Here is a 72,089-nt window from a genome sequence, read left to right as displayed (position 1 = left end):
TATGATGATTTAAAAGGGTTTGACCCTAGTTTGTTTCAGCATACCATAGATTTAGTTGATAAGGCCAAACCAGTAAGGCAAAAATAGAGGCCAGTGAATCCTAAGATTGAGCCTCTAATGAGAAAAGAGCTATCCAAGTTGATAGAGGCTAATATAATATTTCCTATCAAACACTCATCATGGGTATAACCTTGTCCCTATAAGGAACAATAATGGAGAAATTAGATTGTGTGTGGACTTTAGGGATCTTAATTAGGCTTCCCTTAAAGATCACCATCCTCTCCCTTCCATGGAGAAAATTCTATCCAAGGTCAGTGGTTCAAGGAGATTCTCTTTTCTTGATGGATTCTCTGGTTATAACCAAGTGTTGGTTAAAGAATCTGATAGACATAAGACAACATTTACTACTAAGTGGGGCACCTATGCTTATTGCAAGATGCCATTTGGACTAACAAATGTAGGTGCCACATTTCAGAAGGCAATGGAGATGGCTTTTAAAAAATTAATTGACAAATTTGTCTTAGTATACCTTGATGATATAACTTTATATTAAAAAAATGTAGAAGATCACTTTGACCATCTGAGACAAGTATTTCTAAGATGTAGAGAGTTTGGGGTTTCCCTTAACCCAGCCAAGTGTGTCTTTGCTACAAGCCAAGGAAAATATTGTATCTAAGGATGGGCTGACCATTGATCCAGAAAGAACAAAGGCAATACTTGCCCTTCCTCTTCCTAAACACAAGAATGGGCTGCAAAGTTTCCTTGGTAGGATAAATTTTATAAGAAGGTTTATTCCTAATCTTGCTACCATGGTGAAACCTCTTATAGCTATGCTTAAGAAAGGTATGGTATTTTCATGGACCAAGGAAGGGAAGGAGAGTTTTGAAGAGATCAAGGCAGCCATAGCCTCAGCCCCTACTCTCATAAACCAAAATTTTGAAAAAGATTTCATCCTCTACACTCTAGGTGGTGAGTCAAGTATCTCTGCTGTCTTGAATCAAACAAATGACAAGGATGAGGAGCAGCCCATAGCTTTCTTCAGTGAAGGGCTCAAGGAATATGAAGATAAGTACAACTTTGTTGAGAAGCAGGCCCTTGCGGTCATCAGAGCCTTGAAGAAATTCAAGCACCTCTTACCCCACAATAGGATCCATTTGTTGGTGCCCCATGCCAATGTAAAAGTCTTCCTATTAAGAAAAGATATCAGTGAAAAGAGAGCTGGATGGATCACTAAGGTAATGGAGTATGATGTTGATATTCAGATTACCAAGCTGGTAAGAGGGAGAGGGTTGTGTAAAGAAATCTTATCAGGCCAAGATTCAGATGAAGAGGCTGCTATGGTAATAACAGAGCAACAAGAGGAAGGAAACACTAATGGTCCAAGGAGCTGGATAAATGACATGAAGAACTTCTTATCAGGGGATGGATACCCTCAGGGATTGGATAGAGCTAAAATAAGACAATATAGACTGCAGTCCATTCCCTATGTTGTGATTGATGGTATCCTATTCAGGAGGGATTTTAATGGGACCCTGTTGAGATGCGTTGAAGAGGATCAAGATGAGAGGATGATTAAGGAACTTCATGATGGCCCTGATGGTGGCCATTTCTCTACAAGAACAACTGCCATGAAGATCATGAGGGCTGGTTATTATTGGCCATCTCTATTTCATGATTGTTATAGATATGTGAGAAAATGTGAGAAATGTGCTTTCTTCTTAGGCAAAAAAAGGCTTGCAGCTCTCCCCCTTTGTCCTATTCAGGTGGATCAACCCTTTACCCAATGGGAGTTGGATTGTATAGGCCCCATTAATCCTCCATCTAGTGTAGGTCATAAATGGATTTTGGCTGCTACTAATTATTTCACTAGATGGACAGAGGTAGTTGCCTTGAAGGATGCCACAGAACCATCAGTTGTTGAATTCCTTGATGGGATTGTATCTAGGTTTGGTGCTCCTTCTACTATCATCTCGGACAATGCTAGGTCTTTTGTTAGAACCCAGATTTGTGCATGGGCAATGAATCACAATATCTACCTGAGTACATCATCAAATTACTATCCCCAAGGTAATGGTTTGGCTGAGTCTTCCCACAAGAATCTGATTAGAATCATGAAGAGGACAATAGAAGACAATCAGAGGGTCTAGCATAAGAAATTAAGAACCGCTCTTTGGGCTGATAGGATAACACCCAAGAGATTTGTTGGGAATTCACCTTTTGTGCTGGTCTATGGTAGGGACGCCAGACTCCCAATTTCATTGGAATTCCCATCCTTGGAATTGGCTCATCAGTTGGAATTGATTGAAGATAATGCCATGACAGTAAGAATGGCAGAGCTGATTGAACTAGAAGAAAAGAGAAATGAGGCTATGCAAACCCTAGAGATACATCAGCATCAAATGGAAAGGAGTTTTGATAAGAAGGCTAGGGCCAAAACCTTCAGAGAAGGAGATTTAGTTCTAAAGTGGGATGCAGATAGGGCAAAACCAGGAAGACATTCCAAGTTTGACCCACTATGGAGTGGCCCTTATCTGATTGCCAGTTGCAAATAGGCTAATGCATTCCAGCTAAGCCGGCCCAATGGAGAGATTTTGCCCATTCCAGTCAATGGGATCTATCTGAAGCCCTGTTTCTAAAAAAATTGGGAACCCATGTACATAAGTAGTTTAGTTTCTTTTCTGTTGTTTCCTACTTTTCAAGAAGTGTGCGGGCACAACCGCCTCCCTGTGAGGTAGTAGATTTTGAGGTTTCTCAGGTTGCAGAGGAAGTTTTTTTTTTTGTTTCCAGTTGTAGAAGTAGAGCTAGGGTTTTCAATGTTTTGATCTCCTCAGAGATGGGTTAGGGTTTTGCATTTCTCAGATTTGACTCTATGGCCCAATGGATTGTTTACAGGCACTGGTCATGCATCGAGCAGGCTCATGGCCCCTGTGAGTCACCAAAAATGTTGTATTTTAACTTTCCCACCAAAATTCATAAATCATATTGCCCTTCCCGCCTTTGAAATATTCATAGTCAAATACCCGTGAAATATTAAAAATACCAAAGTTCTAAACCTTATGATATATTTTGCGGCCCGCAAGTTCTCTGCTGTCAGATCTAAGGAAGATCTATGAAGGGCACTATCTCGCTATGGTAAAGTTGTGCAAGATTTATGTTAGCGACATCGTGCTCTATTGACGCATGTCCGATGGGTCCAGTTGCAGGTCATCCAAGACTCTTTGGTGGGTCAGAAAAGTTTCACGGTGGGTCAAAAAGGTTCCACGGCACCGTGGGTGCTATGTCGCTATCGTGTGTTGGCCAAAAAATCTTCATAGTGACATAGTGCCTGACGAAGAAAGTTTCATGATGGGCAGGTTATGTCATCGAAAAATGTTTGCGGCGGGTCGAACGAATATGTGTTTCACAGGCCAATAGGGAGGTGCCAAGCGTATGAGTCATGGCATATGTGGTTCATGGGACCAGCAATTTTTAGAGGGAAGGATGTGCAGAGTACGAGGTGATTCTGATCATCAGATTAAAAATGATCTATGATGGGCGCCATCGCGCTATGGAAAAGCTGCGTGAGATTTACAACAGTGACATAGCGCTTGAGCGCCACATGTCCCTTCGTAGGGTCAAAGCAGTACGGACCCTATAGGTTGGTGCCTTGTCAGACCAAGGTGGTGTTTCATTAGTCCAATGGGGAATAGCCATGTATGCCAGGTTAGAATATAGTCAGCGTATGGGACTAGATCTTCAATGTCGCCAGTGCAAGAAAAGGTTAACTTCTCCACCGTCAGATCTACAAAATCAACAACAGGTGCCATCGCACTATGAATAAGCCACATGAGTTTTATGTTAGCGACATGGTGCTTAGAGGACACGTGTCCTCGTGGGTCTAGGGTGCGGTCACTGAGGTGATGCTAGGAGTGCTGACAGTAGAGGATCAAAGTGCAAGGTATGACGAGTCTTCACGATCGTCAAATTAAGTAAGATCAACGAAAGGTGCCATGTTGCCATGGTGAAGTTGCTGTTGCCATGGTGAAGTTGCACGATCTTTACCATAGCAATATGGCAACCTTTCGCCATGTCTCAGTGGGGCTAGGTCTCAGTAGGGTACGTCAGTTAGGGTGCGGTTGCTGAGGTGGTGCCAGATATGATGGGCCCGGGGTAAGAACAGTATAGTGGTATGATGAGTCTCCATGATCGTCAGATTTAAGGCAAATCGATGGTCAATGCTATCTCGCCTTCCAAAGTTGCACAGTGGATACCATGGCAACATAGCACCTTGTTGACACATGTCTCGCTGGCTCGGCTAAAGTTGGCAGTTGACGGCTAGCAGTTAGTGTGATCGCTATAGTTAACAATAACAGTTTGAAGGGTGGTACAGTTAGTTCAATAAAAGGAGTTCAACCACAAAGGACTTCCCAAGTGGTAGAATGAAAAGAAGTGATTGGCCGGCATGGCCCAGTTGGCTTGTGAAACTAGGTTGACTCTCTGACCCCCCCGCTGATTCATAAACCAAAAAATGAAGGTGATCTATTTTGTTGTGCAATTTGATCTTCATGATTGATCCAAAACCACTAGAAATGAATGCAAAATATAGAGAGACACTCCATCATCTCAGTCGATCCATCTACCAGGTCAGAGCGTAGTTATGGCACCATTTTCATTCCTCTCAGAACACCTGTTGCAACAAAAATTAGATTTTCCTCAGATTTCCATGATTGTCCTCCATAGGACTTAATGGCAGGTAGCTGCAAGGTCACTTCAGCAGAAAAAGATCTCAGTTATGCCTGAACTATAAAGGCAGATTTTATTGTTTTTGTAAGGGACTTTTTCACTCTGATTTTTTCCTCTGGTTTTGCTCTGCAATTCTAGTGTGAATTCCCCTGTGCCTCTGAACTGTCTTATTCTTTATTTATCTCCTTCAGTCATTGGTATTAAAGTGCAAGAATTCCTTGCCTGTGCCATTGTTTTGTGGGAATCTATAATTCGCATGACTGTATCTCTGCTAGCCTGTGAATGATATATAAGTGAACTTCTTCCTTGTGTCATTCATCTTGGTTTTCTGATATGTATGTGGTTATTTGATGAAAGCAAGTCTGGATGTGTATATCCTTAGTTTCATTATGGTTCAGTAGCGCATGTATGGGTAGAGAATTGGTCTAAACACTCTATTTTGGTGCATCGCCTCCTTAGATTAGATTAGGTAGATTTGGCTTTCGTGCTCTCCTTCTCTCTTTTCCTCTCTAAGAAGTAGATAGGTGTGCCCTGATAGTAAGAGGAAGCTGGACTTCTCCAGAGACTCAACCTCACAGTTCAAGTCCCACAGCTTGGAGGTTGTTTCCATGTTTCACTAGGTTGTCCTCATGCATAGGCCTTGGACAAGGGTGCAAACCTAAGTGACAACAATTACCAGTAAAATCAAATCATCTACATACAAGAAAACAATCAACACATTTTCATTTGCTACCTTGATGTAGAGAATAGGCTCACCATTGCTTCTGGTAAAGTCATTGCTCATCAAATATGAGTCAATCCTACTATACCATGCCCTTGGAGCTTGCTTGAGCCTATAAAGAGCTCTCTTCAATCTATATACTAAGTTCTCTTCACCTGCTACTTCATAACTAGGTGGCTACTCCACATGTACTTCTTCCTTCAATACACCATTTAGGAAGGCAGACTTTACATCCATTTGATATACCTTCCATTTGTACTGAGCTACAATTGCTATGACAATACACATGGTTTCAATTCTTGTAACCGAGGCATATGTCTCATCATAATCTCTGCCATACTACTATTTGTAGCCCTTGACTACTAGCCTTGCCTTATGCCTATCAATCTTGCATTCAGCATTACATTTGGTCCTATAGACCCATTTCACTCTAATCACTTGCTTCTTGGGAGGCAATTCAATTAGCTCCCATGTCTCATTTCTTTCTATAGCATCTATCTCCTCATCCATGGATTTACACCATTTCTTCTCCTTAATAGCTTCTTCAAAATATTTTGGATCACTATGAGAAAATAATGCAAAATTAACACTCTCATCATAATATTCATACCTTTCATCTTGGTGTATCTCCCTAAGACTCTTGGTCTTTCTTGGTAAAAGGGAGGAGAGTGTGGGATTAGAATCTTCACTGCTGCTGCTTTGCCGACCAACTCGGTCTTCACTAGTACTTGGCACTGACACTCAGTCATGCCTAGAGGAGCTCAGAAATGGCTGAGGCTACTTACCTTTTCTTCTATCTGCTCCCTCTTCTTGATGTTCATTAGCATCTTCTTCACTCATAATTGGAATTTTACTTGAAGTGCTCGATGAATCATCAGTTGGACCATACCAAGACTAATTTAAAAGAAATTCCACATCTCTTGAAAGAATCATCTTGTTGTTCAATGGGTCATATAATCTGTATGCCTTTGATTTTGAGTTGTACCCTGTGAAGATGCACTTCACACCTTTGTCATCCAATTTTAGCCTTTTCTCTTTAGGCACATTTGCATATGCAACACATCCAAACACCCTTAGGTGTTCAATTGTCCATCTTCCTTGTGACAATGCTTCCATTGGAATTCTATCATAGACTGACTTTGTAGGACACCTATTAATTAGGAAAAATTCTATTACCATAGCCTCTCCCCAAAATTTAGTTGGGAGACCTTTCTCTTTCATCATGCTCCTGGCCATTTCAATAATGATCCTGTTCTTTCTTTTAGCCACTCTATTCTGCTATGGTGTATAGCTGGTTGTGAGCTCTTTCTTTATACCATGTTTCCTACAAAAATTTACAAAAGAATTGGAGGTATACTCCCCTCCTCTATCTAATCTTAGGACCTTGATATAGTGTCCACATTCTCTTTCAACCTAGGCTTTAAATTCAACAAATTTATCAAATGCTTCAGATTTATTCTTTAAGAAATACATCCATGTCCTACGAATTAAATCATCAATAAATGTTATAAAATAAGTGCTCCCCCCAATGGAAGTAACTTGCATAAGACCAACTAGGTCAGTATGCACTAACTCTAATGGATATCTAGCCCTCCTAGATTTCCCAGAATTAAAGGGAAGCCTATGTTGCTTACCCAAAATGCAAGCCTCACACTTGTCACATGAATTTCCTATACATGGAAAACCTTCTACCATTCTTTTATTTGACAAAAAATTTAAACCACCATAGCAAAGATGACCATACCTGAGGTGCCATAGCCATGAGTGGTCTTCAATCACACTACTTAGAGCTGATTGTGTGGGAGGTGTAGCACTAACTTGAGATGTGAAACATGTCTCAATCCTCAAGGGAAACATTCTGTTCTTTATCATCTAAACTACTACAAGTAAGTTCTTGCTCCCATCCTTTTCATGAATGACACACTTGTCATTCTCCAACAACACTTTGTATCCATTTTGAATGAGCTGACCAATGCTCATCAAATTGTGCTTCATATGAGGGGCAAATACACATTTTGTATTTCCTTCTTCTCACCTTTCTTGGTGCAGATCATAATAGATCCTTTGCCCACAACTTGTAGGGTTCCATTGTTACCCATTTTAATCTCAGATTTGAAACTCTTGTCAATGAATGAAAACAAGGTTTTATTACCACTCATGTGGTTGCTACATCCACTGTCAAGGTACCAAACCTTAGGGCTTCCTTCTTCACCAACATTACACATGATGAAGGTAGTGGCATTATTTCCACTTCCCATGTTCACATCAGCCACATTTTCTTGTCCTGATTGATTATTTTTCTTCTTCCAGCATTCACTTGCATAATGTCCATATTTATGATAGTAGTAGCATTCTACATTACTCTTATTTGAGTTGTAGTTTTTCTTACCTCCTGTTGAAGTACTTTGTGAGCTACTTGCTCCATCTGGTCTTCCTAAGCTTTCTATTGCAGCATTTTTTTGTCCTCCATTACCTCAGCCTCTGCCTCTAGAGATTCTGCCTGATCCATTTCTTCCTCTCCCCCTTCCTCTTAGATTTGACTGAGCCTTGAATGCTTGCTCTTGGGAAGAAGAAGATGCAGATCTATTGATCCTATGCTCATGGGTTTGAACAATACCCATCAACTCATCCATTGTCAAAATAGTGAGGTCTTTTGCCTCTTCTATGATCATGACCAAATTTTCATATTTATGAAGTAAAATCCTCAATATCTTTTCCACTATCCTCTACTCTTGATAGTCTTCTCCATTTGATTTCAGTTGATTAATCACATTTGAAGTCCTTGAACTGAAATCTACAATTGATTCATTTTCCTTCATCTAAAGGTTTTCAAATTCTCTCCTTATATTCTATAGCTTTACTATATGAACTTTATTAGTCCCCTTGAAATTTATCTCAAGGATATCCCATGCTTCCTTTGTATAATTTTCTGTTGCAATCTTTGGGAATACTATCTCTGTCATTGTTGCTTCAATAAAACTTAATTAATGCCTTTGCATCTTTCCTCCTTGATTCTTTCAAATGAGTCTTTTGTGCATTTTTGAGGGAAGCATATTGAGTTGGGTCTATCACATCATTGAACCCATTTATAACAAAATCCCATAAATCATTTGCAACCATTATGATTTTCATCTTCTTTTCTCATGTATCATAATTTTTCCCATTAAAGGATGGTGGCTACTACCATATCTTTCCTATATCTACTACCATGTCAAATATCCCAAGATTACAAATGCCCTAACTCACTGTGGATGTGGGGCCTCAAAGCTCTGATACCATGTGAGAAATAAATCACAACTTTAAAAACTACACAACCCTAAACTGCACAACCCAAAAATTTTGCTTGGCATAAACTATTGTTGAGTGCTAGTTTTGCTTGGCACATGAAGGTGTCGAGTGGAAATTTGCTTGGCATGTGAAGGTTCCAAGTGATAGGTTGCTCGACATGTGAAGGTGCTGAGTGAAAGGTAGTAGGTGCTGAGATAGCTTGGCACAAGAAGAGCTTAGCACTCAAAGGCAATGCTTGGTAGTCATTAGAAAGTGATAAACAATAGAAGAGGATGCCGGGTGTTCTGTTTCATATACATACTATTTTTACCACTTAAGATAGAGAGCCAAGTTGAAGTATTCAACAATAATGTTCTAAAAAAAATAAAATAAAAACAATGAATAGAAGAAGAGCAATGGATTCAAGTACGCCTACTTGTTTTTCTATTCAACTAAGATTAAAATATTACAAAATTTGGGAGCATTCGGATTCAACCAGAAAACCCTAGAATGACCCTAAATTGGTAAAACTTCAAACTTCAACGAACTTTAAATTGTAGCTCTAATGGTTGCATACAATGGTGCCTAGAGCAATCACTACTTCAATAGGAGTAATCCAACAATAACGAACTTACAGAATGAACAGAGGAAGAAACACATGCAACCGTAGGCACAAACTTCTTTCCTTCTTCCTTCTCTACTCTACCCTACTCTGCTAAACTTCTGATCTGCTGAATATCGCTGAACTCACTTGAAAATGAATGTAGAAACATTCTTTTTTTCATATTTTTCCTCCTCTTTTCAGATTTCAAAATCTCACCCACCGCAGTAATTGTTTCTAATTGTTCTAGAGTCCGTCAGGTGGTAGGTGGGCATTTGGCTCTAGGGACAAATGGCCATTTCATTTAATATTCCAACAATGTCACTATCAAAATTTAGTTGTGGAATTCCTTGAATCAAATTTATTGAATTTTTCATAGTTGCCAAGATATCATCTAATACAATGGATGTTAAGTGTTTCCCTCATTCTTATGAGAAATGGTTTCATGTTATGAATCAATCAATTTAATTTAGAATTGTATGATAGCAATATCAAAGTTTTCATCACCATCAACTTTATATTTTGTTAATTATACTATGTAAAGGAGAATGATGAAGTGACTAGGCAGACCGGGTTATGTCCTGAGGTATGCGATCAACTCCTACGACATATCGATCATGTGTAAAGGAAGGCTTCTTGTCATAAGGGAAGGATCTGTCGTAGACAATGGTCAGTAATTTATTAGATTTTATTTATAGAACTTATAAAGTGTTATTTGTTTAAACATTATACATTAACCTTTGATTAAAAGTATTGATTAATTAAAGTCGATTAAGTTTATATTTCTTAGTATGTGATATTTATGAGTTTCTATTGAAGTGCCCAACACCATTATTGATTGTCAGTGTTAATTTTGTCAATGATTTAAACATCACATACTAAGTTTCATTTCAAAATTAAAAGTATTAAATAGTTAAAGTTACTTGTTTTTTAAAGCTTAATTTTCTCATTAGTGTATAACGTTTAAGGGTGGTCCTAATTTTAAAACCTTATCAAAAAATTTCAATCAAACATTTCCATTGCAACCAAGCTTTCAACCAGATTTGGCTGCCCTCATTAAAACTAAGGAGAATCCTTTAGATGAGTGAGAGTTTACACCGATGATCAGTCAGGGAGATTGTACCATGGCAATGAGTGAAGTTTTCTCTTATATTTAAAGTCAACAAATTGATGACGATGAAGCTCTAGAATCTACGGTATTTGATTGATGGGTAGAGGACAAAATATAAAAAAGACACAGAACAACATGATGTGTTGTCAAATAATAAACTATATCATATTTCATTGCAATGTAATCTCAAATGAGTACATAGTACCTTTTATAAGAAAGCATACAATATTCTAGAGAAATCTACCTTTAGCCAAGAAGACCAAACATCTATAAACTTCTAGAAAAATATTAAAGTTGACTCAAACTTTTGGAACAAACCCTAAACCAAAACCTAATAATGAAGAAGTATAGATTACAAAATGAGAGATCTAGAACTCTCCATGAGAAGATTACAATAAATAAAATAGTTGGAGTAGGTAAAGGTAGGGGCGATCAAAAGGACAGCTGGAAGCCTATGTCACCAACACTCCCCCTTAATTTTCACTGCCATGCATGTCTGTAATAGAAATACTTTCTCGAAGATGTTCAAAGACATTCTTTGCAAGAGGCTTTGTGAAAATGTCTTCCAATTGTTCTTTGGACCTGCAAAACTTAAGACATATGTCACCATTGTTCACTAATTAATGAATATAATGATATCTTATATCTATATCTTTACTACGTTGATGAAAGACATGATTTTTTGATAAAGAAATTGTAGAATTGTTATCACACTATAATCTTGTAGGTTCTTCTTGTGGATGCTTCAAATTTGAAAGTACTCTTCTCATCCACATTGCTTGATAGAATGTTGATTTTGGTGCAACATATTCTAGTTCAACTGATGATAATGTCACAATTGGTTGCTTCTTTGATGCCCAAGAAATGGCTTCTGATCCTAGGTGAAATATATGTCTTGAAGTGCTTCTTTTATCATCGAAGCTACCTACCCAATCACTATCTGTATAGCCAATCAGCTTGTAATGATTTGAATGTTCATGTAAGATCCCAAAGTTCTTTGTTCCAGCTATATACCTCAAAATCCTCTTTCTAGCTTTCCAATGAGTTTCTTTTGGTTTTTCCATGATTCTAGAAATGAGACTAACTCCATGCATTATATCTAGTCTTGTAGCTGTCAAATATAGAAGGCTGCCAACTAATCTTTTGAATAAAGTTGTGTCTACATTAGGACTTTCATCATTATTTCTAAGTTTTATACCCAATGCAACTGGTGTAGGGGCTGAATTCATATTTGTCATTTTAAATCATTTTAACAAATCAGTAGCATGCTTACTTTGACAAATAAAAATGCCTTAATCATTTTGATTTACTTGCATCCCAAGAAAATACCTCATAAGTCCTAGATCAATCATATCAAATTAATTTTCATGGCTGCCTTGAAATTATTAATTGACATATTACTAGTTAATATCAAATCATCTACATCTAAGCAAACTATCAATATTTCTCCTTCATTGCTCACTTTGACATACAAAGTTGGTTCATAGCCACACTTACTAAAACCATTATTCACAAAATAAGAGTCTATTATGGTGTACCAAGCTTTAGGAGCTTGCTTCAAGCCATATAGTGCCTTCTTTAGCTTGTATACCTTATGTTCTTCTCCCAAAATTTCATATCCTAGTGGTTGTTTTATATAAACTTCTTCTTCTATAATGTCATTCAAGAATGTTGATTTCACATCCATTTGATAAACTTTCCAATTATTTTGAGCTACTATGGATAAAATCATTCTAATAGTGTCTAATCTTGCCATAGGTGCAAATGTCTCATTGTAGTCTATAGCTGGTTGCTGTGTGAAGTCTTTGACTACTAGTCTTGCCTTGTGTTTCTATACTTTTCCATCAGCATTATATTTTTTTTTGTATGCCCACTTAACTCCAATCACATCCTTGCCTTTAGGAAGATCTACTAAGTCCCAAGTATCATTCTTTTCTATTGATTGAATTTCTTCATCCATGGCCGAAATTCATTTGTCATCTTTAATAGCTTCTTCAAAATAAATTGGATCAGCATGTGCTAAGAGTGCAAAATTAATGCATAAATCATCATTTTCAGCCTCTTTTAATTCATCATATAGGTCTCTAAGACTTCGTGTCTTCCTTGAAGTATTTATAGATCTTGATCTTAATGAAGCAAGTGTTGGATTAAATGATTCACTACTATTCGTGCTTGCTAGAGTAGTAGTGTTTTGAGTGGTAGGTGCCCTTGTAGGTGTTTTAGGCACATCTTGAGTTAAATTTTCTTCATTTTCTTGTGGAACACTAGCTGCAACTGTAGTTGACTTATCCAAGCTACCATCCCATGCTTATTCTTCTACAAACTCAACATCACAACTTATTACTAACTTCTTTGTGATGGGATTGTATAGCCTATATGCCTTAGATTGTTCACTATATCCCACAAATATGCACTTATCTCCTCTATCATCCTATTTTTGTCTCACTTCTTGAGTTACCAATGAGTATACCACACAACCAATTGTTCTCAAATGTGTTATATTGTGCTTCCTTTTGCTCCAAGCTTCTTCTGGTGTTTTATTTATTACTACTTTTGTTGGACATCTATTTAGTATGTATGCTGAACATGCAACTGCTTCAGCCCAATACTCATTTGGCAAGTGTTTTTCCTTTAACATACTCCTTGTCATCTCCATAATTGTTCTATTTTTTCTTTTTGCTACTCCATTTTGTTGTGGAGTGTACCTTGCTGTAAATTGTTTCCGTATACCATTTTTTTTTGCAAAAATTTAGAAAATCATTTTGATATATATTCTCCACCTTGATCGGTTCTTAATTTTTTAATAGAGTATCCACTTTCTTTCTCAACTTTTGCCTTTAATTCTTTAAAGATAGAAAATACATCTGATTTATACTTCACGAAATAAACCCAAACTTTTTTGCTGAAATCATCAATAAATGTCAAGAAATAAAGTTTTCCACTTAAGGATGGTGTTTGCATTGGCCCACAAAGATCTGAATGGACTATCTCAAGTGGATGTTTTGCACTATAAGACTTTCCAAAAAAAAAAATTTCTCTATGTTGCTTTGCCAAAATACAACTCTCAAATTTTTTCTTAAGTGGATCTATTGATGGCAACCCATAGACCATTCATTTCTTATATTAGAGTTGTAACTCTTTAAAGTTTAAATGACCAAACCTTAAATGCCATAGCCAAGATTCATTTTTGTGTAAAGATTTGAATGTAGATTCAGTTACTTTTTGGAATTCATTTGGCTCTAAGAATAATTCACTATGGATTTTAAGTGGGAACATTCTATTTTGTGTCATTTCAACTTTTGCAATCAGCCTATTGCTTGGTCTTTTATCTAGAATCACACATTCACCATTTTCAAAATGTATTCTATATCCCTTTTGTACTAGTTGTCCAATGCTTATAAGCTTGTGTCACAATCTAGGAACATAATATACATTAGGAATTTTCTTTTCTTCACCTTTCCTAGTTCTTATGCTAATTGAACTTTTTCCCATGACTGAGATTTGATGATCATTCCCCAACTTAACCTCTGATTTTACTAATTCATCTATTGTTGAGAATATCTCCTTAGACCCACTCATATGGTTACTAAAACCACTATCTAAGAACCATACTTCTTTAGAACTCTCTTGTGCAACATTTCATGTTATCAAGATGGTTTTTTTCTCACTAGTGTTGGGCTGACTTTCATTTGTAAACTGTGCCTTTTGCATATTCATGTCTTATTGTCTTTTTCTACACTCATATGCAAAATGCCCAAATTTATTACAATAATGACATTGGATGTTAGATTTATCATACCTTTCTCCTTGATGATGGCTGCTCCCCCTTCCTCTTGTGAAATTGGTTTGTGAGCTTGATGCTAGCCTTCTACTCTCAAACAGTGGATTTTCTCTTCCTCCTCTTGGTGTAAAACATCCTCTACCTCTGCTGTAATCTGGTCTTCCTCTTGTTCTTCCAAATGAAAGTTGAGTCTTGAAAGCATTCTCCAATGATGAAGTTCTTGAATGATTCAACTGTTGTTCATGTGATAAGAGAGAACCCATTAACTCATCTATTGATAGCAAGGAGAGATCCTTAGATTCTTCAATGGCTACAACTCTTGAATCAAACTTATTTGGTAGACTTCTAATTATTTTCTCTACAACTTGTTGATCCCCAAGGGTTTCTCCATATGATCTAATCTGATTTACTATCCCCATTGTTTGAGTGAAGAATGAGCCTATTGAATCTGAATCTTTCATTTATAAATTTTCAAAATCTCTTCTAAGATTTTGTAATTTTGAAGTTTTTACCTTTCCTATGCCTTGGTATGTTGATTGCAAGTTGTCCCATGCTTGCTTTGAGTTTACGGTAGTAGCTACCTTTGGAAATATTGCTTCCTCTACTGCCTGTTGAATAAAGAACAATGTCTTAGCATCCTTTTTCCTATTTTCCTTTAATATTTTTTTTTCGACTTGTGAAAGAGCTTGATATGCCTGCCGGTTTGCTGGTTTAGGGAACCCACTTTCAACTAAATCCCAAACATCCGAAGAATGAAAAAGTGTTTTCATTTTGATGCTCCAATAATCATAAGTTTTTCCATTAAAAGTTGGAATTTGTGGCTTTGAAATACTTCCACTGGTTCTTGCCATGATTTAACAATAAAACTTTTTGACTTGTAACAACCACAAACCCTTTCTCTTCCTTCCTCACACAACAACTATGATCTCTTCCTTAGATCTTTTAGCTCTTATTTTCCCTTCACCCAAAATGACATCTACCTATAAAAATAATGCCCAAATTTTCTACAGCTCTAATATGAATCTGATGGAAGGGCAAAGGATTAAAAATAACAAAGACACAAAACACCATGATGTGTTTTCGGACAATAAACTATATTATATTTCATTCCACCGTAATCTCAAATGAGTACATAGTACCTTTTATAAGAAAGCATACAATATTCTAGAGAAATCTACTATTAGCCGAGAAGACAAAACATCTATAAACTTCTGGGAAAAAAATATTAAAGCCGACTCAAACTTTTGGAACAAACCCTAAACCTAAACCTAATAATGTAGAAGTATATATTACAAAATGAGAGATCTAGAGCTCTTGATGAGAAGATGACAATAAATAAAATAGTTGGAGTAGGTAAAGGCAAGGGAGATTAAAAGGACAGTTGGAAGCCTACATCACCAACAGTATTTTCTAAAACAAAACATTTCTTTCTTTTATACTAAAAGGTCAACATTTCTATTTCCTTATGCAATGGTCCATGTGTAGAGTAAGTTAGGATTGGATTTAATTTAGTCTTATCACTTTAGATTCTAGAAGTTGTAAATGCCTTCTATAAATAGAAGTAATGTAATTGCTGAAATATATCTTTTCTCCTCCTATATGCTATGGGAAATATTCTTAATTATGCTGTTGTTTATATTTCTTTAGTTTATTTTTTTCTACAACACAGAGCCGTAGCACAACTATTGAAAGTTTGGAATCTCTGTCTGACAAGATAGATAACGCAGGGAGAGAAGTGGAATCAAAGGCAGCTACCATGGAACCACCTCCTAATATACATGGCTATTTTTTTCTCATTTAAATTTAAAAAAATAATAGTCTCGATAAAAATTAAAATGATTATATTTTGTTTTATTTCTAATAGAAAAGAAACTATTCATCAAAACAAAAGTTGTCTATTCATCAGTTAGAGACTAGTGAAGGTGGCCTAGAAGACGAGATGTTAAGCTCAAAAGTGAAAGACAAGTATTGCTAAAAGAAGTGGAAGAGGAACTTCAAACGATGGTCTGCAATAGAAGATTAGTGACCACACAGATGACGACATTCTCATATGAATGTCACCAAGCTATTCAGAAGCTCAATTTGGTAGAGGAGAAGTTCGCCGCGGTGAGGAAGAAATTGAAGAGCTTCAAGACTTGTTGCATTCTAAGTCTCCACAAAAAACTCCTTCCTCCCCCTTTACTAACATAGAATTCAGCCAACATTCCTTGGAAGACGTCAAGAGAGTAGTTTGGTGTATCATTTTTATTTTTATTTATTGCCTTATATACTATACTATGTGCTCCACCAAATGTCAAGGGGTATAATGTTGGTCCTTTGGGTTTGTTTTTTTAGTAAGTACAAGAATAGATTTTTATTAGGGTGGAGTCTTGGGTTTTGGGCTTTTTATTCACTTCTGGAAAACATAAAGGAAAAATTATCGGTAATTTAGTCAATAGCTATATGTTTCATATAGTTTTTAAAAAAAAATTAAGTAGACACATATTTATATTTTTGAATGATGTAAGTAAATTGAAGGATAATTTGCTGTCACAAATTTAGTTTAATGTCTTTGGAATTATGAATAGTGATGTTAGTGCATATGTGATAGAGCTAGAGTTCGATTTTATGTGGCACTATTCGAGTGCATAGCAACATTCCAGTAGCTTAAAAAATAAAAAAATATTATGATGTTGTAACACAAGCTCGAGGATACTAGTGGTGGCTCTACATGAAATGTGTGTAGCTTAATTCTTTTCAATGGGAAAATATTGACAAATACTATATGGTAGTGACTACGTATACACCATAGTTATCCACATGGAGACTACTATTAGTGTTATGTGTAGAGTGTGAACATCATGGTGTGACACAAATTTAGTTACTTGACTCTTGGTGTACTAGTGATTCATTTTATCATTATATTGGATGTATTTTATTGTGATAGTTCTATACATGTTACCTTGTGAATTAACAATGGTTGAAAAAGTTGTTTATCATTCAACAAAACACTAGATCCTTTAAAATTTCTACCTTTATAGTATTTTTTAGCTACTTGAATCTTCTTATGGATCTACATTCAATAATTTGAATCTAATTAAAATGTAATCTTGAGTAAATTTTGGTGGTAGATTTCTAGCCAACAAGAGTTTACCACATAGATATTGTGGTTCCATGTAATCTAGATCTTGGATAATATTCAATCTACTTTTAACAATTTTGTTAGTAGATTCAATAAAGTAATTTAAGACCAAACTAATCATTGTTCGCTAATCATTAGTAACAAGCATACATGTCAACCATAACATAAAAATGACATACAATAGCCAAATTTGGGGGATAATCCCTTCTATATAGAGCATTAACAGTAACATTCTCCTTTATATTACTATATTTGATTTCAAATTAACATATTCACATATGTAAACTATATTTGTGGGGTTTATATAATAACATAAATTTTAATATAGATATATGTAATTGTCATGATATTTATTTTCCTTACATATCATCCATTAGATGCTTTCTATATAATTGATCTACATATAAATAGTCATATTTGCATCCTTATTAACTATCTTAAAAAACTAATAATCTTAGAAGGCTATTGTTCTAATTGAGTAAAGCAGGATATAGGGCCCAAACCCATTATAGAAAAAACAACAGCAAGTCTAAAGACAAAAAGATAAGGTCACAAGAAGTGACACCTACAACATAGAACTAGAACTAGAAACTAAAACCAATTGCCAAAAATAAGAAATAACTAAAAATAACTAACCAAGATAGGACCCAAAAAAAAACACAACCAACACCACTAAGGCCAAAAAGATGGACCAACCTACCCAAAACCTAGCATCCAACAACATGGAACCAGTAGAACCACCATGCACCCTCCACCAATTAGTAAACCATTAGGCATCACCCAACCAAAACCAACAACACTAGAAACAAGAGACCAAGGACCCAACACATAGCCACCACAAGAAAAGGTGAAAGGCTAACCAACTACCTCTACAACTTCTTGAGCTTCTCTAGGAGAGAGAACTTGAGAAAATGGGCAGGCATAGTCTCTCTCATCCCATGGGAGGCCACCAGATTTCCATCCCGTTTTCTTGAGGTCTTCTCCTTGTACTTTCTCTTTGTTGTCCTTCCTTTAGTCTAAAATTTTCAGCCACCAAGGTTGGCATCTATCTTTTCCTAAACAAAATTATTGTCGTCTATTAGATAACTATTTTTCTCCTCGAGATGGTTCTATCCTTTCTTCATAGCCATAAGCACCTTCAACAGTCCATCCTTCTCTTCCTTTGAAGGAAAAATATTCTAAATATCCACCTCATACTCCTTGAAATGCACCAAATTGTATAATTTATCTCTAAGATCTTGACCCACTTTTGATTACACTTTAGGTGACAATCTAGTTCACTGATTTCAACTATGCCTCCACTATGTGTTTCAACCTATTAATTTTTCTATAGGAAATATGCATCTGGAAGAGAAGCCATGTTTTCAAATCTTTCAACCTATTGTAACATAAAACCAACTCAGTCAAGTGAAGAGAAATGGTTTCCAAATCTATGGAGCCACTCTCATTTTTAGGAGCATGGCCTAGAGAGTGTTCTTGAGACACTTGAGGGTCATCAAGGCAACTTAAATCAATCAACAAGGATGGAGGGAACATAGTGGATCCTAAGGAGAGGGGAGTGAAAAATTGGATAGAGTTTTGTAGGCTCTGTTAAGTCTTTGCGGCTAAGGAAGAGCCCTTTTAAGAATCCTTGGAGACCTCCATAGTTTCTTCCAGAGTATCAGAGGGTTCATCTTTCATTTTTTTGACTTTATTGGTGGGAAGAATCTTAATAGTCAACAAAGAAATAGTCTTCAGAGTAGTAGGGGTACAATCTTACTTCAACAAGGAAGAAATGGAAGGGAAAACCTATTTTTCAAGATTAGTCAAAAGGTTAGGGGAAGACTGAGGGATCAAATCCCTATGATACTCATAAATTTTATACAAGAGCCCTTGGTGCTTATGAAGAGAAAACTTAGTCTAACATTTTTTCATAGAAATGGAAAGAAAGAAAAAAATCTAGAAAGGAAAACAGAATGAAAATTTGTTTTGAAAATGAATACACATGGGAAATAGGTGAGAATGGAATAGTTTGTACCTTCCCTTTTAGGTAACAAACTAGATGAGCACTTTCACCATGTTCTACCAAACCCCTTTATCCACTCCCCTATTAAAACCAGAGTGAAGCCTAGAAATATTATTAGGCACATCAAAATATTCTCTAGAGCCTCCTTCAAGAATATCTTCTAGTTCTTTAGAATTTTCACACCTTCCATACTCAACCCATAAATGGTCAAAATCAACTCCAACATCACCACAAAATAAACAAAACAACAAGATATTTAGGGATACGAGCCAAGATGCAAAAGTAGTTGATATGGGGTTCATCCATAATGTAAAGAAGAATATGAAGACTCTAAATCCCTCTAACCACTTTCTTGCCCTGTCCTCTTTTGATTGGTAGATTGGTCATCTATGGGGACTATTGGAAAATTTGAAAATTTTCAAAAATCCTTTGATAGGTATCTGAAAGAATATAAAAAGTGCCTCCCCCACCAAGATTGGGTCAACCTAAATTTTGAAGGTTCTTTAATGGGTAACATGGGTGAGGTGACTGGGGGTAGGCTTTTGAGAAACTCAAAAGGGGAATCGTTAAAGGCCTACTCAGTCAACCTAGTTTTCTAAATGGCTTACATGGCTAAGCTTCCTTCCCCTTCTCATGGGGTTATTATAATGATGAGGAGGATATTGAAAAATATTATTATTGAAGGGTATGCCTTAAATATAATTAATATTTTAACATGGCTAAGGTAATATGGAATGAAATAAACATAATACAAATGATTAGACACATATTAATGAATCTAGAGGAGGTTTATTTTCACCACACCTAATGAGAAGGTAATCATGCCATGGATTGGTTGGGAAGCATGGAAAAATGTATGTAGTAGTTCAAAATTTTGGATGACCCTTCATCTATTCTAGTGGAGGTGTATGATGTCATTTCCCATGATTACTCTATAATCATGCATTAATGAAGATGTCATTATTTCCTTTATTGGGGTTTGGTTCCCATAGTTTTTTCATGGGTTGGCTTTCCTTTTTGGTATTTGAGTTATTTAGGTCGTATTTAAAGCTAATAATTTGGTACCCATTTTTCTTGGGTATATTCTTTTTGAAAGTTGTGTGCAATATTTATAGTCAATAGAGAAGGAGAAGAATGCATGGGGATCCAAATCAGAATGAACTTGATGAATGAAGTGAGTATCAAAATGATAATACATTTAGGGAGAGCTTTGAATGTGGTGGGATTTCTAAGTATATCAGTGGTATGAAGGCATATGACCATGAGTTCTCCCATTAAATTGTGTAGTCTTGGGATGAAGGAAAGATTACAGTGAGTTGCATTTCTTTTATAGTTATGCTAATGTCCATTTTTGCTATTGCTGGTTTTAGCGTGGAAGTTGTGAAGATAAAAGAGGAACACAAAAATTTCCTTCAAAGAGGATCTTGAGCACTTTCTGTAGGAGAGAAAGTCCCTAGGATGCATAATGATTTTAATAAAGAGGGGATGAATGGGCTATGGTCACCCCTCATGAAGTTTCTCATTTAATTCATTACCTACAAAGGAAGGTACAATTTTTTGATTTTCCACATTTCCCATATGTTAAATACATTTGGAGAAATGATGCTTTATTTTTTCCATTTAGGATTTACTCCTCTTTTTCACTATCTATGGAAAACTATAAAGTAAAATGTACCCTACCCAATCACTAAGTTTATTTTTAAGACTCTATGAATTATATTAGAGTTTGACCCTTCATTCCTCCCCTCACCTTGCACTTGAGATGAATAAGTAGGCTTTTATAACCTTTTCTTCCTCTACAATGAAAGCTCGCACCTCAACCACTCCTAAGAACTCCTCTAGTTTGGTTATAAGAACTATGGTCTCCACAAAGCCAAAAAAGAAGAAGAAGTTGTCCCTAATGCCTAGGATGAGATGGTTGGTTGTTTTTATGACTCTGATAAGGGTTCTTCCTCATCTATGGAGATAGATTAGACCCTAGGTAACTCTTATCAAAATTTTAAACCCCTTTCCAAAGGTTTCACCATGTACTCGCCCTCCCCCACTGTGGATTTAGGCTACTCAAGAAACCCTAAAGTTTCTAGGGAACCGTTACCTAGTGTAGTTCCAAAAAGTGAGGACGGTAACATTGATTTGGTTTGTCCAATCTTGCATTCAATAAAGAAGGAATCTTTTATAAAAAGGCTAAAAGAGGTGGCTTGGTGACTCCTTTTCTAGATCCACATTGCATGTAGGAAGAGCAATAGGCCTAGAAGCTATTGTGGAGGTGAAGAAAAATTTAGTGGGCTAGACATCAGGTTGCAAGGATGAAGTGTGGTGGAATGTTGGTAGGGAGTTGGGAGAGAAGCTTTTAAACAAGGAACAAATAAAGGAGAAGGTCGAAATGATAAACAAAAAAGAGCTCTGAAAGGAAGTGAGAGATGTAATGATGAATTCTATGACATCCATAAAGAAAATGCAATATCAACTTGGAGAAAAAATTAACAACTTGGTCTCCCAAATAAATTTGGCTTAGGCCAAATTAGATAATGACATTGGTAGTCTGAAGGCCTAGTTGCAAGAAACATGTATGAAGAGGAAGTAGAAGGAGGAGACCATGAAAAAGTAGGAAGGCATTCTTGAGACCTCCCAAGGGTTGAGTGATACTAGGCATTTTTTCTCCCCCAAGTTCTCCTTACTTGATTAGCACAAGAAGCTACAAAGGTGATGGGTTGGGTCATGTTTTTTTACCTCTAGTAAGTGTGTGCTACTTCATGTTGGTGCTCGTTGCAATTTAGTTAGGTGCAATTGTTTTGGTTGTTGGGTTTAGATAGTAGTTGGATGTTTTATTTTTTATTTTTTTCTAGTAGTGGCTTGGTTAGGTTGTTTGGATCTTTCTTCGTGGTGGCTGGTTTTTCTTTAGTCCTAGCCTAGCTACTTGTTTCAAGTTTTACTTTTAGCATGGTTTTATCTATTTAGTTTTGGATCAGGTTCTATCTGGTAGGTTTCATTTCTCATGACCTTTTTTTTTGTCTAATGTATTGATGTTATTTTGATGTAATGGGTCTAAGCACTTCCCATTTTACTTCATCAGAACACAACCCATAGTCACATTTTCAACATCCCATGATTCCACAATATTTTGAGAGAGCTAAAGATTGTAAAGCTTCGTCACAATGATATGATTATTCATCCCTCTACACTTAAGGGTTTCCAAAAACTCTATATGATTATGATATTCCCTCCATTCATCAGGCTGTACTTGTAACAAATCACTCCACAACCTGCCACCCAACCGCCACCCCCCCTCCCCCAACATGAGCTTTTTCTCACTATTCAACTATTTGCAATACTAACAAATTTTGGCTTTCCAAAAACATAGATGAAAGAACAATATACAAGAGAATTTTAGCTTCTAATGCAAAATAACTAACATAAAGCAATGCACAACCCAATTTAGCAAGGCTATTATTCTAGATATGCGAAATGAGGAATAATTTTATTCTTCCTATCTTTCTTGCACATGTTATATTTCAGTATGATAACCTTATATTTGTATTTGTATTTATTCTATAGGATTGGTAGATTTTAATTGATCATGACCAATCATATTAGTCCAAATTTTTAGCCTAAAGTTGTTACATTAGGTATGTCTTCTTACACTTCCATTTCCTAATATGAAGCATTATCTAAATATCTTACAAACTTCACCCTTGTGGGTTATATTTTATTACAATAAAGTAGACTTTCAGTGAACCAAAAATCTTTTACAAATAAATTTTGGGTGGACCTTCCCCCCCACTCACCTTGAGTTCCTATGAATCCTAAAAGTTGATATTAGAGCCATGGACCTCTTGGTAGCAGGTTTGACACCTTGAGAGAAAGATCCACAATCATGAAAAGGTGAGAAAAAGCTTGAGGAGAAAGATAACATGATTCATGAACTAAAAGAAAATCTTAGCAAATCTCTTGTTATAAGAAAGAAGGTTACTATGCATCTGAATGAAAGTTATGGAGTAAAAGCACAAAACTTTGTCACCTTTTAGGATGACTTATCCAAATGACTCAATTTGAGTATTTCTAACTAAAAATAAATTTTGGTCAAATATATATCATTTTCTTAGATTCATTCTAGCTAAGTTGTGTAGGTGGTCTAACTTTACCAATTGGATTCATTCTAGCTAAGTTATGTAAGTGGTCCAACTTTTCGAATTGGAAATATTTATTAAATACATGTTTTATACAAATTTGTGTCAAATTACTAAATAAATACAATTATTTCCTAAAAGTGGTGTTTGATTAACTCTTACTCTTTTTTATGATATATTTTTAATTAAAAAAATTCTATTTTATAGACCAAAGAGTCAAGAATATGCTCATATAGAATTTATAGTATTTTAATCAACATAATATATTGTAATAGATGAGAAGATGTTGATTTTATAAAAGAATATAATAGTAAATCATTTTCAAAAAATTTAAAAATATGCAATATGATATAGGAGAGAGTCCTCTTCTAGAATGTTGAAATTTTGTTTAGGTTAAAATAGATTTTCTATGAGAAATATGGCAAAAGATGAAGATTTTCAATTTCACAAGAGTTGGATTTGAAATTTTCATGAAAGAGAAAATTAGGTCAAAAGACAATTTTTAAAATTTATTTTACTAGCTATATTTGTCACTTATAACATATTTTGATATCAAAGGGAAAAATATTTATTTTCATATAGCTTTTTTGTAGGAGATAGACCCCTAATTTTTAGCTCTTTTTATATGCTAAAAAATCATCATTAAAAATTAGAAATATACATTGATACATATTCATAATAATTATTAAGAATAATAATCCAAAACTTCACTGATTTCTACACATTTCACCAGTTCACTTCGTTTTTGAATTTAGACAATACTACCACTTTAATGCCATTATAGTTAAACATTTTTACTTTGGTTAGCCTTTTCCTTAATAAAAGGGTGACACAAGTTTATGATTTTACCCTATGACTACATTTAACATATGTAGAAACTATTAGAGGGTACTATGTTTTCACAAGAATCTAAAAAAGCCTTTGACAAATTAATGAAGAAAAATGAAAAGTTGAAAGAAAAGGTTATGAACCTAAAAGGGGGATTGGAAAATCAATTATTTAAAGAATGTGTGGACATCTAGAAAGGAAAATTATTATTGAAGAAGTTAGGAACATTTTCAAGGATGAAAAAAGAAATGCTGAAAATGCACTACATTAGAAGGATGAACAAATATGTAGTATATCATAGGAGAATGTTACCATGCATGAACACCTTCATGAAAAAACTTTGGGGAATCAAGAGATTACAATTGAAAAGGTTGAAAGAGGAAAATTAGAAGCTAAAGAAAAAATTAAAAAAAGAGAAAGACTCAAGGAAGAAGCTGAAAGAATATAACGAGAGATTTTAAAAATAGGATGAACAATCAAAGAACAAATGAATACCTAATGATAGAACCAGTCTTGGATACAAAGGTCAGAAGTTAAACATGATCATTGAAAAATAAAAAATAAAATACAAGTTCAACATCATAAGAGTCCAAAAGAAGCCATAGGAAACTTAGGTTTGAGGTTTCACAAACCCACTTTATTTAATTACAAAATGATTGGTTGTACTACAAAAATGTGTGTAGAAGCACACATTTTAGTAAGTCAAATTTATTTGAGGGTAATTTCTTTGATTGTATTTAGTATGGAAAAGCTACCTATGAATGTAAGTTTAATCCTAAGGATTGTTATAGAAAATTTCTTGGTTACTATTACAAATGCATTAAGCATGGACACAAGGCTACCAAATGAATATCTAAAACTCTAAGACACTAGTTCTACTAATGAATAGTAATAGATGGGAATGGTAGTTCAATCCCCCATGCCTAGTATATGGAAAATTGGGACACTGAATTTGGAGAATAGAAAATTTAGAGCATGAAGAAATAAAATTGGAAATAAACTACTACTATTAGTTATTTGTTGAAACAAGGTTGGTCATATTACAAAATATTACAATTCCATAAACTAGTTGCTTAACAAGTAATAGAAAGGATAAATGAAGAACCCTAGGAGTTTTAATGATATCACAAATAAAATTAAAAAGACTTGGGTAAAGATGGAATAAAAATAGGAGCAAGAAAAGTCATTCACATCACTTGGTGCAGTGAACCCATTATCAAACAAAGTAAAGTATTTTCTTAGGGGGATCATGCAAAAGAATATTATCTATTTGTCCCTAAGGTTGAGTAAGAAATGATGAAAAGACAAAGTGATAAGGAATGTTACCTTGAGAATTTGAAAATGTTTGATTAATTATGTGGTGAGTAATAAAAAGTGCCTTGAGTCATATTAAGTTGTAAGTGGTCATATATTGGAGAACGAACAAACCAATAAAGTGTTCATTAACCAATGATGAGACAATATTCTTACCATTAGTAAAGGTATTGTGCTAACTATTAAAGGCAAAAACATTCATCTTTTGATTATAAAGAGTAGTTAAGTGATCCATTTTCAAACCTTTACTTTAATTTGTCCACTTAAAATAAACATCAAGCATTATCTAATGATTATACATGAAAGGTTATAAGATTTGAGCAAGAAATAATGATTGAGTTTATTATGAACCCTAATTGATCATTTATAAGATTGTGTGATTTTATTTTTGTTGAAATACTATTTGTGAGGCAATGATAGATAATGTTGATATCAATGCTTTGAATAGAAATAAGGAAGAATGGAGACTATTTTACACACCTTATGAGACACAAAATTCAAAGTGGACATGGAAAGAACATTTTATACTATGCAATTGGGAGTTTGTAATTGGAAGATATTCAATCCTATATCCACTACAAAATCTAAGAATTGGAAGAAGAAACTATCAATAGTGATTAGGAGAACTTGTGTAGAGATGGAGTATTAAAGTATTAGCATAAGTATCTACAAGAGAAATGTTTAACCTATGTTGTAGACATTGCCACTAAGTTTAATTCAAATTGGGTAAGGATTGTATTGAGCATATTGCATCATTATTTTATGTGGTTATGTACACTACATAGGTTATCAAAGATAATGATTCATAGAGCAACATGATTCTGATATCAAGGAAATAAATGTATAGATAGAAAAATACTAGCTAACTTGGATGCTGATCTAACCAAATCGAAGTATGATGGAAGAGCTATGACTTTAGATCATATTGAAGATCTTCAAGTACACTTTTCTTCAAAGGTGATTGGATATAATGTGTATCAATCTAGTAAAACTAATATTTAGTGTACAAATAGGTGCAGAACATGTCATTTATGAGATTATGAAGAATAATGAAGTCTATGACCTATGTGAAATGGTTAGGACGCAAATCTTGGAGAACATGAAGAGAATAAAGAAGAACCACAAAGAATTAGTGAAGTATGGATCTCCTCTAGTATGTATTTTATTTTATATTCAAAATTAATTTCCAAGAAAAGGAGAATTTGAATGGTCAAAGAACACATGTGTAACTAAGAAAATAGGTTAACTCATTAGGGAATAAGGTGAAAATTTTAATGATGTCATGAATGAATTTTTAAAAAATGTCAAAACTAATTTGATGCATATTCATGAAAGCATCCCAATTACAAACCTTGTTAAGAACAATAATCCACCAAGATATCTAACAAGGGTGGGGGGGTGGAGGGAGGGCGGGTGGAAATAATCTTAACCATTCAATCAAAGTAGACATTAACCATACAAAGATTCACATGCACAATTACACTAGCTAAGTTAACTAGGGAAACCCTTGATCGGAGGGAAAACCCTAGTGGGAATGGTACCCACAAGATGATGTACTAATATAAATATTCCTTGTTAGAGGATGGACCTTATTAGGATTTTATTACAACATTTAGTACATATGAGTCCCTGTTAGGAGACTTTGAATCCTTGTTAGAAGATTCCAACCCAATTAGGAGTTGTGTCTGTAGAACAAGATTTAGTATGCAAGGAACATTAACGTTAAAGAAAGCATTCACAAACTAAAACTTAATTCACATATATGCTTAGACAAAGAAAACAAAACAAGAGATGAAAACCTCAAAGGATGAAGCACTTCATTGCTTTCTTGATTTTGTAGATGTGTCCTTTGATGTGGATGTATGCTCAAATGCTCAAAGTTTGCTTCAATGGTGGAGATGGATAATAGCAAATTGATAGCCTTTTGAGCTCTCAATTTGGCATTATAAGGGTAAGATTGATGGTTTTGGCTCTCAAAAGGGCATGGTAACTTTAGCTCAAAGATTTTTGATTAAAATGGCTTGGGATGGGATTCAATTTATAGGCTAAGGGCTTGAGGGATGGAGGGCTTAGATGCAAGGATGGGGAGATGGTTAAGGAGGGCTAAGATGCACTCAAAGGGGAGCACATGGATTGTGCTTGTTTAGAACCAATGGAAAGGTGACACTTGTCACAAGGAGGATGAGTGTGAGAGGGTAGGGTAAAGGGTTGGTTAAAAGCATGATGAGTGAGGTTGAGTATGTAAGAGAGATGTAAGAGGAATGAGTGTGGAAGAGGGAAGAGTGTGGAAGATGGATGTAAGAGTCATGAGTGGGCTTGTAAGAGTCTTTTATGGTTTGTAAGAGCACTCATGACTTGGTGGTTGGGATTTTTGAGGAGAGACTTTGGTTTGGTTTAGGAAAGTCTTAAACTTGTTTAAGGAATGTGACAACATTAGGGGGTGGATTAGGCTTGGGTTTAGGATTAGATTAGAGATGTTAGAGATGTACAAGTGGATGGCATTAATGAGGTTGGGTGAGTTAGTGGCTAAGCTTGGTTAGTATGGGTGGATGGGGTGGATTAGGCTAAATGGAGGATTAGGGATAAGTTAGGGGTTTTTGGATTTGAGGATTTTATTTATCAAATAGATTTATTTAATAAATGGGGATTTTTGGAATTAGATAGAAGAATAGGATTTAATTGATAAATGATAGGTTATTTGATTTATCAATTAGGACTATAGATGATTAATTAAATTAATCAACTAGGGGATGACAAAGGATTAATTAAATAGAAATTTAATTAATGATGCCTTTTTAGATAACTAAATACGATTACTAAAATAGTGTAATCAAATTTAGGTGTCTACATTTTGCCCCTCTTTGACATAGTGTCGAGACAACACAATTTCAAAGAAGTTTGAATGAAGACGACAAGAGGAAGATGTTTTAGCAACAAGGTTGCCCCAGTCTCGGATAAGAAGAGAAGAGACTAGACTTAGATGATGCCCCCTCAAGAAGGCGGCAGGGAGAGAAATGAGGCTTGACGACTTCTTGAAAAAGTACAAGAAATTGAGACGAGCTGAGATGTAGGTTGGCAAAGAGAAGGGGTTGAATTAGCTCAAACTCTCACTATGGGAGAATGATAAAGGGAAATTAGAGGCACAATAGTAACGCAATCTTAAGACTTTCTAAGATTGGGGGTGCGGGAATGGAGGAGCGAAGTGCTATAAAAGGAATCCATGGTAGGGAGATGGATGATAGAATGATAAAGCTGATGCAACAAGATTTCAAAGAGTCAGATTGGTGAAAGATGGGTTTCGGAGATCCCTAGGACTAGGATTGTGGATCTCGAACGATGAGGCTTGGTGGATTGATTTTATTGGTGGATCCCTAAGACTAGGATTGTGGATCCCTAAAGCTAAGCATGAGGAGTGATTCAAAGAGATACTGATGCATAAGCTGGGGTAGGAGTGATAGATGCAGGATATGGATGGGGGATAATGGAGATGAAGGGAATCCATTGAAGCTTTTTGAGCAGGGCGATACTTTAAAGAGAAGTACCACCATGTAGTTGAGCACTAGATTTTCTATAGGACTGTTGGTTAATTGCCAAGGTTACCAAGAACATCAAGGCCTTTTCACCAACCGTCCAGAGGACTGATGAACTGACTGAAAACAAACACACAAGGATTGCCCCAGTATCACACATGAATCCCAGAGGAAGCAGGGTGGAAATGACACTAGGTAACCCACAAGCAGAAAAAGAAAACAAGCAAAAGACCTGATCAAGACCTTATGCTCTAATTGCCCCATTTGCAGCATACTATGATATGGAAGATCGTGGCAACCTTGAGGAGGGAACAAGGAGATTGCTTGGAAAAGATATTTCAAGACCCAAAACAAAAGATTCCAAATCAAAAGAAAGTGAAAATCCAAAAGAGAACCGTTTGCCAACAAGATGGGTAGGACGAGGTACTAACGGACCAAGATCAGACATGAGGAAAGCTATATCCTGCAAGGACCTATCGGAGAGCACCTAAGCTAGTGTATTTGGATGAGTGATGCATCTGGCAAGCTGAACTAAGAAGAATAACACTTTGGTGACAAGAAATCTAGCTAAAGGATGCATTGGAATAGCTAACCAAGATGTGTGATGTGTGCAAGATGTTGATCAAGGAGGAACTAACATGAAAGCTAGATAGATACAATGGTACTAAGCTAAAAAGGATGTACAAGCTAACAGACCAAGATATTTACAAGCTGAAGCTGACCAAGATATTTACAAGCAGGCAAAAGCTCAGATTGATAGGATAGCGAGATGGAAGGGCGAAAGCTAAGGATGGGGTAATAGCAGAAGATATGGATTTGGGGAGGATGCATCCCAATGATGATGGAAGATTTTGTGACCAAGGATAGCTAGAGGAGTACGATGAGATGGCTGGATAGGATGGTGGATAGCTAGGATTATGATGGATATAAAGAGATGACATTGGGTTTGCAGGAGGATAGCCTAGAGCTAGATACCAATGACAAGGGAGGATGGACAAGACAAGATCTCCAAGGAATATAATGCCGCTAGTCAAAATATGACATGTGGAAGGAGGTTGTACAATGGATGTGATAGGATTGAAGCTAGGATGGAAAAGCTGAAGATGCTAGGGAGATGGATGATAGCTGTGATGGTTGGCAGAAGCTGTAGGAGATAAGTGGATGGTGTGAGATGGAAGCTGGAGGGTGGAGGATAGATGGATAGATTGGAAGATGGAGCTGGATGGCAAGATGTGACCAAAAGCATGAGGATGATAGGCTGAATTAGAGATGGTTGGATTACACATGACACTTGTTTGCCAAGTTTCCATCATGGTACTTGTCCAAGGCGCTTGAATTGCCAAGTTTTCACCAGTGGACGCTTTCTTTTTCTTTTTCTTTTTCTTTTTTGACTTTTTGACTTTGGACTTAGCTGGAATGATTTTAGCTTTCTTCAGCTATTTTTGACTTTTTCCTTGGGATTTTTCACTAGCTATTGGAATGTCCAATTTTGTTGCTAGCTGTTGGTACACCGGATGTGTGATTTATGCAATAGATTGGATTAGATGGGATTGATGGTAGAAGATGGAGGGATGAAAAGGCTGGAAAGGAGCATGAGATGGGGATGCTTGCAGGATCAACATTGGCACATGTTGGGATAGGTGTGAAAAGAGAATATGGGGGATAGATGGTAGATATGGGCTTGATGGAGTATTTGTGGAAGCGCGCTTAGGGATATAGGCACCCAAGATGGAGTTAGGAGATGGGGGACATGAGTCACTAGATGGGGGATTAGCAATGGTGGATGCCATTATGCATTGGGTTTCAACTTTTTTCTTTGGGATCCACATGGTTTTGGATTTTCTTTTCATAGGCTTTTGCATTGTTTTGCATTCTTTGATTGGATTTTTCCTTCTTGGAGTATGTCTTTTAGAATAGACATATGATTGCCTAGGATGTGAATTTTTAGCTTTATGCATTTTGAAGTTGGCATTTACATTGCTGTGGTAAGCTTTGGGAAGATGGTTAGAAGAAGCTTTGTGAGATGGAGAGGATATGGAAGAGCATGTAGGGGAATGATGATGGATGATGCGCCCTAATATGTGCCTTTGTTGATCTTGCATAGGAATGGATGGAATAGGATTTGAATGATGGTTGATAGGAGGATGGAGGATGGTAGATTTTGGGACATAGGGACCCAAAATGGATTTAGCAGATGAAGGGGGGATATGGTAAGTTGTTTTGGGTTGCAAGGATGGTGGAGGGGGGATGACATAAGCTTTCTTGAAGGAGTGATGGGAGGCTGGCATGGTGGGTTTGGAGATAGGCTTGGTTTGGGGGTGTGGTGTACCAACACTTTTAGATGGTGAGCCTTTGGATACATATCCAAGACCATGAAATCCTGGATTCTTTTGTGCAATAATAGGCTTTCTAATTCCTTGCTCTTGTGGTCCTAAACCTTGACCTTGATAATGCCATCAATTGAGCATTTGAACTAGCTGAGGATACTTTTTGCTTGCAGAAAATGGTGGAAGTGCTTTATCAGATGTACTGTAATGGGGAGATACTATTCTTAATTCTTCTGCTGAGAGGAGGCCACCATGGATGAATGTAAGTGAACCAAGAGGGTAGATTATAGATGGTGGAATAGCTTGGAGAGGTGGTAAGATGGAAGCATGGAGTGGAGGAGATGGTAGGATAGGATCTTGATTTAGCTAATGGGATAAAAAGATGTCCTTTAGTAGAGGAGGTATGGCTTGAGTTTTTGGAGATGGAGGGGATGGTGACTGCGCTATGGATGGAAGACATGGTGCAAGGATATCTTCGTTTACGCTTTGGGGGATGTCAACATGCTTTTGGGAAAGATCTTGATAGGATTGGATTGGGATGGATGGTGCGATAGGAGGTGACGGGATGGATTCTTCAAAGGTAGTGGATGGATAGATGGGAGATTCGGTAGTGGAGATGGGTGAGTAGAAGATGGATGCATAAGGGTCATTATGCGAGATTTGGGAAATTCTTGGAGGTGAGGTGGATAGGATTTGGAGGGATTTGATAGGTGTTGGGATTTTGATGCTTGTGGGAAGTGGAAGGATTTTAAGCAATTTGATGGATGGTATGGGGATGATAGCTATGGGAGATGGAGGTGATATTATAGATGGGGAAGCTTCATCATTGACTACTTCACATGGTTGGATTAGATGACATGGCTTATCAACTGCTAGAGGTGGCTTTTCTTGCATTTTCTCTGGGAGATTCCTTGGAGACTTGTATGTCAGAGGTGGAGGTGAATTGACATGAATAGCTAGTGTGATGGGGGTGGAGGATTGGAAGTTTGGTTGATTGGGTGATGGAGGAGAAGCTGGTATATCAGATGGCATGACTAGGTAGTTTCGAAAAGCTCTTGGATTTTGGGGGATGGTTGGTGGAATGTTTCTAAGGCTCTCAAGATACCCTTCATAGTCAACAAGATCTTCATCATCATTGGAATAGGAGGTGGCAGGAGCCAGGACAATACTACTGAATATATCATGATAGAATTGGTACTTCATGCTTTGACGATGAGTTTGATGGGGATGGGGTCTTGCATATGGATGAACATGGAAGCTCATGGTCGAATTTGGATTAAGCTCAGATTTTGGATTGGCTGATGAAAGATTTCCTAGGGAGAGTCAACGCTATATGATAGACCTAAGGAGGATTGGCTGGGGATTTTTGGCTTTCCTGTGGATGGAAGACTTTCAAGGGTATGCTATCAAAAGGTGAGAGTTTTGCTTTCCTATGTGCAGGATTGGTGGAGATTGTGTCAACTTAAGGACAGACTAATGATCCTATGGGCATGACACGAGATTGACCACTTGTGGATCCCAACCTTTAGCTCGAGGTGATGAGGGATACAAGTGACAAAGCTAGATTACCCTAGACAATGCTCTGTCCGAGGGATAACCTTGGTGAGATTGGTTGATTAGTAGGATTGATTGGATAGCAAATTCTGGTAGAGTGACAACAACTGTCTAAAGGCTTGGGTGTGATTTTGGATTGGGTTGCTAGCTAGCTGGGGGGGGGGGGGGGGGTGATTTGGATGGACTTTGGATTTGGGACTATTCTAAGGCAGAGAACTAGATAGATTTGGTTATGGCAAGGGAGCTTGGATGATCTTCTAATGAGGCAGTGACTACGCTAAGTATGCCTTGAGCTGGGAGATTTTTGCTTTTCTGGAATTTTGACCAAAGTTGGCAAACATTTATTCAAAGGTTGTGAACAAACAAGCAGACAAAATTTTGGAGCAAGCACGTCAAACATACCAACATCCTAGGAAGCTTTCTACAAGGATGAAATTTGGTTTAGCTAGGGAGTCCTTGATATACACAAGGTACGTGAGGCCCATATCTGTAGATGAAATCAAAAAAATGTCACACAACTGAGAGGAGTGGTAACCCACTTCTCCTCTTTCACTTCTCAAGGGTATAAACTTCCTTGAGGCTTAGCCCGAGTGACAAAATCTTGATCCCAAGAGAGGTGTCTTTTGATTCACCTCCCGATTCTTATACTCTGTCGGAATGCTGGAGTTGAGGTCGTCCCAAGGGGTGATGAAATCCCCAAGCAGGCCTCCTAAAAAAAGAAAACAAGGTTTTGGATCCTAATCTTATGCACCCAAGATGGCCTCGAAAGACGACAAGGGGAGAGAAGACTTGGATGACCTTGGGCTAAAAAGCAGAGTTCTTTTCCAATTGATGATTTATATTTTGTAAGCTATGATTGAAGACACTCGTGATTATGGCATACAATGTACATTCCAACTTGACAACGTCGTCAACATAATGGAAATCGAGAATTTGTCAACATAAGAAATGCGAGCGTCATTGAGATGTGTCAAAACCATGCAATGTTCATTGATTGTTAGGCATTCAAGATTGTGTTAGAGTGTTTTAAGCCCAAATTGGAAGTGTGAGATATTGCATTGATTCATTGATTCTTTGCATTCAAGATTGAGTTTGTTTGTTTTAAGCATGCATTCCAATAAAAGGTTGATTTTTATCCATGGCATTCAAAAGTGTGTTTTTGAACAACATTCATTCAAAGAAAAATGCTTAAACATTCAAATTCATTCCGAGGAAAACTTAAGAAACATGATTAAGTTCGTTGCTCCAACCTGCAATAAGACAAAAAAGCAATTTGATTAGTTACCCAAAATCTTCCAAAATGAAAGCTTAACTATGGGAATTTTTTTTAAAACTTTTTTTGTTGTTTTTCTTACGCGTAAAATTGCTTAGAATGGTCTAAATCCTACGGAACAACTAAAAGTCAAATTTTGATTTATACTCTTTTTTTTTTTTTTAATAGTTATTTTTGGTGTTCTTAAACATACAAGTTCATTTGTTAGAGTTTTGAAAGAATGGAAAGACAATGACTTGGGCAAGACAGCCAAAAACTAGGCGACAAATCTTGGAAAATAATACAATAGGCGGAGACGCCAATCTACGCAGATGCTAATCTATGCAGACGCTAATCTACGTAGATGACAGTCTGATGAAAAAAGTAGATGGCGGCGTCAGAGATGACAGTTGGCAGATTGCGGTGATGGAGATGTCAGTTTGACAGGCAGAGACGCCAAAATTTGCGGATGACAGTTTGGGCTTTCAGAGACGGCAGTTGAGCTTGCGCAGATGACAATTGTATAGGCGTAGATGACGGTTGAACTTGCAGAGATGACGGTTGGGTTTGCGCAGACGACGATTAAGATGGCGGAGATGATGGTTGAGATGGCGGAGACGATGGTTGAGTTTGCGCAAATGACATTTTGCAGAGATGACAGGTGAAGATGCCAAACTGTGGAGACGATAGGCGGAGATGCCAAATTGCTAAGATGACAGGTGGAGACACCAATCTACGCAGATGACACTGGGTGACGTGAACCGATAGGTGCAGGTTTTTTCCAAATTTTTTTTTTTTTTGGTTATTTTCAAATTTTTGAGGGTATGTCTTCTTCTCTTTAGTGCATCCTTCAACCTACAAAACAAGCAAACAACCTTGCAACAACTCAAACAACATAAACCATTAAATTGTTAGTTTTTAAAAACAACATGTAGATTGAAATGGATGAAAAAAAAAAATGACCCATAGCGGGGTCCCATCGGTCGTGCCAAAATGTAGAACAAGATTTAGTATGCAAGGAACATTAATGTTAAAGAAAGCATTCACAAACTAAAACTTAATTCACATATATGCTTAGACAAAGAAAACAAAACAAGAGATGCAAACCTCAAAGGATGAAGCACTTCATTGCTTTCTTGATTTTGTAGATGTGTCCTTTGATGTGGATGTATGCTCAAATGCTCAAAGTTTGCTTCAATGGTGAAGATGGATAATAGCAAATTGGTAGCCTTGTGAGCTCTCAATTTGGCATTATAAGGGTAATATTGATGGTTTTGGCTCTCAAAAGGGCATGGTAACTTTAGCTCAAGAAAAGTCATTCACATCACTTGGCGCAGTGAACCCATTATCAAACAAAGTAAAGTATTTTCTTAGGGGGATTATGCAAAAGAATATTATCTATTTGTCCCTAAGGTTGAGTAAGCAATGATGAAAAGACAAGGTGATAAGGAATGTTACCTTGAGAATTTGAAAATGTTTGATTAATTATGTGGTGAGTAATAAAAAGTGCCTTGAGTCATATTAAGTTGTAAGTGGTCATATATTGGAGAATGAAGAAACCAATAAAGTGTTCATTAACCCATGATGAGACAATATTCTTACAATTAGTAAAGGTATTGTGCTAACTATTAAAGGCAAAAACATTCATCTTTGGATGATAAAGAGTAGTTAAGTGATCCATTTTCACACCTTTACTTTAATTTGTCCACTCAAAATAAATGTCAAGCATTATCTAATGATTATGCATGAAAGGTTATAAGATTTGAGCAAGAAATAATGATTGAGTTTATTATGAACCCTAATTGATCATTTATAAGATTGTGAGATTTTATTTTTGTTGAAATACTATTTGTGAAGCAATGATATATAATGTTGATATCAAGGCTTTGAATAGAAATAAGGAAGAATGGAGACTATTTTACACACCTTATGAGACACAAAATTCAAAGTGGACATGGAAAGAACATTTTATACTATGCAATTGGGAGTTTGTAATTGGAAGATATTCAATCCTATATCCGCTACAAAATCTAAGAATTGGAAGAAGAAACTATCAATAGTGATTAGGAGAACTTGTGCAGAGATGGAGTATTAAAGTATTAGCATAAGTATCTACAAGAGAAACGTTTAACCTATGTTGTAGACATTGCCACTAAGTTTAATTCAAATTGGGTAAGGATTGTACTGAGCATATTGCATCATCAGTTTATGTGGTTAGAAACACTACATAGGTTATCAAAGATAATGATTCATAGAGCAACATGATTCTGATATCAAGGAAATAAATGTATAGATAGAAAAATACTAGCTAACTTTGATGCTGATCTAACCAAATCAAAGTATGATGGAAGAGCTATGACTTTAGATCATATTAAGGATCTTCAAGTACACTTTTCATCAAAGGTGATTGGATATAATGTGTATCAGTCTAGTAAAACTAATATTTAGTGTACAAATAGGTGCAGAACATGTCATTTATGAGATTATGAAGAATAATGAAGTCTATGACCTATGTGAAATGGTTAGGATGCAAATCTTGGAGAAGATTAAGAGAATAAAGAAAAACCACAAAGAATCAGTGAAGTATGGATATCCTCTAGTATGTATTTTATTTTATATTCAAAATTAATTTCCAAGAAAAGGATAAGTTGAATGGTCAAAGAACACATGTGTAAAGTTAAGAAAATAGGTTAACTCATTAGGGAATAAGATGAAAAATTTAATGATGTCATGAATGAATTTTTAAAAATGTCAAAACTTTTTTGATGCATATTCATGAAAGCATCCCAATTACAAACCTTTTTAAGAACAATAATCCACCAAGATATCTAACAAGGGTTGGGGGGTGGAGGGAGGGGGGGTGGAAATAATATTAACCATTCAATCAAAGTAAACATTAACCATACAAAGATTCACATGCACAATTACACTAGCTAAGTTAACTAGGGAAACCCTTGATCAGAGGGAAAACCCTAGTGGGAATGGTGCCCACAAGATGATGTACTAATATAAATATTCCTTGTTAGAGGATGGACCTTATTAGGAGTTTATTACAACATTTAGTACATATGAGTCCCTATTAGGAGACTTTGAATCCTTGTTAGAAGATTCCAACCCTATTAGGAGTTGTGTCAACCCTGTTAGAAGTGTTAGAAGATAGAAGGGCCCACTATCCAAATAGCATCTGGAGCAAGATCACCAAACTCACTGTTCAACTAATCTCTCAACTATTCCTTGTAAAATAATTGTATTTACTAAATTTTAACTTCTTTCCTCTATCCTATCAACTATACCAATCCTAATAGACCTTGTAGACTAGGTCATGAACCTCAAATCCAAGTTTCAAACTTCAAATCACATAATAAAACTTCGGCAATGAAGTTTACTTCACATTCACTCTACTCTACGTATCTTCTCATTTAACTCTTTTAAATCATTTCTACGTCTCATCTTTTCTCTTTCACATATCATCACAATAAAGGAAAATATCCTTCTTTTATACTGAATCCATAAAACAACTCCCTAAGTTAGCTATTACACCTTCTTCATTAATTATTATAGGACCTCATTAAGAACATGTTATACTTAGTGATAACATTAATCTTCTACCTTGTAACTTGAATAACTTTCTATACATGCAATATTATGATAAGTGATCTTACATGCATCATCTCTGGAATGTCTTCTTCACATATTTAACTTTTGTTTCATAGAATCACAACTATGCTAAGAGATATAACAAGTTTACTAGAACATGCCTCGATAAAATCTATTTCAGAACAATCTTCATCGAAACTTGCATGACTTCTTCCAAACATAATATATTGTGCTTCCAAGGTTAGCTCCATATACTAGACACTTAGTAATATTTCTCTTTAACCTCACTTAGTGAAAGTACTCAACAATCTATCCAAACCAACTTGATCTTTTTGTTGTTCTTCTATCAAATACTATAGAAAATTGCTATGTTGACATCAGTGACAAATATAGTCATGAATGTAACATATCATCATGATAATAATCTAATAATGTTTCTACAATACTCCCCCATAGGAATATCATTAGTATTCATGCTTCCAAAAATCTCCCCCTTTGGCATTGATGGCAATATAGACGAAAATCATCTAGTTCCAAAAATACCAATTGTAAAACTCTTTTAACCTTTCTTTTCAAATCCTCTTCATCAATCATTCTTCCCCATTGATATTCCTCAATGTGTTATATGTTGTACTTCTCCCAAACTATTTTTCTTCTCCCAAAATGTATTTCTTGAACTATTTTTCATCCTATACTTCTCCCCCATTGACATCAATGTCAAAGGTTTTAGTAACCATCGATCTCTATAACAAGTGTCTCTGACCTACTTAAGTGTCCAAAGACACTGTTAAAATTAAAATCCACCAAGAGTCCTAGATAACTCTATTCATCATAGATACTCCCCCATATAGGAAGCATCAACATTCAGTCCAGATAGACAATAGTGCTCTATTACACTAGATTGATGCCTTCTTGTATCATCTACTCTAATGTAGGAAGGGGCATAACCCCTAACATACCTTGCAAATACTTAGAAGTCTCTTTGGGAAGAGGCTTAGTGAAAATATTTGCAATCTACTCTTTGGTTCCTACGTACTCAAATATAATTCCCTTTTCTACAACTTTCTCTCTCAACATGTGATACTTGATAGAAATTTTCTTTGTGTTAGAGTGTAACACTAGATTCTTAAACATATTCAGTATGCTTGTATTGTCATAATGTATGAAAATAGGTTCACTAAGTTCTATCCTTATATCCTTCAACATTTTCTTCATCCAAACAACTTGATTACAATTGTTTCTTATTGCAACATATTCTACTTCTATTGTACTTTATGAGCTACAATCCTACTTCTTGCTTAGTCAAGAAACCAATCTTCCTCTAAGAAATAAGGCTCCACCACTGGTGCTACATCTGTCATCCATACTACCTATGCAATTAGCATCAGTATAAGCATATAAAGTGAAATCATTAGATCTGTCATACCAATATCCAAACTCTAGTGTTCCTTTTAGGTATCTAAATATCCTTTTGACTGCTACATAATGTGCTTCTCTAGGGTTAACCTAAAATCTTGCAATAATTCCAACTACATTTTCTATATCAAACCTTGTGTGAGTCAAATATTGCAATCCTTTGATCATAAATCTATACATTTTCTACTCAATAGTAGGTGTCTGATCCTTTGTAGATAACTTGTGTCAGTAAGCATAGGTGTTCCAATGGGTTTACATGTTTGCAAACCAAACCTTTTCAGTAAATCTTTCAAATACTTAGCCTGTGAAATAAAGATTCCTTCTTTGTCCTACACAATTTGTAATCTTAGAAAATATTTCATTTCTCCTATCATGCTCATTTCAAATTCCTTCTTCATTTCCTTTGCAAACTTTTCACTTTCATCACCATTTACTCCAAATATGATATCATCAACAAATATTACCAAAATCATCAATCCATCATCAAATCCTTTCCAATATAGATTACTATTTGTCATACCATTGTTATATCCAAGATTTGTCAAGACCTTACATACCAAGTTTTGGATGCTTGCTTCAAGCCATACAATTCTTTCTTCAACCTTCATACTATGTCCTTGTATTCTATTAAAGGACAACCTTCAAATTGTTCTATGTATACCTCTTCTTCAAGTTCTCCATTTAGAAATGCTTACTTGACATCCATTTGATATACTTTGAATTTCTTATATGCCACATATGCTAAAAATAATCTTACTACTTCTATGCTTCCCACAAGAACATAGGTTTCATCATATTCTATTCCTTCTTGCTATGAGTAACATTTACATACCAATCTTGCTTTGTTCTTTACAACTTCACCTTGTTCATTCATCTTGTTCTTGAAAACCCTTTTTGTTCCTATCACATTTTTGTCTACTAGTCTAGGGACCAATTCTCATGCCTCATTCTTCACTATCTGATACAATTCTTCTTTCATAGCTTGCTTCTAATAGTCATCTTTACATGCTTCATCTACATTCTTTGGTTCAACTTGAGATATCAAACGTAGTTCTTTGGTGATTCTACTTCCTGTCATCACATTTTTGTCTTTACTTTTGATGATCTATTTAGGTGGATGATTCTTTGTCATATTCTTACTAGAAGTAGGAGTTGTTATCTCAACTAATAGATCTATTGAAGGTTCTAAGATTTGTTCCTACCTTAGCTCTCCTTCATTTTTCAAATCATTGTTAGTCTCAAAGAATACTTCATCATTCTTTGATTTAGTAACAACATTCTCATCATCTGAATTGTAGTCAACTATTTTATCTTGTATCTTGAATTTCACATCATCTCTTACATTTGAACATTCTATAATAGTCTTAGTTCTTATATTATAACATTGATAGGCCTTTCTTTTAAATGAATAACAAAGAAACATACCTTCATCACTTCTAGCATAAAACTTACAATAGCATTATCTCTTTTGATATAACATTTATACTATCAAAAATTTTGAAATACTTAATTGTAGGTGAGTGGCCAAACCATTGTTCATAAGGGGTCTTGTTTGTGTCTTTTCTGACTTGCACTCTTTTCATAGTGTAGACTATTGTATTTATAGCTTCTCTCCAAAACATCTTGGATACATCATTCTTAGCTAACATAGCTCTTGTTTCTTGTGTTACTAACCTATTTCTTCTTTTTGCAATGCCATTTTTTTCAGGGGTTCTTGGAGCTAGCAATTGTCTTTTGATTCCATTAGCTTCACAAAAGATGTTAAACTCATTTGAAGTATATTCTCCTCCTCTATCTGATATTAAACATTTAATCTTCATACCTAATTTATTCTCACCTCTATTCTTGAATATTTTGAACTTATCAAATGCCTTAGATTTTTGTTTAAGAAATGCAATTTACATCATTCTAGAAAAGGCATCAACTAAAATAATGATTTTACTTTCACTATAGAATCCTTTAGTCTTTGTAACCATTAAGATCTGTATGTATAATCTCCAATTGTGCTATAGTAGTAAAATTCTTGCTGGCAAAAGAAGTTCTATTATACTTTGCCAATACACACTCATTGCAAATTATGTTAGTAGGCTTTATAATCCTAGGAAAATCTCTAACTGCAAACATATTACTAGTCTTTACAATGCTATCAAATTTTATATGACAAAATTTCTTATGCCATAACCAACTATCATCTACCTTAGCAATCAAACATTTCATTTCAATAGGGTTCAACTAAAATACATTACCTCTAGATCTAGTTCTTGTTCCAATTACCTTTCCATCTTTGTCTCTGATCTTGCATGTCTTCTCTATGAATTGTAATTGATAACCTTTATCCACTAGTTGTCCAACACTCAAAAAATTGTGCTTCAAAAAATCAAAACAATATACATCCTCAGTGTTATTCTTACCATAAAAAGTTATAGATCCAATACCTTTACCTTGACAGGTTGCATTGTTTCCAACTTTGATAATGCCTCCATCATCACTTTTGAAGTCAATAAACTTGTTCATATCACTAGTCATATGATGTGAACAACCACTATCTATTATCCAATTAGATTTCTTTTCAACTTATGATACCAAAGCTATTTTCTCTAGACTTTCTTCTTTAATAGCTACAAATCCTATTTGATCGTCATTAGAACTTCTTGCTTGTTCATTAGAATCATCTTCTTCATTGGCATACATATCTCTTCTTGGTTTGAAATTTCCTCCATAAATTTCCTCTCCTTTAGGACACTTAGATGCATAATGACTAGATTCATTAAAAGTCCAACATTTAAAGATTTTCTTACCATCCTTTTGTCTTCTTACCAAAAAGGCTACTCCCTCTTCAATCTTTTTATCCTCATCAGATCTGCTACTACTAGCAAAGTCTCCTCTAGCACTTGTATTCCTTAATAAACTAGGTTGAATATTTAGGGCACTAAAAGTTATTTTAGTTTTGGTCAGTTCTCTAAACTGTCTAAGCTCATTCTCAACTACTTCAAGTCTCCCAATTAATGTTTCCTTTGTGAAATATTTGGTATTGGAGATCAACAACTATATCATTTGAATTGCTAGCTTAAATGGTGGCATTAAGCTCTTCAATATCTTCCATATCACCTCATCATATTTCTTAGTTCCTCCTTGAGATCTAATACCTGTAGTAATTTCTAATATTCTACCTACAAATGTTCTTATAGATTCATTTTCCATCTTCTTAGCATCTTGAAATGCATCAATCCAACTTTGTAACCTCAATTTCTTAGAATGTTCATCTCCTAGAAAAGTATTTTCCAAAGCTTTCCAAATCATATGAGAACTATTAAGTGACTTTACCTATTTGTACTCAATTTTAGGAAGTGCAAACAATAGCACTTCTCTAGCTCTCATGTCACACATGAAAAGTTCCCTTTCTTCCTTGGGACAAGTTTCTAAATCTTTCTTAGCACTGATTGTCTTTTATGATCTTGTTAAGATCCAATATCTTGGAGCCATACGCATTAGATGTGTCTTCATCTTTCCTTTCTAGCTATCATAATTTATTTCATTGATCTTTGGATTATCCTTTTTGAATATGTTCACCATGGATCTCCCAAAGTTGTTAAAATTTATCTTCAAGGAATTAGTTAACCAAGATAACTAGGGGGGTGGGGTGAATTAGTTATCCAATAATTAAAATATTTATCTACCTTACATAATTTTAACCATTCAACCAAACTAAACATCAATCATAAAAAGATGCACATACATAATTACACCAGATATTAACTAGGGAAACCCTTGATTAGAGGGAAAACCTCGGTGGGAATGATGCCCAGAAGATGATGTACTGATGTAAATATTCCTTGTTAGAGGTTAGGAGTCTATTACAACATTCAGTAAATATGAGTTTTTGTTAGGAGATTTTGAATTCTTGATAGGAGTTGTAGAAGATAGAAGGACCCACTATCCAAATAGCTTCTGCAAAAAGATCACCAAAGTCACTATCTAACTAATATCCCAACTATTGCTCATAGAATTATTGTATATACTAAACTTTAACTTCTTTTCTTTGTACTATCAACTAGACCAATCATTGTTAGACCTTGTGGACCAAGTCATGAACCTTAGATCCAAGTATCAAGCTTTGGATCACATAATAAAACTTCGGCAATGAATTTTCCTTCACATTCACCTTGCTCCAATTATCTTTGCATTCTAATATTTTCAATCACTTGTACATCTCATCTAATATATTTCACATATCATCATAATAAAGGAAAATATCATTCATTTGTACTGAATCCATAAATCAATTCCTTGAGTTGGCTATTACACCTTCTAAATTAATTATTAGAGGACCTCATTAAGAACATGTTACACTTAGTGAAAACATTAACCTCTGACCTTGTAACTTGAATAAATTTTTGTACATGTAATATTATGATGAGTGAGCTTAGCTACATTATCTCAAGAATTTCTTCTTTTCATCTTTTAACTTTGGCTTTATAGAATAACAACACTGCTAAGAGATATAACAAGTTTACGAGAACATGCCTTGGTAAACTCTATCTCAAAACAATCTTCACCGAAATTTGCATAACTTCTTCCAGACTTAATATCTTGTGCTTTCAAGGTTAGCTTCATATACTAGACACTTAGTAGTATTTCCCTTTAAACTTTCTTAGTGAAATTACTCAAAAATCTATTTGTACCAACTTGATCTTTTTTTCGTTCTTCTATTAGATACCATAGAAAACTACTATGTTGACATCAATGACAAAAAAAATCATGAATGTAACATATCATCATGATAATGATCTAATCATGTTTCTAAAATACTCCCCCATAGGAAAATCATCAACATTCATGCTTCCAAAAAACTCTTCTATTCTATAGGTTTTTGAACATAAAACTCATGGTTTAACACCTATGGACTATAAGGTCGATGAAGAAGAGGTTGGTATTCATTCTTACTTTCAATTTTCCAAACTTGTAGACAAGAATAAGAACTTAATTTGTATTTTTGTAAAAATTATTGCAATTACTATAAAGGAGATGAAGACACTAGTCTAGACATGAAGAATGTCTACTAGTCAAGTGCACCAGACATCTAATAAAGGTTTCATGACATATGGTACAATAAAAATGGAAATAAAGGATCCATATGAAAAAATATCCTTTACTTACCTAGGATTGAAGATAAAATATACCAACTTCATATATTTGAAATACAATTCTCTTACATCTCATACATACATATATCATCACAAGGAAAATAACTATCCTTGATACCATGTCCTCAAAATAATTCATTGAGTTGGTCTTGAGGCTTTTCCAATTAATTACAATAGGAACTCATTAAGAAACATAATTCATTACATCTTTTAATAATTACAAAAATATTGATGGCTCACAGTCTTCACAAATTTTCACATGTGCAACCTTAGACTTTGCACACTAACTGGCGTCATCATTAGACTATCTACTATCACTATTTAACTTTTCTCATCACGAGTCTATCCTAGTTAAGAGATACAATCCAAACACTAGAAGCCACTTCTTAGTTACTTTGTTTGTGTAGTGTGTTCTATAAATCATAAATAATTTTCATGTGTCTTCAAATTCCTACATGAGCACTTGTCCACATCATCAATACATATTATAGAACATATCCTCAACTGTGTTCGAACTCATCATCAATACAAAATTCATAAGACCTCATTCTCTATCTTCTACTCTTGCACTTTGTACAAAAATAATACTATGTTTACATCAATGAAAATCATAGTCATGAATGTAACATGTTAATATCCCAAATGTTCTAGCAATGCTTAAGATACTCCCCCAAAAGGAATGCCAACAACATTCATACTAATAGAAACAATATTATAGTCTATCATATTTTTAAGATAATGGGACACATGACAAGATATTGTAGAATGAACAATATGAGGATGCCTAACAACATGAGGAATAAAATGGAAACCCAAATCCTAGAAGGAATATGAACAAAAATAGAAGGAATGAGAATAACAGTAAAATTATAAGAGAAAATGTGAAAGATCTAGTAGGAAACCTTGGTGAGTCATTTGTTAAAGCTAAGGAACTAGCAAGTCCATATGTTGTGTTTGAAAGTCAATCAAGAAAATCATTTGAGAAAAGATTGAAGTTAGTTATAGTCTCTAACCAATAACAATCTAATTGAGTATATCATTCTATTAATTAACATGACTAAATTAGCATTAGATTATTATGGAAATATTTTTAATAGAAATTGAGACTTGAAAAATTAATCTGAGGTAGGAAAGGATGTAAGGAAGGTATGGTCAAGAACACATGAGATTTTGAATTTATATGTCAGTACATGAACTAAAATAAATTTACAAGTAAATAGAATTAACTTTTTGTCACCTACATACCAGCATAATTAAAAGTGATTTAAGGATTAAAATCAGATTTTAGGGTACCATTTAATCATTTAAGAAGTAAAGGAGTCTTTGGAGTAAATTTAAGGGCAATATTAATAATGGGAGGAAACTATGAAGAGGTCAACATGAAATTGAAGAAGCTATTATGAAAGCTATGATTTTAGTGGAACTCAATAAGGAAAAGAAAAGAAAAGAGAGGGGAAGTGATCCCTACAGTAGAGAAACAAAAAAAAACCAATTCCTATACAAGCACCAATAGTAGAAAATGTAAAAGACACAGAAATGAAAGAGGCACCTAAGACAATAGAGATGACATGAGTAACAATCGGCATTAATACTATGTAGATAGACAACATAATCATCACATTGGGCACTATAGAAGACCCCTTTAAGGATTTTAGTCCCTCCATTATTGACAATTTGGTGGGTTACAAAAGATCTAAACATGAAAAGGAAGATAGGAGGAAGAGAGAAGAAGAAAACAATAAGAAAGAAGAAGAGAATAGAAGAAAGGAAGAAAAGAAGGAAGAAGTTAGGAAGAAGAAAGAAGAAGAAAAGAAAAAGGAAAAGAAAGATGAAGAAGAAGAAAAAAGGAAGGAAGAGGAGAAAAAGAATGATGATAAAGCCACTTTGGCCAATGAACTTAAGAAAATAAATCAAAATCTGCAAGGAAAGTGGAAGGTGATTATGCATGAAACATCTTTGATTGCACCCCAATTGAAACACATTGAAACTGAGGTTAACAAAGTTGTTTTACATCTCGAGGATGAAAATTTACTGGTCATTCCTATGAGAAGTACAAAGAGAGCTAGTTCCTTTAAGTCTCCATTAGAATTAGTTGTGGTCACATTTTTTAGAGATAATGATGACAATCAAGCTAAATTGATATCATCACTAGGAAAAAAATATTGTGGAAAGAAAAAGGGTAAAGAGTCTTCAAATCTCATTAATGGAACTGAAAGAGAAACTACAAAACATCATATTAGTGAAAGTGACTAAATCATAACCACATGATCATGATAAAGAATTGATCAAGGGTTTTGATACTAAATTCGCATGGTTATCAAAAATTATAGGTACAAATAACCAGACCATTCACAATGCAGAGATGTTTAGAAAAGTCTATAAGAACATTAGAGAAGATTTAAAAGGTCTTCATTTATGCATCAAGGAATTAAGAAAATGATTGACTAAAGAATTTTTAATTTTTGAAGAACTTTTCACATTGCTTGACAAATATATCTAGTCAACAATCTTAAAAGTAGAAGTTCACTTTTCTTTGTATATAAATTTTTGACACCACCTTTTTCATTGATGTCAAAGGGGGAGTGAATGAGGAAAATTGTATGTAGATAATGTAATATGTAAGGGGGAGTATAGTGAAGAAATTTGTATAAGGGAGTTATAAGTAAGAGTATAATCAAAGGGGGAGTATGCTTATGTAATGATGGCATAAATAATATAATGATCCATGAGATTTTGTAAATTTTTTATGGCCACATGTAATAAATGTTAAAATTTTTGAAATTCTATAATTTTGAAGTCTTAGGGACTTAAACAATTTTTTCATATGTTTCCATCAATACTAAAGGGGTATATTATTGGAAAATTTGCTAGGTTACATAGTGTAAAGTTTTCATTTAAATGAAAACATATAATCAGATTGAGTGAGAAGATCTTGAAGATAAATTTTGGGTTAAAGGCTTAGAAAATTGTCTATGTAACACAAAGTTTATCTATTTGCACAAAGAATATTTTTATCAATGTTGTTCACAGAGGCATTTTTGGCACATGTGCACTCAAGTATAGATAGAATAAAGTATGAAGAACCAACATCTATAAGAACAAGCTTGTATGGCGAGTACAAATGAAGAAATTACTATTTGACAAAGCCAGTGTTGAGTTCACAAAATAGGGTAAAGAAATGGAATCAAATGTTTTATGTTAAGGAATTACTTTATTTATCAAAATAATTAATTGATTAAGCAGGGAAAGGTATAGGATGAAATTTTGATGAATGACTACTAGATGGCCTCTAACCTATTGTACATTAGGGCTTGACCCTATTCTTAGCAGCTATTTAATACATCAAAAAAATCCTAGATGTTAACCCTAAGCCATCAAGAGTTAATTTTTTATTTTGAGAATCATGTAAAGGTATGAAGGAAAACAATACACATGAATTTGAAATAACTTGGCATAAAGGATAGAACTTGACATGCAAAGTTTGTACATGTCTAAAACATTGATAAGCTATTATTCTGAGATACAAAAATTCTGATGCTTGATCAGAGTAGTGCAAATATATGATCATTTTTGTGAAGACTAGAAAAGGAAAATTAGATATTGAAGATATCAATAGTAGTTAGAGGTTTTTATTATTAGAATGTTTAGAATAATTGAAAGGTGGTGGGGGGGAGGTGAATCTATTATCCAAGGTCTAGACATACCAATTATACAAACAAACACTTAAAAAACTTTAGATCTTATCATTCATAAGCTTGATCTCTATAGTATAATTCCAATAATGTCAAATAAAAATATACCAACCTAAATATAAAGGACTTGTAGAATTTAGACATTAATAGTATATCATCACATATAACATCCACACAAGTTTGACAGTAGGATTTAACATGGAAGCCCAATTTGGGAAAAACCATGAGTAACATGTCACTAATCTCTTCACTCTTTTGAAGTGATCTCTACAAGGAGCCAACCCCATTAAAGGTTACAAAAGACACTATTATATGCAACATTTTTAAAGGATTTAATCATCTTGTTAGGAGTGGCCTTGTTCGAATACTTTAGAACATTTTATTAGAATGCTACCTTGATGAAAGGGTTTACAAAATATGGTTGTTAGGTCAGCCTTCATTAAAGGATTTCAAACCGATACAATGGTTAGAAAGTAAAATAAGGTTTTGATCAAACAAATACAACTCACTTTTCAATTAAAAATCTTAGTTCATCTCAAATATTGATTCACTGACTAGCCTTTATTGTAATCTCATTCTTTGATTCACTTGGCAACCCTTCAAGAAATCACTTGTCACCTCTTCTTAATTCTTCTCAATATTCTTCTTAAGATCCTCATCCAAAAACATTAGCAATTTCACCAACCTTCAACAAAATTGAAAGTTAGCCCTTATAACCTCCTTGAATACTTGATTCTAATATTTTTCCACTTAAACATCACAATAGATCTTAGGTTTAGGTTAGATTCATTGAATCTTTCCAACATTTCATCTCCTCCTTTGTGTTCTAGAAACTTTTCCAAACTTCTCCTTGAATTCTTGCATAAAAATGCACAAACAGGGTTTTACTTGATTTAAATGTTCCAAATCATCCATCCTTATCTTCAACATGCTTTACATATCCCAAGAAATCAACTCTCTTGGCTAGAAATTATGATTTCCCTCGGCCAACATTGTGTTCTAACATTCGATCATCACCGATTTACTTGATCACTACTATATTTCATGATTGGCACATATACTATTACTTAGTCAATGCTGATGCTTGGTAAATACTATTTGTTCTCGGCATCTATTATAGCTCAGTCGACATTAGCATCAATTGACATGTATTGCAAGTTCCTTAATCTTCTACTCTATTGCTAAGTCAAGCCTTTGCATTCGGTCTATCTTTGATCACTTCTTCAGGGCTTCAATATAAGTGTCTAATTCTCTTCTAGTATGAGTAAACAATCACTTTATCTTGTCAAAGTCTAACTAGTGAAGTATCCATTTGCAGGTTCCTCTTCACAACTCAATATGTCCTATAGGTTCTTTTTTTATGACCAACTTTTCAAATCTTCATCATCAATAAAATAGATATGACACTCAAATGAGATAGAAAATTGTCTCACCAATAAGGTTTGAGTTTAATGACAACATAATAATTGTTCCAATTGTAGTTTTTAATGTTTATATCTGTCTATTGTATTGAAGAACATTATTGTATATTGCATGTTTGGATAGTGAGCTCATCTTGTATACTTTGTGTAATTGTAATAACAACTCCTAACATGGTTGAGGCTTCTAACAAGGCCTAGTCCTCTAACAAGGACTAAGACACTATATAGATGTATTGGAAGTTCCTTAATCTTAGATGAAGTATACCAAGATACTTCTAGAGAAGTTTTGAATGATTGACTATAATCATATGTATAGAACAATGTAACAATACTAGATTTCTAGATGGACATAAATCAACTTCAATTTATATATTTCATATTGGATCTAGCCCTCTTTTGTGAATAAGACTAAAAATGTTACTTCTCTTTCATCCATCAAAGTTGAATATCATGATGCATGAGAAGGTGTGTGTGATTTGATATGGTTGTTGAAATCAATTAGTCAACTATATATTGTCATTGATGTTACACAAATGTCACACTCTAACTTAGAAAAGCTAGTGTCAACTAAACTTAGTCAGGCACTAAAGAATAATCTAGTGTCAACCTAGAAGAATTAAAAAAGAACCATGTTCAATTGTTCATCAAAGAAAATTAGTGTAAAATGAGTTAGATCATACAATGAGTATCTCTAAATATTGTTGTCTATTAGTTTTAAATACTTAGTCATTTCCAAGGCAGATTCAAATAGTCATCACTATGACTGAGCTACTCTACATAGGTTGAGTCATGTACATAAGAAATTTTGTACAAGGCTCTATAGCAGCTAAGTAAGTGTATGATCACCACATATTTTCTATACAAGATGAGCTCAACATCAATAGAGCATTTTAAAGCATAAAAGTGTTAAGTTACATAGTGTGTGTCAAGTACAGTATAGACCAAACAACAATAGTTCCAAGTGTTGTAAAATAGTAGAGAATGAGCAATGCAAAGTTTAGATAAAATTCAAGAATAGAATATAGATTTTGAGGTAAAGAATTCTCTAGATGAAATGGAAGGAAGATTTAATCTATGTAGAGGTTTTTATAGAGAATTTTACATGTTAATGGCATAGATCATAGACCTCTATGTGTTTTGATCAACAATTAAGATGGAGAGGCTAATCTTGGAAGAATCTAGAAACCTCTTTACAAAACTCTTTAAATAGAGAAAATCTTAACCTATGAGAGTGGAGAAGTATGGTATGAATAAGAGAGATGTATGGATGTGAACAAGAAGTAATATTCAAATAGTAAAGTGATGGATCAAGATTAGATCAAAAGCTAGTGAAAGGATTATGTTATCACTTAAGGGAGCAAGTGACCTAATCATAGTAGTGAAGGGGAATATACATATTATCAAATTAGAGAAGAGGACTAGTTAGGACGTAGAAGACTCAAAATTAGTTTAAAGAGAATACCAAGAGTCGGGTACTTAATCAACTCTAACCAAATTGAATCAGGGTAACTCTCTTAACATAGTGGTCTTAATAGATCTTTCTAAATCTCCTAACATAGTCCTTACTTTATTATAAGTGTTAAATCCTCTAAAAGGGTGAGCCCTAATAGTCTCTTAAGATTTTAAAAGCACATTCCCCTCACATTTTATGATCAAACATTGTAATCATAACATGTTAACTTTATTAGTGTAATAATGAAGATTTATGGGTGTCATTCCCAACCTAGTTTTACCTTCACCTTGGAGGGTTTCTATGTAACAAATATTGTGTTGTGTGTTTATTTTCCTACATGTGATAGATCATATCTACATGTTACAATAAGTTCATCATTACAATTTTTGCATGCATAGGATAACTGGTGAATGTGTTAATGAATTGGTGAAAAGTGAGAGTGCTTAAGATTTTGATTCACCCCCCTCCTTAGTATCTTGGTTATCTTTTTTATACCTCCATTAGTCAACAATTGGTATTAGAGCTCTAGTTTTCTAAAGGAAGCTTACTTTCTTGGAGATTAGATCTTGGATATGGAGGCTTTCAAACTTGACAAGGTTATTGACAGTCAGGTGATTGACATCCAACTCATACTAAAAATTTTAAGAAAGCAAGGAAAGATATGACGGACTTCCTAAAAAGGAGAAAGGAAATTTCTATCAAGATAAAACAAATTTCTAATGAAGAAGTTGAGACTGAAGGATTTTTTGAATCAATCAATTCAAATGATAAATAATCTATAGATCTACTTAAAAAGAACAAACTCCTAAATAAAAAAATAAGAGGACTAAAAAGAGAACATGAAATTTAATCAGTAAGATTATGTGAAGTGAGTGAAAAGAAGAAGAAATATGAACAAGACAACACTAAAGCTGAGGAAGAAAAAAAGATTAATGGCTACAAGACTTCAAGAAAGGATATCAGATGTGTAGAAGTTCACTAACACTCAACTAGACATGATGAATCAACTTATGCTTGAAAATTAGGAACTAAATCACAAGGATGTGGAAATTGAAAATCTCAAAGCACAAAGGCACATACTAAATAATGAATTGAAAACTAAGAAAGTATCTATGGAGATATTCAATAAACCTAAAGAGATAATGAAGTACTTTGAAGAACTTATGAAGTCATCTAGTTGTTTTGATTGATCAAGACATGTTGATCTAAGATTGATTTTGACATATGAGTGTCTATGCTTTTAGGTCATTTACAAGTTAGAACTTAGTTCATGTCAAACAAGTAATGTATGCTGAGCATAACATGTTAGATAGTGCATGCTGAGTGAGATACTAAGTAAGTGCCAAGGAAACAATTAGTACCAAGTCACTCAAGTATCAAGCAATCAGCATGTTTTGAGTCATTCAAATATCGAGTAATAGCATTGAAGTTGCAGTTGATGTCAAGCATTAGGGGCTTCAGATGCCAAGTAAAATAGTTTTGACATGGTTGGTTGTAATGGAAAAAACTACTATATAAACAATTTTGGAACTGACTTAAGGATTGTTTTGTGATCCTAGATAATAAGAATGAATCTTAATTGAGAATCCCTATGTACTAAATGTAGCTAATCAGTTAAAGGGATGCATTGAGTAGCTAGATAGATGAATTGGAATCATTGATTCATACATAACCCTAGTCACCTAGATCTTCTTAAGTAAGGTAAACCCTAAAACACGGCCTAGGTGAAGAGAAAAGTTTGCATGCACAAATAGAGCATTCAAGTGTGACTAAGAGTTATCATAGTGTATGAATTGAAGAATCAGTTAGAGTTGAATAGATGAAAGGAATTAGAGGATAGAAGAGTTACATTTGATTAGAGGAGGATAAAGACTACATACAAAGAGGTGATCTATTATCTAGTAGCAGAGTGCCAACTACAGGATCATTGCTAAGACATTCTAATATGTGAACCAATTAAATCTCTTAATAGAGTAGTCTTAACAAGTTGTTGTAAATCCTTTAACAGGATGCTTATTTCATTGTAAGTCAAAGTCCTTTAACTAGACTCACTTCCAGCAAGGTGTTTAAATCCTTTAATAGGGTAACAACTAACAATCTTGTAAGCCTTTAACAAGGAAAACCTTTCACAATGTAGATCATGTTCCATGATCAAACATTATAATGTTCATTTGATACACTTTATAATTATAGTAGTAAAGATTTGTGGGTTTCATCCTCACCTAATTTTTACCTTGTCATTAGAGCATTTTTGAGTAATCATATCTTGTGTCATATGTGTGAATGTTTATTTGTTTTCATGCTATGGATGTATATGCTTAATTTTGTATTTTAGTTTACATGCAAATTGTGAGATGGATATGTGGTGAATGAATTTATGGTTAAAGTTTTGAAGCATTGATTCACCCTAACCTCCCCCCCCCTTAGAGTTTACTTTCCCTATTATATTTCCAACAATTGGTATCAAAACTTTGGTTCTCTCAAAATGAAAGTTTTGCAACTTTGAGGAAAGATCTTGAAGATGAAAGTCTACAAGTTGGGAAAGACTATTGAGAACTAGAAGATTGAAATATAGCTTTCCCTACATTAGTTTAATTAAGAAAAAGATGAGTTGAAGTGATCATTGAAGAGAAGGAAAGAGATAGCTATTTAAGAGAATGACACACAATACCGAGAGATTGACTCTACTAGACTATTTACAAAAGGAAATTCAAGTGAATTTGATGCAACAGTTGTAGATCTAATGGAAAAGAATGGAACCCTAACTAAAGAGGTTAGAAATCTTAAGATAGAACAAGAAGTCCAATCAGTATTGCTATTTTAGGTGATCGAGTAGAAAAAGAAAGATGAAGAGGAAAAATTCATGATTGAAGATGACAAAACAATATTGACCAATAGACTAGAAGAAAAGACAACAAAAGTACAAAGGATTGCTAGCATGCAACTAGAGACAATGAATCAAGTCATGATTGCCAATCATGAATTGAATAATAAAGACATTGCGATCATGACCCTGAGATTATATAATGAACAATTGAGTAATGATCTAAGAAAGGAAAAGGAGTTTGTTGAAAGTTTCAAAAAAACAAGTGAAGCCATTAAATATTTTGAGAAATTGATGAGATCTCCTAGATCCAATAGTGATACTACTAGATTATTGTAGAAAGTCAATAATAGGGTCCAAATTATGGAGGACTCTATGTGGATCATTATAGAACAAAGCTAAAATATTCTAAAAGATGCCAATGAGAATATCAAGATTCTCATTAGAACGAACAAGGAAGAGGACTCAATCCCCCATAGTGCCAAGGAAAACACCCTTAAGAATAACTCAAGAAAGCACACAAGATCTAGCATGAGGAAGAAGGATACCCAAGTTCACGCATAAATGAAGGAGGTAGTAGTTAGACTATCGGAGCTAGAAATCAATGCAACATAAACACTGAGAGAGATCTCTTGAGTGCCATAGCTTTTCTTGAATGGCTCGGATTTTTGTCTTCTCTCCCTGGCTTTATACTGGCTCCAATATTTTTATGTGGGAAGTTGTTTCTTTTGTTTTCTTTTTGTATCTATTTCCACTTTTAGTGTTTGCTTTATGTCTAAAAATTGTATTGTATGGGTTTCAGGGCCCTATTAAGTCTTGTTTCCCTTAATCAAAGAGGGAGAATCATCTAAAAGTGGTGAGAAAAGGAGCAATAATGGTAAGAAATCCAAACCTACTTGTCATAATTATGGAAAATTATGGCATACTACTAATGTTTATAGGAGAAAAATTACAAATTAGAATCCTAAGAAAAAGTTCATAGGTCATACCACAAGTACAACAAGAAAGGACATCAAGCACGTAAATGTAGAACCAAGACCATGAGCACACAAAGATTTGAAGGATACTACTATAACTATAAGAAGTATGGACATATAGCATATGAGTGTAGATCCAAGCCCAAGTGGTCATCAAACAAGCAGACAAAGCTAAAGCTCAATGGAAAATATTATAATTGGGATTATAATACTAGGTATAGTTGTCACTACTGTCAAGAGTATGGACATGTTCTTGAGACATGCATAAGAACACATTTCAAAAGTGATTGTAGTATATGGTTAAGTCAAACTATATGTTTTAATTGTTAAAGACTGGTCACATAAGCAGACATTGTCCAACAAAGTTAAAGGCACCAAGTAGTGAGTTCAACAAATGCAAAGGAAAGATAGATGTTGAAGAAGTCAAAGTGGATTAGAACAAAACATGGAATAAGAAGGGAGATTGCAACACATTAAATTTATATGGGATCACTTCACCCAATGGGCCAGGTGATAACATCACCCCCAATTAAGAAATCAAGAGGTATGTGTGCGACTAATATTTAAATGATATACCATACAATAGTTCCAAGGATTTAGTTCTAAAAAGATTATATGTGCATGAAGAAAGATGCAAAGTTTTGTTTAGAACCTATAAGAAATATTTAAGTTTTTATTGTTTTCATGTTGCAACTGAGCATGAAAAGTTTCACTTAAGCTATTGAGTGAAATCTAGTTGATGTTGAACTATCATAGGTGATAGTGTCAGTTGAGCTCATAGTGGTTGTTGAGCATGAAGAAAATTACATGGAAGCCAAGTGAGTTGGAATTACTATTGAAGTTGAGCTTATAGTTGTGTAAGCAGTGAGCATTAATTATGAAGTTTTAAGGGCTATATGATTGATTTTTGATTCGTTTGACATCATTCGAATTTGGAAAGAGCATGAAGAGATTAAGGAAAATTGAAGAGATCATTCCAAGTGTTTCTAGACTAGATTAAACCACTATTCAACACCATTCAACATATTTGTAAAGGTATTTATCATGTGCCAAGCTATGTTGTTTCAATTTTTAAAAATCGTAGGTAATCAATATGACATGTAGTTCTTTTGATACTAAGGTTAAAGAGGGAAATAAAGTTTTAAATGTTCAATAAATTAGTAATGAGATCAAAAAACCAAACTTTAGAGAAATTCCTAACATTTAAAAGACCCATATGGTGCGCTATCCATGATACCACCACAAGTTTTAATGATTCAAGGTGTAAGGTGTTGTTATACTTGTAAGGTTGGAAGCATTGGAGACATGGAGATAAGAGAGTTATATGGTATATTGTGTGAGAAAAGAGTATTAAAAGAAGAATTCAAGGTTGTAGAGAGAAAACGGTTAACCCATGCCCTAGATTTTCCAAACATGTACAAAAAAGAATGGATTATGATTGTTCTTAGTAGAATTCATGAAAATTCTATATGGTTGAAGGATGACCCTATAAAAGTCACAAAAAAGGATCATTCATAGAGTGATAGAGTATCCAAACCTAGATAGATCTAAGACAATGAGAAGTGATGCAAAAGAGGCAATTGAAAAGAATACAGGGGCACTATAGAACAAGAGAGGAATGACTATAGACATAGTTTTTGATCACCTAATTGCATTTGCAATGAGAATTATTGCACACAAGTTCTTTCAATCCATTATATTAAACAATGTACCATGTATGGTTGTGGATTTGGGTTACAAGATATTAAAGAAAAACCATTCTTATGACCTTGCAGAGTTACAACTCGAGTAGTTAACTGAGAACTTGAGAACCATAAGGAAAACAAAAGTGCACAATGAAAATTTGGTTCAATATTGATGTATATATTTTTCTATGTACAAAATACATTTCACACATTTGGGAAAGTAGGTTGAAAGACTAACAGATCAGTTATATGTGTAGATTGATGAATTTATAAAACAACTTGGAGATAATTTTGAGAGTGTGATTACTAGCTACTTTGAAGATTTTAAGAAGTCAACAAAACATAGACAAAGGATTCCAGTATCACTAGTAGAGAAAAATTTCAATGATGTTTTTTTCTAGTTAATATTGATTTCACATATGTTCAAGCTATTGCTCCAAGGGTGAGATGGTTTAGACCACTACCTTATGAGATTAATGTTGATGAGGCATTTATATCCATCACTACTTTACTAGCTCAAGAAGTATATAAGGAAGCTACTATTTTTGGAAACTATGATGTAGCTAAGTTAAAGATCACAATGGACTTAAAGAAAACTTCTATGATGACAAAAAAGAATAAGCTTGTGAAGAAAATCAAAGAACAATTTGGTGAAGGGGCCAAAGAAGATGATGAAGTAGAAGATAATGAAGATAAGGAAGATGCACTTGCCAAAGAACCACTTGCTATCACATAGGGTCAAGTTGAGTACCAAGGGGAAGATGAAGTACAAATTGATGAAGGTGTTGAGGGAGAGGAAGCCAATGATTAAAAATTTTCCACACAAGAAAGGAAGAGGAAAGCAAAGAAGCTTACAGTTAGCAAACCAAAGAAGCTTGTGAAATCTTCACAACAAAAGTCTATAGTTCCTGTTACCAAAGGTAGCACTAGAGCTACTTCCAAGAAGACTTAGGAGGTTTAGAAGCCTAAAGGAAAGAGAGCTAGTAAAACTACACAAGGAGATGAACTAGAGTAGAAGAAAAGAAGGAAGTATATTGCCCTAGTTGAATCAGATGAGGAGAGGATAGAATCAGATGATAACATCCAATTCAAAGTGGTAATTCATAGTCCTTCTTCTAATTTGGACTTGTGTGAAAATATTAAGAATAATGTTGATTTAAGTGGATTTACACATGTTGAGTTTGATAAGCTTGGGAAGTTAGATATGGGTAAAGTAGAAGAGTCTATATATGCCATGATGACAACCTTTAAGAAGACTCCAATTGATATTTCCAACTCTCTACCAAAAAGCCTATATGCTAGAGTTGATAAAAGGTGGAAATATAGTCTCACAATAGAGAGTAATATTAGTGAGACTACAATTGTAAGAGATATGCTAGATTTGGACATTTATGAGATGAAAAAATCTATTAATAAGTACAATGGAAGATTTTCTCCAAAGTACTAAGCTTTTAAAATTTTACAAAATAAGATTAAAGTTCTTGTTTAGTAAAGCACACAAACATGGAAGGTGATTTATGGGTTGACAACACAAAAGACTATTGAACAAGAACCTAAGGAAGTAGGTGAAGAAAAAATAGAGGTATAGATAGTTGAAACAACAAGTAATGAATCTATGATGAAAGTACATGGGGAAGGCACTACAAAGGCAACAATTAAAGAAGAGAAAAAACCAAACTAGAATGTATCAATAGAACAAATTTCTAGTGCTAGTCCTCAAGAAGATATAGTAAAGGTTAAGGATGTGTCTAACACCATCATTCAAAAAATCAATTCCTTTATAGATGAGGATATTTAGAAGATAATGACTAATTCCACCACCAAGGCATAATTATGCAATCATTATGTGTTGGTGAGTGTGGGTGAGATTGAGAAGGCATAATTGGAATCTATAGGGGAGAAAACTCAAGCATTATCAAGTGCCCCCTCTCAATCTACAAAGGTGCAAAATGCCATGCATATGGTGATATAGCATAGGAAGGACAACATGCCTTCACATATTAGCACCAAGGTACCTACAATTACCATAATTGAAAAAGAAAGTATACTATTTCAAATAGGTGGAGAAGAAATCAAAGAGAAGGAGAAGGATAGAGCTGAAGATTTAGTCTTGACTACAAAGTTAGATGAAGTAATAGCAATACATACACTGGTTACATTACTAAATATTGCTACTCCCACTCTTAGTCAATCACTTCATAGGAAAAGTATCGAAGCTACACCATTTTAAGCATCAAGGCCAAGTCCTATTGCATCTAAGGTTGATGAGGTGAAATCCTATGGTGAGATGAACTTAGTTGAGGTGATTGAGTTACCAAATTATGATCTTACAAAAATCACAATATAATAGATGAGCATATTGTAGGATGCTTTGGGAAGAAAGAAACATCAAGAACTATTTAGAAGGGAGAATAGGAAGAAACAAGCACTTCATGACATCAAGGACATATTTCTTGATGTATTAAACCTCCTTGCACCTGATGAAGCCAAACCAATCATTGAGCAGCTGGTAAATATTGTAGAGAAAATCAATGATGAAGACTGAGATACAAATATCAACTTATTGAAACATTTTGAGAAGAAAATTCAAACCAAGGTGAATGAATAAATATCTAGTGCCATTGCACTACACTAGGTTAAGTTAGCAGCCAAGATTGAGGGTGTAAAGAAAGTATTAGAAAATAATTTCTTTCTATACACCAAGTTGTATGTTACAACTCTATTCACACAAGAACTACAATTGCATATTGACACTCTATAAGGAGATATGCAGCTAATAGGTGACCTATTATCTAGTACACATCAAAAAAGTTGGTGACCTATTATCTAGTAGCAGAGTGCTAATTGTAGGATGATTGTTGAGATATTTTAATAGGTGAATTAGTTAAATCTCTTATTAGAGTAGTCTTAACATGCTATTGTAAATCCTTTAACTAGGTGCTTACTTCATTGTAAGCTAAATTCCTTTTATTAGGCACACTTCGAACAAGTTGTTGAAATCCTTTAATAGGGTAAGATCTAACAATCTTGTAAGCCTTTAATAGGGAAGACCTTTTACAGGGTAGATCATGTTTCCTAATCAAATATTGTAACCTCCATTGGATACTCTTTATTATAGTGGTGGAGGTTTGTGTGTGTCATCCCCACCCCAATTTTATCTTCTCCTTGGAGGGTTTCTAGGTAACCAAGTATCTTGTGTCATACATGTGTTGAATGTTATTTTCTTTCATACTATGGGTGAATATGTTTAGCTAGCTATCTTAGTTTACATGTAGATTATGAGATGGATGTATGGTGAAAGAATTTATGGTTGAATTTTTGAAGGACTGATTCAACCCCCCCATTCCCCTCTTAGAGTTTACTTTCCCTATTGTATTTCCAACAACATGTGTCACTAGTTGAGAAACATTTCAATGATGTTTACTTTCTAGTTGATATTGACTTTAGATATGTTTAGGTTGTTGTTCCAAGGGTGTGATGACTAAGAACTATAGGTTATGAGATAAATGTGGATGAAGCATCTACAAAAATTACTACTTTACAAATAGAATAAGTAGGTAAGAAGGCTACAATCTTTGGTAATTATGATGTAGCTAAATCTAAGATAACTATGGACTTGAAGACAACCTCTATAATAAGGAAGAAGAAATTTTTTATTAAGAAGCTTAAAGAAAAATGTGGTGAAGGGGTAGAAGAAGATGAAGAAGAAGATGACAATGAAGAGGATGATGATGTTAATGAAGGTGAAGATGTGCCTACACAAGAACCACTGGCCATAACTCAAGGTCAATGAGAAGACCAAGGTGGGGAGAAAGTAGAAATTGAAGAAGGTGTTAAGGGAGAAGAATCCAATGAAGCACTTGTAGCCACAACGAAGAAGAAGGGGAAAGATAAGAACTACACAACCTAAGCCTACAATTATTTCTACTAGGGACAACATAATAGCTACTGCCAAGAAGGCTCAAGAAGTAGAAAAGATAAAGGGAAAGAGAGCTAGGACAACAAGCAAAGAAGCTGAGTCTGACAATAAGAAAAGGAGAAAGTACATTGCTCCAATTGAATCAAATGAGTAGAGGACAAAATTTTATGACAATAGCCAATTCAAAGTGGTAAATCATAGTATTTATTTTTATTTGGACAACTTGTGTAAGAATATAAAGAATAATTCTAACTTATCTAGATTCAAACATATTGAGTTTGATAAACTTGGAAAGGTTGACATGAACCAAGTAGAAAAGTCTATATATTCCATGATGGGAAAATTCAAGAAGACTCCAATTGTGCTTGCCAAATCTATGCCCAAGAATATCTATGACAGAGTTGAGCAAAAAGGGCATTTTAGTCTCAATATAGAAAGGGAAATTAGAGAGACTACACTATACTACTTGAGATCCATTAAAATTTCTTGGAAAAATACACTATATGTGTATAACCCTTTGATATAAGTGTCAAAAAGGGGGAGAAATAAGTTTTGGGGAGAAATAAGATGAAATAAGGAAATGTGAGACAGATATTATATATAGCATTTTTTAGAGAGACAATGACTCCAAGGAAAGAATGAATATAGTTTTAGGAAAGAGTAAACAAAGGGGGAGTCAAAGATAGAAATAGAGTACAACATAGTTCAACATATGCATATTTACTCAATAGGAGTATTGGTTCAAAATTAGAACAAAAAAATTAACTTAGGGGGAGTTATAATATTTTTAGGTATGACTGTTAAGTCAAGTTTCGTAAAATTTTGAAAATTTGAAATTTTGTGCATATGCCAAATAGAGATAGTGAGTATCTGAGTTATGTTCATAAGTAAAGCTCATTCATGCATGACCAAGTGCTTTTGACACTCATGTCAAAGGGGGAGATTGTTGATCTAAATATGGTTTTGACATATGAGTATCTATACACTTAAGTCATTTAAGAATTAGAACTTAGTTCACGCTAAATAAGTAATGCATGTAGAGCATAACATGTTAGATAGTGCATGCTGAGTGAGATACTAAGTGTTGAGTAAACAGTTATTGCCAAGTCATTCAAGTGTTGACCAGTTAGTATGTTCTAAGTCATTCAGATGTTGAGTGACAACATTGAAGTTGCAGTTGATGTCGAGCTTTAGGGATTTTAGATGCTGAGTAAAATAGTTTTAACATAGTTGTTTGTAATGGCATAAACTGTTATATAAACTATTTTGGAGCTAGCATAAGTATTTTTTTGCAATCCTAGATGATAAGAACGAATCTTAATTGAGAATCCCTAGTCAATACATACAACCAATCAGTTAAAGGGATGAATTGAGTGACTATATAGATGAACTACCATCATTGATTCATACCTAACCCTAAACACCTAGATCTTCTTAAGAAAGGTAAACCATAAAACATGGTGTGAGTGAAGAGAGAAGTTTGCATGCAAAAACAAAGCATTTAGGTGTGACTAAAGGGAGAGTGATCATAGTGTATGAATTTTAGAATTGGTTGGATGAGAATAGAGGAAAGGAATTAGAGGACAAAAGAGATACATTTGATCAGAGGAGGATCACCAATACATGCAAAGAGGTGATATGTTATCTAGTAGTAGAGTGCAAACCATAGGATCATTGCTGAGACATTCCAACAGGTGAATCAGTTAAATCTCTTAATCTAGTAGTCTTAATAGGCTTTTGTAAATCCTGTAACAAGGTAATTACTTCATTGTAAGTTGAACTCCTTTAACTAGGCACACTTCTAACAAGGTGTTGAAATCCTTTAATAGGGTAAGATCTAACAATCTTGTAAGCCTTTAATAGGGAAAACCTTTCACAAGTTAGATCATGTTTCATGATCAAACATTGTAACCTTGGTCATGCTACAAACATTTGTTAAAGCAAACATGGTATGCAAAACCCTGAACCTAAGTTTACAGGTTACTATTTTTACCACAAGAAATAAGGACATCAAATACATGAGTGTAGGTCAAGAATGAGGAATGCATCAACTACATCTAGATTTAAAGGATATTGTTATAACTATCAGAAGTATGGGCATAGAGCATATGAATGCAGATCACAAACAAAAACTTACTAGACAAATTAGTGGAAGAATTATGTACCTAACAATGCATGTTCCAAATGTCACAAGTTTGGACATCTAAGCAAGAATTGTAGGACTCAAGTATATTTAGTAAATCAAACAAAAGACAAAGGAAAAGGTAAAGTAGACATTGAGAAAATCAAGAAGGAAATGAATTAAAAATGGAGAAAGAAAGTAGGAGATATAAATAGTGGAACAAAAGGAGCTAAGGTCATCCAATACAATGGAGAAGATGATCATGTCATCTCAAACTAAGAAAGAAAGGTATATATGGAGTTGTATATTTAATTGATTGATGCAATGGAGCCTAGTGGGACTAATTAAAAGGTGATCAATTGGTCAAAAATCTCTCTTCACTGAAGTCCTTTGACCAAATCTCTTAGTAAAGCTGATCAAATGTGAAAGAAACAATCACAAGTGCTTCAAGGATGATACCAAGTCAACACAACCCTACACCCAAGCAAGGAAAACCCTAGTCACTAGGGAACCCTATGAACAAGACAACTTATCACAAGTTGGCAATTCCAACTTCCCCTCCATGGTTCATTTCTCTATGGATTTTAGAGAATTCAAGAGAGGCCTTTATTCATTAGGAACTTCATCATCTTCATCAAGATCTTCAACCTTTGTATTCTATTCTTCTTTAGATTGTGCGACTCTTTGTTTGTCCAACTTGCCTTCAACTTCTTTCAACTTCTTTGCAAGAGTAGTATTGGTTTCTCTTTACTCCCATACTATTTTTTCCAATTCAAAATTTGTTACCGTAGTAGTTATTTCTTCCTCTTCTTCCATAAGATCCATGGCTCTGATACCACATCTTGATGCAATGGAGCCTAGTGGGACTGATCAAAAGGTGATCAATTGGTCCAAAAACCCTCTTCATTGAATTCCTTCAACCAAATCTCTCGGTAAAGATGATCAAATGTGCAAGCACCAATAAAAGGTGCTACAAGGATGATACCAATTTATCAAAACCCTACACCCAAAGAAGGAAAACCTTATGAGCAAGACAACTTATCACAAGTTGCTTACAATGGACAAATTGACTAATTTTGGGAAATCAACCTTAGCTTTTTCAAATGACCAAGAAAGAATCCAACACATAGGAATAATCTATTTAGGTCACCAATGACATGAAACAATGATTAAAACCAAACTATGCAAGCTTTTCCACATAGTTGCTTTGTTAAGGCATGCAAAAAGCCTAGTAGCCCTTTTTGAAAGGAAATATCTCCACACAACCTAGGAATTTTTTTTGTTTTCTAGAGACCCTTTTGGGACTTACAAATCATACTAAGGCACCAAGGTTTGATGACACAAACAAATGGTCTTTTGTTCAATTTCTCTCTTAGGGTACTAGGGCAATTAGGCCTCCATTTAAAAAGGAAGTACATGTTCTACGGCTCCATCCTAAAAAAAAAATGGGAACATGTGAGGAAAACCATAGAAAAGTTACAAAATTTATTTCAAGCCTTGATGCCTAGTCTAGTTGTAGTTGTCGAAGATGTTGTATCCTTTCCCTAACATGCACATGGGAAATGCATGCCCAGGGCATCAAATTTCTCAATGATCCTTGCAAGTACAAAATAAAAACCAATTTCATCCTTAAATACATATCCATTACTAGGATTTCCACAAAATCCATTAAATTCCCATGGTAAAATCCTCCTCTATTCTTAAAAATACTTTAAAACTATAGGTTAGCAAGAAATCTAGACCTACTTACATAAAATGTGAATGTCTTGAGTTAAGGAATAGGTAGAGACTTCAAACTAGAAGCATTGGAAAACTAATTCATCCACCTATCGAAAAATTTATGTCTTAAGCTTTGAATGAATCTATACAAACCTGTATAACACAAGACAATAGGTTGTTTGTAGTAAAAATAAAGTATCTTTATTGATTGAAAGTTGAAAAATACACAAATCTTGCTCTCTTTCTATCACCTACCTAAAAGGGCTTATTATAAGCCTTCCAATGGTCATAACAACATTTCAAACTTTTTATGGCCATTGGGGAATTTTTTTCTTTGATTTCCAAAAAGTTGCTTGACAACTTTTCAAACAATTTTGCATTTTTTTCACTTTTTTTGCTTTATAAGAAAAATGTTATGAAAACTTAAATCTAATGAGCTAGATAGCTCCCAAACATGATAGAACATGAAATAATCCAAAAGCCTAAGATTCTAGGCCCTTTGAGCATCTTTGACCATAGTTGACCAAGGGCTTATAATAGTGCCAATCTTGGAACTAGGTCATACAATTTGGTCTAGATGCCTATTTGATTAATGTTTCTAACATTTTATTTTGAGATTCAAGGTTTGAAAAAACTCCCCTTGTGATTTAAAACTCAATTTCCTACTTGGGGGAAATTTCTCCATAGTACTACCATGTTGCTTGATCTAGTCTTTTGTCATCCAAGTTGCATCAATATTGGGGAGATCGTTCCACTTAACTAAGTATGCATGTACTTCTTGGTTCTAGTCTATTTTAGAAATTTAGCATCCAAAATTTCTTCTATTTCCACTAGTTTTCTTTGAGGGAGATCAATTACATAGTCTTCACTATGGATGTCTACTTTCTCACCTTGTTCACTTGTTTAATCTTCTATGCCTTTGTGTGGGGTGAGCTCTACAACATTGAAGACTAGAGAAATTTTCAAGGTTGGGGGAAGAGAGATCTCATATGTATTTTCACCCATCTTTTTGAGTATACTACAAGGTCCAACTTTCTTAATCTGAAGTTTGGAATATCTACCTTTAGGTAGTCTTTCTTTTCTCAAATATGCCCAAACCTTGTCTCCAACTTTGAAGTGGCTTTCCCTTCTTTTCTTATCAGCATGTTCCTTGTATTTTAGTGTTGATCTCTATAATGCTTCTTTGACCTCATGTTTCACCTTTGTAATGAGTTCTACTAACTCTTCTCCTTGAGCACTGATTTTGAAATTAGATGGTAGTTCTACCAAGCCCAATGGTCCCTTGGGATGAAGGCCATACACTGCTTGGAAGGGAGTCGTGTCTGTTGATCTATTCATGGATTCATTAAATGCAAACTCTTCTTGGGGCAAGAGTAGATCCCAACTCTAAGAATACTTCTTTGTGAGGAATCTTAGGAGATTTCCTAAAGATCTAATTACTACCTTAGTTTTCCCATTAGTCCATGGATGGTAGGAAAAATTCTAGGTTAGGTTAGTACCAAGTTTCTTAGAAATTGTTCTCCAAAAATGGCCTTGAAATTTTACATCCCTCTTAGATACAATAGTTTTTGGTAAACCATGGATCCTAACTACTTCCTTAAGAAAAGATGTGCAATTTGAGAAGCATAGTTTGTGCTTTTACATGGTATAAAGTGGAGAATTTTATTGAATCTATTCACTACCACAAAAACACTATCAAAACCTTGCTTATCTCTATGAAGGCCCATGACAAAATCAATTGAGATTTATTCCTAAGGTCTTGTGGGGATCGGTAAGGGTTGATACAACCCCTAATTTCTTGAAACACCTTTGGCTTGCTGAAGATGGTACAAGTCTCAATGAACTTATTTACCTCATTGTTCATCTTTGGCCAATAATAGCTTCTTTTCACCATGTCTATGGTCTTGTCAATGCCAAAATATCCTCCTAGACCACCACAATATTTCTCCCTAACATTATTTGTCCTCATTGACAATTTGGGAATGCATAATAGAGCTCCTTTGAATAGGAGTCCATTCTAAATAAGATATTTAGAGAAATCCATATAGTATCTTCCAACCATCTCTTTGCAAACCTAAAAAATCTCTACAAAATTAGGATCATCAACATATAAGTTCTTGAGGGAATCAATTCCCAGAATTTTTAGTTGTTCTTCTTCAACTAGACCAACCCTTCCACTAAGGGCATCAACAATTTTTTTGCAACACCTTTCTTAAGTTTTATGTTGAAAGTATAATCCTACAACTACTCCATCCATTTTAGATGTCTGACAGATAGCTTTTCCTGTGAATTGAAGAAACTCAATACATGTTTGTCAGTGTATACTACAAACTCCTTTGGATTTAGATAATGCCTCCATTTCTCAATGGCTTTTACCACAACATAAAGCTCCAAGTCATAATTTGAAAACTCTTTCCTAGCATCATTTAGTTTCTCAGAAAAGAAAGCCATCGCCTCACCTGCCTAACTTAGGATTACACTTATGGCCAAATTTCTTGCATCATTTTTCACAATGAAAACCTTTTTGAAATCAGGTAGAACCAAGATTGGGTATTGAGAGACTCTATTCTTCAAGTACTAAAATGCATCATTGTCTTCCTTTGTCCAAGAAAATTTAGTCTTCTTTTCAAGAATGGGTGCATACATGTGACTAAAGTTTTTGATAAACTTCCTATAGAAGGTGGAAAAACCATGGAAGATTCTTACATCACCTTAGTTCTTTGGTGGGTGCTAGTTGATGATTACTTCAACCTTCTCATGGTCCATCTTGAGGGTACCTTGTGAGATCACAAATCCTAGGAACACAAGCTCTTTCTTCATAGACATGCAATTTTCCAAGTTGATCACCAACTTTGGTTGATGAAGCCTCCTTAGTACTTGTTACATGTGATCAAGATGTTCATCCTTTCTATGACTAAATATTAGTATGTCATTAAGGTATATAACAAAAAAATTACCAATAAAATATATGAATATCTCATTCATAAGCCTCATAAAAGTTCTAGGAGCATTTCTTAACCACAAGGGTATTACTAACCATTTAAACAAACCTTCAATAGTTTTTAATGTTTTCTTCCATTCATCACCTAGTTTTATTCTAATTTGATGGTAGCCAAAATTCAAGTCTATCTTGGCGAAATAGAAATCTCCTCCTAGTTGATCCAATAGATTCTCAATTCTGGGCATGAGGAATCTATACCATATGGTAATCTTGTTGATATCCCTGCTATTAGTATACAACCTCCATTTTCCATCCTTTTGAGGAGTAAGGATAGATGGAACAACACAAGGACTTAAACTCCTTTGTATTAGAACTTTCTCCAACAAATCATTCACCTGCTTAGAAATTTCATCATGTTGATTTGGTGTCATTTTATAGGGTTCCTTGTTAGGTAGGGAAGAGCTAGGTATCAAGTCAATTTGGTGGCTAATATCTTTAATGGGAGGGAGGCTTGTGGGTAGATTAGTAACAGTAATTTGACTATACTTTTGCAACAAATCTTGTATTTTTTTAGGGATCAGATCCTTGTCCATATAAGTTATGTTTTCCTTTGTCTTAGAGACCAAAATTAAACCATAGGCATCAGGTCCCTTCAAGGCTTTAATCATTTCTTTCTCCCCTATAGTTACCACATTAGGTTTTGATTTAGGATCAGGTATGGGCTTCATGGTGAAAGTTACACCATTCCTAGTTATAGAATAAGTATTCTTCTTAAAATGGTGCATGGCATCAACATCATATTGTCAAGGTCTTCCTAGAAGTATATGAGATGCATCCATTTCTACAACATCACAAAGTACTTTATCCTTAAAGTCTGCTAGAGAAAATTCTATCCATGCTTTTTTTGTCATGTTGACCTTTTGTTAGTGAAGAGACATGATATGGAAAGGGGTGGGGTTTCTTAGGTAATTAAATTTTTTCTACCATTTTAGAGGAAACTAGATTTTCAGTAGAACTTGAACCAATCAAAAAATTGCATACCTTGCCCTAGCACTTGATCCTTATCCTGAAGAGATTATTTCTTAGGGGTGGCTCTTTAGTGTGAGAGATCTAAAAAAATTCTTGCCTCATCATTAGCCATTCTTCTTCCTTATGTTCAAGTTTTTTTCAATCAAATTTCTCTTCCTCCACAATGTGTGCTCTTCTTTCCCCTCAATTATTGTTCTTCTTTTCAGGGCACTTTCCTATATGGTGTCCTACTTGATTAAAATTTTAGCATGTGAGATGGCCATTGCCTCTTCCTCTACCTCTGAAAGAATTTCTACCTCTATAGTTTCCCTTAGAATTTTGTCCTCCCTGATCTTTATTTTGATCAATAGGTTTATTTCCACTATTCGGCCCCTTGTTCTAAGAATTGTTCTTGGGCTTGAAGTTTTTATTATTCTCCTTGCCTTTATTTTGATCTTGCCTCCTCTTCCATTTTTCTTCTACCTTGAGTGCTAATTGATAGCATTTGTTCACAGAACTAGGGGTGTGAAGGCCGAGTTCTTCTTTGATGGGTAACTTAAGGCCATTCATGTACCTTGCTAGTTTTTCTTCCTCATCCTCTACTATACTGGTCTTCATACACAATTTTAAGAACTCCTTTGTATAGGAACTAATATCTAAATCCTTTTGTTTCATACTTTTCTTCCTTCTATAGAGTTGTACACCATAATCTTCAAGCACATATGTTTCCTTGACTAGTGCCACCATATTATCCCAGGTAGAAATCATGTTTCTTCCTTTCTTTACCCTCTATGTCTAGATGAAGTTCCACCAAGTTAGGGTTGCTTCATTTAAATTGGACTTTTCCATCTCTACCCTTTCATTCTCTAGGATGTCTTTACACTCAAAGAAACTAGTTAGGGCTTCTACCTAGTCTAATGCTACATCAACATTCATTTTTCCATTGAAAGTTGGAAATTCCAACTTCCCCTTAATGGTTCTTTTCTCCATGGCTTTGAGAGAATTCAAGAGAGGCCTTTTGTTAGAAAGAATTTCATCATCTTCATCAAGATCTTTAACCTCTGTATTCTAATCTTCTTCATACTGTGTGACTCTTTATTTGTCCAACTTGTCTTTGACTTCCTTCAATCTCTTTGCAAGAGTAGCATCCATTGTTCTTTGATCCCTTACTATTTTTTCCAGGTCAATATTTGTTACCCTAGTAGGTATTTCTTCCTCTTCTTACATAAGAGCCATGGCTTTGATACCACTTGATCCAATGGAGCCTAGTGAAACTGATCAAAAGGTGATCAATTGGTCCAAAAACCCTCTTCACTGAAGTCCTTCAATCAAATCTCTTGGTAAAGATGATCAAATGTGCAACCACCAATCGCAAGTTCTACATGGATGATACCAAGTTATCACAATCCTACACCCACAAGGAAAACCCTAATCACTAGGGAACCTTATGAATAAGACAACTTATCACAAGTTGCTTATAATGCACAAATTGACCAATTTTGGGAAAACAACCTTAAAACTCTTCAAATGACCAAGGAAGACTCCAACACATGGTAATAGTCTATTTAGGTCACCAATGACATGAAAAATTTGTTAAAACTAAACTATGTAAATTGTTCCACACAGTTACTTTGTTAAGCCATACAAAAAGGCTAGTAGCTCTTTTTGATGAAAATCAGATTTGAAAGGAAATATCTCCATACAACCTAGAGAAAAAATTTCAATTTTGGACACCCTTTTGGGGCTTAAAAAACATACTAAGGTATGAAAGTTTTATGACACAACCAAATGGGAGGCCAACCTTAGAAAAGTTACAAACTTTATTTCAAGCCTTGATGCCAAGTCTAGTTGGAGCTGTGGAAGATGTTGCATCCTTTTCCTAGCATGCACATGGGAATTGCATGTATAGGCATCAAATCTCTCAATGATCGCTATAAGTTCAAAATTAAAGCCACTTACACCTTAAAATACATATCTGATCCTAGGATTTCAATAGAGACCATTAAATTCCCATGGTGAAATCATCCTCTATGCTTAAAAATGCTTCAAAACCCTAGGTTAGCAAGAAATCCGAACCTACTTACACAAAATGTGAATATATTGAGTTAAGGGATAGATGGAAAGTTAAAACTAGAAGAATTGGAAAATAATTTTTCCACCTATCCAAAAATTTAGGTCTTAAACTTCAGATGAATCTATATAAACCTGTACAATAGAAGGCAACAGGTTAGTAGTAAAAATAGGGTATCTTTATTGATTGAAAGTTGAAAAATACATAAATATTTTTCTATTTTCCTATCACCCACCTAAAAAGGCTTATTATAGGCCTTTTAATAGTCATAAAAACATTTTATACTTGTTATGGCTATTGGGGAATTTTCACTTTGATTTGCAAAAAGTTGCTTGACAACTTTTCAAGCAATTTTGCATTTTTTGCACTTTTTGTGCTTTATAAGAAAAAGTTATGAAGACTTAAATATAATGACCCAAATAGGTCCCAAATATGATAGAACATGAAATAATCCAAAATCCTAAGATTCTATGCCCTTTGACCATTTTTTACCATAGTTGACCAAGGGCTTATAATAGTGCCAATCTTGGAACTAGGTCATACAATTTGTTCTAGATGCCTATTTAATTAATCTTTCTAAGATTTTATTTTGAGATATGAGGTTTTATATTTGGATCCATGGTTTGTGACCTAGCCTACAAGGTTTGGATTCATTGTGGGTTCTCCTGCACCATTGATATATCATACATCAATTCCTTACATGAAATGTGCCAAAATTTACATTTTCATTTATGAAGATGCATAAGATCAGACTCATCAAGGTTGCTGAACACGAATAAAAATTGTTTATGTTGACTAAGAATTATAACATAGACTGAACACTCTAGAGATAAAATGGTAGAGATCGATTGATATTGAAGAGATTGAACTATAAAGAAAAGACCTAGTTAAAAGGCATCAATATTGACTAAGACAACTAGCTTTCACCTACCTAAGTACACATCACTAATAGAGACCCTAAATTTATCAAAATAAGGTATACATAAAATTTAATAGACATGTTCTCATACCTTGCACATTGATTTCAAGAGAACAGAGTGATTTGGAAATTTAAGTGACGAGTGTAAGATTTAAAGAGCAATTTAGACAAAAAGCTTGAACAAGTGGAAATTTGAATAGTGTCAAGCAATTCAAAAGTGAAAGAGGAGTAAGAAGAAACTTCAAATTATAACATCAATCATGACAACTTTATCTACCACTAGAATGATCCAAGAGGTTAGTATAATTCAATTGGTGAAGAGTGACATTTCTCCTCTACCAAAGTTTCATGCTATTCCAAAAATTGCAATGAAAGGATATTCAATGGGTGTGCTATTGTAAAAAATCCAGCCTAGCTATAGCTTCAAACATATATCTTAAGCACACAATTTCCTAAGCTAATCATAGGTCTGACATTTTGTCAAATAGTCTACAAACCAGCTCTCCAACAAGACAATAAATAGTTGCAATTACAAGCTTTATAGTTGCCAATTGAAATAGTTTCTTAATTATAAATAATTTTCAAAACGAAGAGCAAACTAAATGTCTAATAAAAAAACCAGCTCAATGTATTTTAAATTTAAAAAACTTCACTTATTTCTCAAAACCTTCAACACTTATTACATTTACAAAATTTAATGCTTTATCTGAAGCACAAATATCAATATCGGAATAACAATTGGAACTTGATTTAAGAAATTGAATGTCTTGATTTAGTGTTATGAATTCCACCTTGGATTGATCAACAACCTCTCTTCTATATGATCAAAACCCTTCCACATCCACGTTGGCCAATCTTTGTAGAATGATAGCTAGAGATACACTTGGCCATCTCAGATTTAAGATAACCTCTCCCAAAAA

This window comes from Cupressus sempervirens, chromosome 4 (assembly GCF_028749045.1).
Source record: "Cupressus sempervirens isolate cs-2001-9-10 chromosome 4, ASM2874904v1, whole genome shotgun sequence".
NCBI classification, from domain to species: domain Eukaryota; kingdom Viridiplantae; phylum Streptophyta; class Pinopsida; order Cupressales; family Cupressaceae; genus Cupressus; species Cupressus sempervirens.
This window is presented reverse-complemented; position numbering follows the sequence as displayed.